We start from the raw sequence: 72,089 nt of genomic DNA on the forward strand, positions 1-72,089 counted from the left end.
CATCATCTATCATACATCCAGTTCCTTCTCCATTAAGCGCCACCAGAGAAGGGAATCACTGAGACTAGGCTATTAGGCTATGTTCAGGAATCAGATCAGTGGGAATTTGAATGCTGACTTAACACCCAGAAGCTCTGGGTTTTCAGACCTCTTTAAGCCTCAGTTTCTTTGACTTTTTCTTTTCTTTTTTTTCGGCGGTGCCATGCAGCATGGGGGATCTTAGTTCCCCGACGAGGGATTGAACCCATGCCCCCTGCAATGGGAGCGTGGAGTCTTAACCACTGGACCACCAGGGAAGTCCCTCTTTGACTTTAAAAAAGAATGATAATTATATTGTTGTGTTTAACTCTTTCTTTTGGGTTTTCAATTTTCTAGTTGCAGCAGAAACTGCAGGACTTGCCATTTAAAATGGATCCTGCTCTCTTTACATTGCCAGCATAATACGTGAAGCAGGTGCTTCTCCAACCACTGTAGTTGGTATGAAAGAGGAGGGGAAGTCCACAGGTAGCTAGACGGCAAGTAATGGGAAAGTTATGCGATTTTTTGAATACGTGGTTGTTGTCATAATTGGTTGGGGGGAAAGCATGCTAGGAATTGAGCTCACAGGGTACACAGATGACCTCTATCCTACTGTCCTTGGTCCTAGGGACCATTTCCATCAGCAATGAGAGATGCTCAAAGCCAAAAAGAGGTCTGATGTTTGTCGGGTCTGTGCTGAAACAGACCACGTAAGGCTCTTCAGTGATTCATTCTAAAGACACATCTAGATGCAATATTTGTCTTCCCAGTGAAAAAACTTTCTTGAAGGATGTTTTTAAGGTAACACTTTCAATTCAGTTAGGCATCCTGTCAATCAGGCCCCTCCCAGTTCCCAAGTCATGTTGAAGGGTGGAGCCCAGTTACCAAATGCCGGCTAATTGCAACTTGCTCTTAAGCACACCTTGTTACCAGCTGAGTGAAGTTTTTCTGTAAATTCCCTTTGGTCTTTCACAGCAAATCTCCTTCCCTGAGGCTTCTCCTGTCAACCCAATCTCTGAAGATCTGCCCAACCCTCCCCACCCACATTTACCCTAGCACTTTTGTTCCCCAAATGAACACTCTCTCTGAAGACTATAAAGACTCAAATTCAAATATCATCATAAACTGTGAAAGAAGTAAGACCACGTGAATATAAACAGCTATCAAAAAGGCAAGATGCAACAACACATATTATCTTCCAGGCCAAAAAAACAGAGATTAAATAAAAAGATTTTCATGAGTGGCTCTCCCTGCAGTGAGCTGGGCCAGAAGATGCATTAGAGGACCACTATTACCACAAAGAGTTGCAATGAGTGGTCCTTCATTCCTTATCGTCACATGACACCTAAAATCTAATTGCACTAGTTTCCTATTGCGACTGTAACAAATTACCACAAACTTCATGGCTTAAGACAATACAAATATATTATCATACAATTCTGGAGGTCAGAATTCTAAAATTAACATGTTGGCAGGACTGTATTCCTTCTGGAAGTTCCAGGAGAGAATCCATTTTTTGCCTTTCCCAGCATCTAGAGGTTGCCCACTTTCCTTGGTTCATGGAGAGACGTTCCTTCATCTCCAAAGCTCATCATTCCAACCTCAGATTCTGTCAACATGTCTCTCTGTGATCCTCCTGTCTCCCTCTTACAAAGGTCCTTGTGATTACTCTGAGTCCAGCTGAATAATCGAAGATGCTCTCACCACAAGTTTCTAAACTTACTCATATCTACAAAGTCCCTTTTACCATGTAAGGTGACATGTTCACAGGTTCCAGGGATTAGGATATGGACATCTTTGGAGGGCCATTAGTCAGCCTACCACAGTAATCAACTGATATCTATTGAGCATTTACAAGTTATTCCTTCCTTCCATTTAAAAGTGTTGAATATCTCTCATAATGTAAGGAAACTGTTAGGTTTTAGAGACAAAAATAATTAAGACTTTGTCCCCACCCATAACAATATCATTAATCTCTTATATAATATGTGCTTAACACGCTAAGTATTTAATTCTTCTTTTAATCTCACATTAAGCCTATGATGTAAGCTCCATTCCTCCTTCCATTGTAAAGCTGAGAAACCTGAGTCACTGAGAAGTTCAGTAATTTCCCAATGTAAACTAATAGTAAGAGGTAAAATCAGGATCTAACCTAGGTAGCATGTCGCTGAGCCTGTCACTCATCTGGTTTGCTCCCAGACGGTCCTCTTTACAGTTCACTATCTATATCTTGTCAGTATAAATCATTCAGACTTCAGCTAACTTTAAGAACAGTTTCTGGCACATAGTAAGTATTCTGTAAATCACAATGATGGCAAAGATGATGATGATGATGGAAGTTATGTTAATGATGTTAATAAATTGGCTACATTTATTAGGGAAAGGTTTGGCTAAGGAAGGGCTGAAATCTAATGTTCACTTACTCATTAGCGTTGCTGGGGTATTACATCCAAATATAGAGAGAGCAAATGAAGAGGAGTTCCAGAAGACAAACCCTGATGAGGAAAGAGAACAGACACTTCTTAGTTGCCATTTTCTGCTCCTGGAATTAAACAATGTATTTGTCCTATGGCTTTTCTAATTATCAACTAATTAAGGAAATGATGGATAACTACTGCCTCTTCCCAGTAGTACAACAAGGTAGGTGGGCCAGTGGCCCGAGCAAAGGGGTGTGACAAATGCATGGCATCTGCCATTAGCAGCATAATCTCAGCTCCCTAAACAGTAACCCTAGCCAATCTTTTAAACTGTCCTGTGATTCGATTTACTCTAAATTATGCCTCCTCTCAGATGTCCAAATCCAGGAAATTCTACATCATCTCACACTGAAGCTAAATATATTGAAGTACACAAATTAACATCTCAGCTTATTAGCAGCAACAAAAGGAAATGTCTACAAATTCAAACTCAGTCATAATTGAATTTCTGTTAAACATCCTGCGAGGTATAGTTTTACTAACGGCGCGGGAAAGAAAGTCATTTTTGGTTGCTACCATGACGAAATGGGCCTCCGCAGAGATTAATCCCAACATTTTGCTTGCTTTAATTATTTAGTTCATTTTCTCAACCACCCTCACCACCACTCTAATGGTTCTGGAATTTAATCCTGAATTTTATTTCAAGCATATCATTATATTGGCTTTCTCTTTGCCACATTAGTTTTTATTTGTGAGTCTATTAAAATGAATAATATTTAAGCCTTTAAACTACAGTATTGAATCAAGCCTAAATCTAAGCACCTACAGAACAGATGATGCTGAGAAGCACCTTGTCTTATAATTTCTTCAGATCAAATGCAAGCTGGAAAAGCCCAAGAGGAATCATTATGATAGTTGTGCAAGGCTTATATCGGAAAGCCCTGAATCTTGTAACAGCTAGTTTGAAAGATTTGGAAACACAACTTTAAAACATTTTCAAGGAAATTTGGCATTCATTCATCCAACACTTATTTAGCAAGTGATTATGATACTAGTGGGAATATGCTATGGGAGTGGATATATTTATATTAGAAGTGAAGGTGAGGATGGAGAAATTTAGAAGAGCTTCACAAAAGAGCTGGTTTTTAATATGTAGTTTTAAAGAGAGATGGGTGAGTGGAGGAGAGAAGGGGAAAAGAAATTCCAGGCAGATAAACCATCAGGAATAAGAGTGGAGAATCTTGAGAGTTGTGAACACTAGCCAAGAGATTTTGGAACTCCCTTTGGTAGGTAATGGAACATTATACTCAAGAAACTCACTAGATATGAAAGGAAAAACGAGAGTATCCTCTCCTTGTTGATCTGTCTTACTCCTTGCATTCTAGAGAAGTAATGAGCAGCAATAGGAAAGTCAGGTTATTAGTTTCCCATTGCTGCTGTAACAAATTACCACAAACGTGGTAGCTTTAAACAATACCAATTTATCCCACAGTTCTGAAGGTCAAGGTCACAAGTCCGACATGATCTTGCTGAGCTAAAATCAAGTGTCAGCAGAGTTGTGTTCCTATCTGGAGCCTCAGAGGGAAAATGCTTTCCCTTGCCTTTTAAATTAGTTTGTAGAGGCTGTCTGTTTTCTTTGGCTCATGGCCGCCTTCCTGCATCTTCAGAGCCAGCAAGGTATGGTCAAGTCTTTCTCACAATTTCACTTCTCTGATTCTCTTCTTCCTCCCTCTTCTACTTTTAAGAATCTACTTGATTGTATTACATCCACTCAGATAACCCAGGGTTATCCTATTGTAAGGTCAGCTGATTAGCAACCTTAATTCCATCTGTTAGCTTAGTTCCCCTTTTGCCATATACCATATCGTATTCACACATTCACTCCACGGATTAGGATGTATCTTGAGGAATGTGTGTGTATGGGGGGGAGGGGTACTATTCTGCCTACAAATCGGGAAAGGCATTGATTTGGGGGAATGATGGTGAGATAGACTTAGTACATTTTGAGGTTGTAATACTTGGTATACTTTGAGTGGGAGAAACACCACAGGCTTTGGACTGACTTTGGCCACATTCTACCAGTGTGCTCACTGTGTATTGGACATTGGGCTAAGTCATTTTCATAAATTAATCTCACTAAAAATTCACAAAAACTAATGGATTTTTTTTACGTATGGGGACACTAAAACTGGGAAATCAGGTTCAGCTAGTACCAACCAGGAAGAGAAAATGTTTGCTTCCAAAGCTCTTAAGCTTAAGGTGACTTCCTTTCCTTGTCTGAAGGGAATTTAGGAAATCAGCATGAACAGAGAGAAGAATTATTCAAGAGTAAGGGATTTTTATACTATTTGTTTTTTTTTTCTTTTTCTTTCTTTTTTTCTTTTTTTGACTGTTGCAGTAAATAAAGTTTTATTGGAACACAGTCATTTTGTCTATGGCTGCTTTTGTGCTACTACCACAAATTGTATAGTTGTGACAGAGACCAATGGCCCATAAAGCCAAAAATATTCCCTATCTTGTCCTTTACAGAAAAAGTTTGGCCAGCCATTTCCCTAGGGGATCTGATCTTATCTCTAAGAAGACAGCATTTCTTTCAGGTTTTTACAAATGTCATCTTTATGGTGAGGTCCTTTCTGCCCTCAACACTTATATACAACTCACACATTCACTGTACCTCTTCTCAGTTTTAATTTTTCTTCCTTATCACTATCTGTACTAGGGCTCTCCAGAACCAATAGGATATGTACATTTCTAGAGAGAGAGATTTATTTTAAGGGATTGGCTCATGCAAGTATGGAGGCTGGCAAGTTAAATATCTTCAGAGTGGGCTGCCAGGCTGGAGATCTAGGGAAGAACCAATACTGCAGTTCAAGTCCAAAGGCCATCTGCTGAATTCCTTCCTGCTCTGGGATGTCAGCCTTTTGTTCTATTTAAGTCTTTAACTGATTGATAGAGGCCCACCCACATGATGGAGGGCAATCTGCTTTATTCAAAGTCCACTGATTTAACTGTTACCTTCATCCAAAAATACCCTCATGGAAACATTCAGAGTAATGTTTGACCAAATATCTGGACATCATTGCTCAGCCAATTTGACACATATATTAACCATCACACTATTTAATATACTTACATATTTTATTGTCTTCTCCCATCCCTAATTTAATAATCAGTTTCATGTGGAAGGAATTTTGTTTGTTTTGTTCACTGCCATACAGCCTGAGTGCCTACCTAGAGCAGTTGCCCAGCACGTAGTTGGTGTTCAATATATCAATACATTTGTTGATTGAATGAATAGCTTTCAATATCATATATATGACTCTCCAGTTTATATCTTTAGCCTAGACCTTGCCCTGAACTCCAAGCAAGTAAATTCAATGACCTTACATATATCTCCACTTGGATTTACACAGAATCTCAATATAACATGCTCGAAAATCAACTTGATCTTTTTCCTAACACATGATCATCTCATTCCTCCATCCCCTTCAGTGAGCCCTTCCCTGACCCTGACCTCTCTGTTTAAAATAGCATACCTTCTCTCCCTCCCTCATGCTTTATTTCTCTCTGTCATATTTATCACTGTCTAATGTACTATCTATTATACTGGTTTATTTATTTGTAGCCAATAAGCCTCCCATAAGGAAAGCTACTTGAAGGCACAAATTTCTTTCTCTTTTTTTCTTTTCCTTTTCTTTTTCTTTTTTAACTGTTTTACAGTTTACTGCTATATTCTCAACCTCTAAAACAGTGCTTGGTGCCTTTTATTTGAAGTATGTATTACCAATTCCAATAAATAAAATAAAAGAGTTTTTACTCTAGTTAGAGAAAGTAAATGCATGGAAATAATGCCATGCAGCCACCCAGCTGTCCCAGAAGCATCCTGGCAGAACTGAAGACACTGTAGTATATTCTATCCCCAGGCCTATTGGAAACCCCACTGCTCAATATATAAAGCACATTAAAATGCACCCCAATTCCACATTAAACGTAACTTTTAACTGTTAAATTTGACTTTGAAATGAATTGGCCATAAGTAACTGCTTCAAGTTGATTCTGACTTCTCATCAATCATTGCCCATTTTCTGAAAAACTTTAAAGAATGAGAAAATTCTAACCTATGAACTATATAGCATATATATAGGAACACACAGTGATATCTTCAGAGATACTAAATTCAACACTAGAGTCAAAAAAAATGCCTGTAAAGTGGACATGTAATGAAATACTTGTTAATGCCAAACCAATGTTATAATTTTTGTATTTTTGAGTCAATAAGTTTCTTTTTTAGAAATTTTGGTTGACCTCTGGCAGTTATGTACAAAAAACTCTGTCCAGAACCATAAGAACAAAGAGCCTTTTAAAATCCACTTGTGAAGGGAGAGATTAGTGTGTCAGGATCTGGGTAAGTCAGTTGGAGCCAGTGTACAGGGGCCTCTTAATACCACAGGGCAGGGATTAAACTTGCTGGCAGCCATGGGGGCGCAACACTCAGATTTCCCTTCAAGGGTGAACTTGCACTGAGTAGAACAGCCAGCTGAGCGCCTGCTGCTGTGGGTGACTTCAGGATCTGCCCCAGCTTTAGAGCTGAGGCTGTGCTCTGCCCAGACAGCCCCCAGACCGTGACTGAGCCTGATGGCAGCACCAGACCTGGCCATTTCTGCCCAAGGCCGACACTTCTATAGGCAAGCTTTGTGTCAGAGGCCCCAGTGGGCTGGCTGGGACTTTCTCAGACATGCACTGCAGTCAGAAACCATTTCTAACCACCCCTCCTTCCTTCCCCTTCTTTTTTCAAGTGTGTCAAATCTGCAGTGGCCTAGAGGTCTTGCCGACTCCTGCTCTATCTCCCCCGTTGTCTTTCAGAGGCATTGCCCTCAATACATTCCTTGGGCTCCTCTGCCATGGCACTCGCTTTCTGCAGGAGATAACTGTCAGAGGGGCTTTCAAGTCATCAGAAACTAGACCAATAGTGCCTATTCAAAGTAGTTCCCTCTCTCTCCCATGCAGCCCTCCTTTGCAGGCAGACTCCAACAATTGCTTGTCATGCAACCTATAATATATGCTTTATTTATTTAGGCATTGGCTTATAGTTTCCATGCATTCAAATCTTAACATCTCAAAATTCAGTTTAATCCCATAGACTTTGTGAATCCCAACAAATTTCTAAAATCTCCAAAATTTTATTGCTTTTAGAGGAAAAAAATCTCATAGTTTATCCCTTAAATATTTCATTGTTTATCTATTTAATCTTAATATTCTTGAGATCAATTCAGTCTTTTATATCCCATTCCTCTCTCTTCAGCTAGTAGAATCTTCAAAATAGTATATTCATAAAAATAATTTTTTGGGAACATACTAAATTCTTAATATTTCTTTTTGTTGTTGATGGATTCAGACCTATACATCAAGAACTGAAATGCTTAAAAATTATTGAAATAGGCTAACATCTAATGGAGGCACTATCAGATATAGAAGAAGAGAGCAGGACTTCAAAGCTCAGAAGGAGGTAGTTGTGTTTTTAATTAAATTTCAGACTTGTTAGGAGGCTGTCCTGTGATTTAATGATAATGAGGAGTCTGAGCTCCAGGAGGAAGTGTAATACAAAAGTGGCTTTATCATATAAATCACATAAAAGATATAGTCTTTAAAACTCACATACAACCTCGACCAAAGCAGTTTTATTAAATGCTCTACTAATGCAAACCACTTTCTGGAGGAAGGGAGAAACAAAAATACTCTTCCCTCTGCCTTCTATTTTTTCAAAGTCACAATTTATTTAATGAGTCTAAAACGGGATCTTTTTCAGGAAGGAATCTTGACAACCATAGGCTTATCTCCTTTTGACAGCAACAATAAACTGAGAGTCAAGAAAGCAAGGGTCAGAAGAAAAGACATTTGTGAGTTAGGGGTGTGTGTGTGTGTGTGTGTGTGTGTGTGTGTGTGTGTGTGTGTATGTGGCTATGCAGTCTTGGGTCTAAGAGCTGCCGCCCATGAACTAGAACTGACTTAGTTGGGGAAAGCATACAGTATCACAGCTAAAGAAAATGGAGGATCTTTTGTGAGTCCTATTTGCCTTCTGGGCATATGACCCAACAAGACAGCACTTATTTGACTCCTGGGAAAGAAAACAGTGTTTGAAAACCTGGCCCCAGACATTCTGAGAGCCAGCTCCTATCCTGGAGGCTGATGGGGCAGGGGTTGGGCAACTTGCAATCCTGAGCTCCCTCAGGTAAAGTGATCATGACACAGGAAGAACACGACTAAATGTTAGGGCAATAATTTAGATGCTTCGCTCCTCCTTTTTTTGAATTGGGAACAATGCACCAAGGGAAAGCTCTTTATGAAAGTTCTGTCTATTTTTGTAATTGTCATACTGTGTTAATTCATACAAATTTAGTATGTAATTTTTTTTGAGAGTCATTCTTAAGACCACTATAATCCTTCTGCATGGCAAAGTCAGTTCATTGGCAATAAGGAAAAATGGCATTCCCTACAATTCTCACTTTTTTATGTGGTCCTTCTGCTTCATAATTTCAAAACCTGTTAATGACAAGGATCTGCTTCCCAGACAGAATGTTTTACTTCAGTGTGGATTTCTGTCAAAAAGAAATGACAGAATTACTTTTTAGGACAATCTTATTTACATAAATGTACATAAAATCTCATCATCCAAATAACTTATTTTTATGTTCTTGAAAAAAAAATGGAACTTTTTGAATCTTGATTATAATTTCTTGTTGAGCTCAATTCATAGCAGTAACATGATAGTTCTCATTCAAACAAATTTCCTTCCTTTACCCATGTAGCATTCATTAATTCACAGATTAGGTCCAGATAGGGATAAGAGAATTCAGGATACATCTTTATGATCTCTGCAATGACTGATGCTGTTATTTAGAAATCAGTGTCATGATTTATAGGAAACCTATTGGTGAGGAGTAAAGACTTTCCAACTATCTCCAAAGAGGAGTCCCAAAGTCAAGTTCAACAAACCTTTGTTTGTTGATAGTAGAAATAAAAGCATCCTTATCATTCATAAAAGGTTTTCTTTTAGTAACTGTTCTACACAAGCAGTTAAAGATACGTAAAGCAAAACTTCTTGCCTCACGTTCTAAAACAGACTGGTTGTGTCACTGTTCTTTTGCTTTATTAGAACTTATGCTGATTGAAATAGGTCCTTTGTCAACCTTGTGGGTCATAGAGTTTTGCCATTTTACGCATATCCTTAAACTTAGAGTGTCACATTAAATTCCTAAGTATTTAAAACCTAAATTTGAACCAATGTCATTAAAGCTGCCTAGATTGAACTAATATTCCAGAATAATCATCTAGGTATCTGAAAATATGACAGAAGATCAAAAAAAAGAGTGTGTTTAAAGTCAAAAATCTTCTTATAAAATGCCCTGCTTAGATAATAAATGTAATGCAAGATAATGCAAACTATGTGTAGCCTTTAAGAAACGTATCCTAGGTGATCATTGAGAAATAATTTCACTTTACTGTAGTAGCTGAAGAACATTTCTTTTATAGGCTTGACTTTAAAATAAAACAGAAAATCACTGTTCAAATGACATCTCTCAAAACATGAGCCTTTTGGGAAATTTAACAAAGTAAGTTTTACTGAGCAAATATTGTGCGTATAATGATAAGGATGTGACACAAATTTCAAATGGGGACCAAATCAAAAGAAATAATGTTTCTAGAATATTCAGATCACAGAGGTAGAGATAGGTAGCTCCTAGTATATAGCTTCTGGAAATGGAAACCAATAGCTGGTGTGTGGCATGTTATCTGAGGGTCATGGCACCCTTCTGCTCTGGGCAACCTAGACAGCTCCCAAAACCTTGTCTATAAGCTGATCCATGCTTCAGCCCGACTCAGATAACACTCTTGAAACCAAGCAGGACACTGTGGGGCTCCTGGGCACGGAAGCCTTTCTGTCCCCCATTTCTTGTTTGTAGGGGACAGACTCCAACCTCCATGACCTTCCCTGAGTTCCAAAGGGCAGATTCCAACAGTTGCTAATCAGGGAAGGGAAGGGATACAAAGACAAGGGTGGGGCAGCCAAGAAAAAATAGTACAGCCTTGGGGCAGGGTCCTGGTGCCACCTCAAAGGATACACATAACAATGTCATTAAGGTCTTTATAGATTCAAAACCCAACAAGTGGAAGATGTCAGCATTCTTCATACCAGAAAAACTCATCAAGAAGATTACCTGAGACAAGATTAGAGGAGTGCAGGCCCTGTACACACCCTCATCTTATCAGCAAACTCACCGTTGAACTGTAAAACTCCTCATCAAATCTTCCCAGGTCGGGACACATAGTTTTTCAGGGCAGGAGCTCCCTGTGTCCCCCTTTGCCTGGCAAAGCAATAAAGCTATTCTTTTCTACTTCACCCAAAACTCTGGCTCCAAGATTTGATTTGGCACCAGTGCACAGAGGCCGAGTTTTTGGCATCACTTTCAAAATTTTCATATATCTGCCATAGTAAGCTGTCAACTAGCATTCATGAGAATTACACAAGTATTACTACTACAGTATGTCATTCCTCTAAAAGGTGTTAATTCACTTGGACTACTGGGTAGGATAATCCAACTGCTCTCTAGTAAGTGAGATCAACCTTTTAATTCTTTCTAAATGATTCACTAACTTCTCTTTGATAATTCTAGTTTAATAGACATAACTGGCTTAACAATCATTTCTATTAAAGCTACCCTTCAACATATGCCTTAAACATGACTATGGAGTCACCTCCTTGCCCCAAGGGCAAGTCTGAGAGATGAAGTAAGACTCAAAGGCACGTGTATAGGGAGAATGGGGTGAGAAAAAGACATCTCTCTCTCTATCTTTTTTTTTTTTTTTTTTAATTTCCTAAGGGTGCTTAAGAATGTGGAATCTGGGGTCTGACACTCAATAATTCTCATTCAGAAGATCAAGGGTAGGATTAGGTATAAGAACCTGAATATCTAACAGGGACTTTTGGTAATTCTGATGCCAGGGATTCAAGGGCCACCCCTTGAAGAGTTTAGCTTTAAGTAAATGAAGGCTTTGATCTCTTACCTAACCCCAGCTTCCTTTTAAAAATAACCTTTGAGTTAGAGAAGCTGTAAAGTAATCATCATGTTCTTGAAGACAGTAGGTTGTTGACTCATCTTCTGTCCCATGGGCACTAATTGACATTTATCCTCAGCAGAGTCACTTCCACAGCACAGACATTTAATGATAGTACAACCCTGTGGTTATAAGCTTCATAAATGGAAATATACACAGCAGTGGTGGCCTTTTATTTATGCACTCATATCAAAGAGAAGTCAGAGCAGTTAGCTGTGTGCAGTCTGTTTACTAAACAGAGTTTAAGCAATGGGTGTAGACAGAGAACCTTTCAGCTTAATGTCTACCAGATGATTAGAAAAGTTTTTAGTTAGCTTCCTGTTCACAATCTACCCAGCAAAACGATAATACCTGTAAAATAATTAGGGTACAGCATGTGCTTAATTTATTCCAAACTTTGCAAGATTTTCACATTAGCATTAATGGCTTGCTAGAGTGGAACCCTAGAGGCCACATAAAATAATAGGAGACTCAAAAGTTATAGCTAAAAAGGAAGTGTTAAAAAAATTGCACATACTGTTTGTGGTGTGCTCCACCAAAAGATGGTGGTTCAATGTGCTCATTGTTCTCTCCAGACAGTACTAATTTGTTTCCAATTAAAAGAAAATGGATTGCAAATGACTTCACAGAGCAGCCTGGTCAAAGGAATAAGGCCGAGCCTTATAATGTGGCCTCAGGAGCTGTGCTTTTGACACAGGGCACAAATCTAGGCTTCAGTGAACAGAATAGCTGTGTCTAAAGAGAAGAGTTTGAGTTACTTTGGTGCTGGAATTTATCGTGCTATTGAAACTAATTAGTATCCTCTATTTCAGTGGTTTGCAGAAGCTTCCAGGTCTTTGTGGAGGGTAGACATTAATAAATTTATCGCAATTCATTTTCAGCAATTGTTAGTGTTTAGCCTCATTTTTAACAGTGTAAATCCTTCCCCCCTACTCCTTGTCATGAGTAGGTAATTGTTCCCTTATGATCTTCATCTCTTTGATAACTGGACAATGAGTTATGAGGCGGGCATCTTATGAAGCAAGAGAGAGAGAAAGGAAGCATTCTCACCAATATGATAAAATACACTGAAGACTTGTGATCCCCTTCAATCTCTGACAGAGAATTTGGGAAATGCTTTTCATTCCTGTGTTTGGATTCAAGTCCAGGAAGCAACAGAAATGTGTATGTTTCCTTAAGGAAAGGGAAATGCTCTTGGAATTCAAAAATTAGCACACATATCAATACCAAAGCTTAGCTCACAGGCACTCTCTTCATCTTCCTTACGCAGCTGGGAGAAAATGGGACACAGAATTCCTATACACATTCTCTAGAGAGAAGCTGGATAGCCGAGGTGTGATTATCTCTATGTGGACTTAATTAGTCCTCTGCATTATGAACTACTGGCCAAAGTGATGTCTTTGAAACAAAAAGTGATTTGTTTCTAATAAGAACAATCCATTAAACAGGGTCAAATACTGGAATGCAATGAACTCACATAGCTGTTCCCCTGAGCTCCGATTTGCTACCAGTGAGGACTGTGCTTGTAGCAAAAGAAACAAATCCCAACTTCAACTGATTTAAACAAAGCAAAAGGGATTATTGGAAGAAAAGGGATTATCAGAGGAGAAAGAGAACCCTACTTGACTTGTCTAAGTTTCAACGAATAAGGATCTTCATGTCCTAAATTTTTAGAGATGGTAGAAACTAACATATACTGAGCAACCGCACATATATCTCATTATTCTTTCAAAAGCATTTCTCTAAAAGTTAAATTGTGTTAAGAAAAAATATCTGAAACTTGGAAATAAGGCAAAAGGTAGGTGACATATCCTTTCAATGTTATATAGAAAAACCGGGCCCACCCAAGGTCTTGTTTATTATTCATTGAAATCTCAGTTTAGTGAAGTTATTATTAACATGCAGGTTTTTATCCAGCAGAGATGCAAAAAAAATCATCTGGTAAAAAAGTAATCCCAAAGTTATGGCTTACTACCCTATAGCACAATAACCAATTTTGTAAATAATTCAGTAATTTTATCCTAACTTCCCTTTACTAAATTGACTATAAATACCTAGATCCACAAATACTCTTTGAAGGAATCTTAGTATCTCACTGGTTCCCTCAGTAACTAAAGAGTTGAATAAAATCTTTGACAAAGGTTCATGGTTCATTTTACATTTTCATAGGATTTTACCTTTTGGACAATTATGCTTTAGCAATAAGTAAAATGTACTTATTATACAGTCACTGGTAAAGCATAAACTAATACTAGTGTGCAAATGCTTTTTAGAAATTAGTTTCACACTAAAATTTCCTTAATTAGAGAAAATGGACTTTCTCCTTCTCTTTTAAAAAATAGATTTTTTACTGTTGTCCAACAATCTCAGTTCTTTGTGCCTGTGAGGTCTTTGAATTTACTGTTCCCTTTTCTTGGACTGGTCTGCTCCCAAATGCACGGGAGGGACCTAGGAGAATATGTGTCAAGAATTAAATGATGTATAAATGACTGAAGGTTTTTTGGACAGTCTACTATGTTTCATACATTTTCCTTGGAACTGAAGATATGGAAGCACCAAGAGGCTACCTCTGAAAAGAAATATAACATAAGGAAAGTCAATAATTCACTATGGAAAATTTAAGACGTTTGAAGTGTGACCCCAAAATCATGCCTTATACTAGCCTTTATAGTTTCTGCAAACTGAACTCAGGAAAACAAATACCTTCCCTGACTCTGGAAATATTTTGTCAGACATGTCAAAATGAAAAGTGATTAGCTTCAGCAAGCACAATAGGGTTCAAGAGTTAAGACTACCTCTCCAGAGTAGGGAAGAAGGTCCCTTGGGATGTTTGAATGAACTCACCAGCCCTTGCCTGTAACTTCACTAGCAGTGCAAGGAGAGAGTCTGCCGGTCCTAGTTGGCCAAGCATGCTAGCAATTTAAGATGTTACTCCCTTACCTTCTATATTTTTCCTGGCCTCGGTCGATCCACCACTGAATCGATATATTTAATAATTTTACATGTGAAAAAGGCAGCTATAATAATTGCAGTTTCAAAATCCAACTGTAGGAGTGAAATAACTTCCCTAGGGCTGCCACCTCTGCAGCAAAAGCCAGATCAAAATTAGACCTCAGTATTTCTCAGCTTTAAACCTGTTTTCTGTAGAGAAATTAGCATGACAGTACCTCAAACCCAGAAGGCTACCAGCAGCCTGGCTAAAGGTTTAGCATTGGCAGAGTTGTTATTTTAAAAATGTGCATGAGGAACAGAATTGTCTGGGTTCTGGGGAAGTAACAGACAGTTCTTGCAACAGGTGGCCCTGAGAAGAGCTGAACAGATGAAACTGAAATGAGAAACCTGAACGTACTCGAAGAGATTTGTAAAGAATGATGCTGTGTTAGAGTCATTTAAAAACGTTCAATTGGGGGTTCCTTGGTGTCCCAGTGATTGGGAATCTGTCTGCCAGTGCAGGGGACACGGGTTCGAGCCCTGGGCCGGGAGGATCCCTCATGCCTCGGAGCAGCTGGGCCTGTGCGCCACAACTGCTGAGCCTGCGCTCTAGAGCCCGTGAGCCACAACTGCTGAAGCCCGTGCTCTGCAACAGGAGAAGCCCCCGCTCGCCGCAACTAGAGAAGCCTGCGGGCAGCAACGAAGTCCTAACACAGCCATAAATAAATAAATAAATAAATAAATTAATTAATTAATTAATTTAAAAACGTTCAATGTACAGCTGAGACAGAAATCATGAAGAGACTTTCACACAGATAATTTTTTTAGAACTCAACAGTATCAGGCTTTGCTTCTTTGTTATCCCTGTGCAACCTGTAGAAAGGTTGGCACAATAATTAGCACCTGGATTTCTGGGTTAAAAAAAAAAACAAAAAACTTTCAGTCATCTGATTGATCGTCTGGCTTATTTTCTCTTCCTTTTAAATGGTGTCTCTTTACCCTTCCATGCACAGTGGGAGATCAAAACAAAGCCAAGTGAGAAGAAACAAACAATCTTGGTCTCCTTTGAATTCTAAAGGAAGAGCTAGAATAATTTACAAATGTTGGCCTAAAAATAGTAGTGGTTTTATTTATTTTTTGGTTGCTTTTTAAATATCAATATCAATACACTTTAATATTTTGAACTTTTACAAAAGCTCTTTCATCAAAAATAGGATCATGTATCAATTTGAGAAACAGCATTCAAATGGAGGGCAGAATGGATTAAACGCTTTCCATTTGAGAGAAAGATGGACAACTTCTACTTTCTCCTTCATTCAACTGAACAGGAGAATGAAGGTCCAGAAACATTCAGAGCTGAAACTGATTCCTTTGCCTTCTTAGTGGCAGAAGGGATGCTGAAAAACAGATTATTCTCTTTTCACCACACCACGGTGCCTGAAATTTTCATTGTGTGGCTGAAAATAAACAAGAACTATCTATGAGGTAGGTACTTCAGAATAGAAACATAGACATTTAGGAGAATTTTTCTTTCTTCATTGCGACGAGGTATGTTATTGCTCTTTATGTTCTAATACATAGATCTTCAGAACTTTGCATGAATATGGCTCATGATCAGGTTAAATATTGTCCAAGGTAAGCTGAACATGTTGCTTTTCACAGGTGACGAAACGAACTAATGTCATGGAATCCCGATCCTCCATGCCTTTCACTCTCCAGGTGATAAAATGAACCAATTTTCCTCTGGGCTCTTTTCCATAAGGAAAATTCTAGAAAATGTTTGAGGATCGTTTATATTACTGGGCAAACCTATTTTGGACAAAAGAAATAGAAAGAGTTCTTCCTTGGGTTAAATGGATCGGGCTACTCAGCTTTGGAGAAATTAAAGAAGAAATGGGGGGCTTCCCTGGTGGCGCAGTGGTTGAGAATCTGCCTGCCAATGCAGGGGACACGGGTTTGAGCCCTGGTCTGGGAAGATCCCACATGCTGCGGAGCAACTAGGCCCGTGAGCCACAATTGCTGAGCCTGCGCGTCTGGAGCCTGTGGTCCGCAACAAGAGAGGCCGCGATAGTGGGAGGCCCACGCACCGCAATGAAGGGTGGCCCCCGCGTGCCACAACTAGAGAAAGCCCTCGCGAAGAAACGAAGACCCAACACAGCCATAAATAAATAAAAAATAAAGAAAAAAAAAAAAAAAAAGAAGAAATGGACACTGGCATTTTGTTACCTAGATTTAGATGGGGAAAAAGAACAGAAGAGAGAAAGGTTGTGGCATATGAGAGCCGCAAAAAATAGAAAAATAGGGACTTCCCTGGTGGCGCGGTGGTTGAGAATCCGCCTGCCAATGCAGGGGACACGGGTTGGAGCCCTGGCCCGGGAAGATCCCACATACTGTGGAGCAGCTGAGCCCGTGTGCCACAGCTACTGAGCCTGCGCTTGGAGCCCGCGAGCCGCAGCTGCTGAGGCCCGTGTGCCTGGAGTCCGTGCCCCACAGCAAGAGAGGCCACCGCAATGAGAAGCCCACACACTGCAACGAAGAGTAGCCCCCGCTTGCTGCAACTAGACAAAAGCCTGCGTGCAGTAACGAAGAACCAATGCAGCCAAAAATAAATAATTAATTAAAAAAAAAAAAAAAGAAAAAGAAATAATGAAATGTGTCGTGGGTTTAATGGTGATACCTCTAAAAGATAGGTCCCAGTTCTAATCCTTAGAACCTCTGAGTATTACCTGACATGGCAAAAGATGAGATTAAGTTAAGGAACTTGAGAGAAAGAGCTTATCCGGGATTATCTGGGTGACCTTAAATGGAATGATGTGTATCTTTAAAAAAAAAAGATGCACATTGGAAAAGAGAAAGAGGAGGAGAATGCAGTGAATACAGTGTGATCACAGAGGCAGAGATTGGAGGATGTGGCCACAAGCCAAAGAATGCTGACAGCCTCCAGAAGCTGAAAGAGGCAAGGAAAGATTCTCCTCTAGAGCCTCTGGAGACATTGTGGTCCTGCCTACACTTTGATTTCAGACTCCTGGCTCCAGAGCTGTGAGAGAATACATTTCTGTGGGTTTAAGCCCCCTGGTTTATAATATTTTTACAGCATCATCAGAAACTAGTACAGACTGTAAGAATGCACATGTGGGAGTCTGTATTCTGCTTCCCTTTAGGCTTAGTGTGGCCATGGAGATATTGGATCACATGTTCATGGAGGAAATCATGATAAGGTTGTAAATTTTAATACATTTCCATCGAAAAATATCAAGTCCCTCAGTATTCTGGGTGTGACCATGTTTTGAGGGATTCATACCTTCTGGTAAAGCTACAACCTGGTACTACTAGTTTGCCTATGGGTTGAGTGAGCTGGTGACAAGAGTATAAACAACAACAACAGCAGCAGCAATAATAATAATACTTATTGAATGCCTACTCTATCACCCTGGTCCTAGCAGGGAACAGAATTTATGCCAAACGTTTCAAAATAAGAAACTTTAATGACAGTAATGCCAACAGAGGAATGATCAGAGCTAGAGAAACAAAACAGCAAATGAATAAAAGATGGTGTTACATCCAGAGACCCACCAACTGTGGAAAGCAACTGCCATCCATCCATAAGACTGGAAGGATATGGGTTGTGGAAAGAGCCCAGGAGAACTGCAACCATGGAGGAAGGACTTCCTGTCAGGGGCTAACGTTAGAAGAAAAATATACTCCAGTGTGTCTCTCTCTGCTCTCAACACTTTACTACAACGCTACTCCATTTCCAACACCAGACCTGTGGGCTTTCTATGCATCAAGCAATTCTGTGACACCATCTGGGTGTCCTACAATTTAATTCAGTTCTGATACTATCTGCCTGAAGATAATGTCATAACCACAGGTTAAGGGGTCAGTGCCACAAGGTGGTCCACTGCCCCCTTTAGACACCAATCACAAGTCCAGGTTGTTACCTGTGCTTCTGGCTATAAGTCAGATGTTCCCTCAATTCCCTCCTCAGGTTCTATTCATTTGCTAACATGGCTCACAGAATTCAAGGAAACAGTTTACTTCCTAAGATTATTGGTTTGTTATTAAAAGATATGATTCAGGAACAGCCCTATGAAAACGATACATTTCATGAAAACTATGTGGAAAGGTAAGCAGAACTTCCACGTCCTCCCTGGGCACACCACTCTCTCAGCACCTCCGCATGTTTACCAACTGGAAAGCTCTCCAACTTGTCCTTTTGGGTTTTTATGGAGGCTTCATTACATAAACATGATTGATTACATCATTGGCCACTGGCTATAGAACGTAATCTCCAGCACCCCTCCCCTCCCTAGAGGTGAAGGAGGTGGGGTGGGAGATGGGTCTGAAAGTTCCAACCTAATAATCAATGTTGGTTCCCTTGGTAGTTCTATTTTTAGTTTTTTGAGAAACCTCGGTACTGTTTTCCATAATGGCTGCACCAATTTACTTTCCTACCAACAGTGTACAAGTGTTTCCTTTTCTCCATATCCTTGCCAACATTTGTTATTTGTAGATTTTTTTTTTTTTTATGATAGCCATTCTGACAGGTATGAGGGGATATCTCATTGTGGTTTTGATTTGTATTTCCCTGATGATTAGTGATGTTGAGCATCTTTTCATATGCTTGTTGGTCATCTGCATTTCTTCTTGGAAAAATGTCTATTCAGTTCTTCTGCCCATTTTTTAATCAGATTGTTTGTTTATTTGATGTTTAGTTGTATGAGCTATTTATATATGTTGGATATTAACCCCTTATTGGTCATATATCATTTGCAAATATTATCTCCCATTCAGTAGGTTGTCTTTTTGTTTTGTCAATGGTTTCCTTTTCTGTGCAAAAGCTTTTAAGTTTGACTAGGTCCCATTTGTTTATTTTTGCTTTTATTTCCATTACTTTAGGAGATGAATCCAAAAAAATGTTGCTGTGATTTATGTCAAAGAGTGTTCTGCCTATGTTTTCCTCTAAGAGTTTTATAGTATCTGGTCTTACATTTAGATCTTTAATCTATTTTGAGTTTATTTTTGTATATAGTTTTAGAGAATGTTTTAATTTCATTCTTTTACATGTAGTTGTCCAGTTTTCATAGCACCACTTATTAAAGAGATTGTATTTTCTTCATTGTACATATTCTTGCCTCCTTTTTTATAGATTAATTAACCATAAGTACATGGGGTTATTTCTGGGCTTTCTATCTTGTCCCATTGACCAACGTGTCTGTTTCTGTGCCAGCACCACATTGTTTTGAATACTGTAGCTTTGTAGTATAGTCTGAAGTCAGGGAGCCATATGACCTTATGACCCAGCAATTCCACTCCTGGGTATACATCCCAAAAAAACAAAAACACTAATTAGAAAAGATGCATGCACCCCAATGTTCATAGCAGCATTATTTACAATTGCCAAGATATGGAAACAATGTAAGTGTTCATCAACAGATGAATGAATAAAGATGTGATACCTATATATATAATATATATAATGAATACTATTCAGCCATAAAAATAATGAAGTTTTGCCACTTGCAGCAACATGAACGGACTTGGAGGGCATATGCTAAATGGAATAAGTCAGGCAAAGAAAGACAAATACTGTATGATATCACTTACATTTGGAATTTAAAAAATACAACATACTAGTGAATACAACAAAAAAGAAGCAGACTCACAGATATAGAGAACAAACTAGTGGTAACAAGTGGGTGAGGGAAGCAGTATAGGGGTAGGGGAGAGAGAGGTAGAAACTACTGGTTATAAGATAGGCTCAAGGATGTACTGTATAACACAGGGAATATAGCCTATATTCTGTAATAACTGTCAACAAAAACCATTAAAAATTGTATAAAAATATAAAAAACTTTTTAAATTAAAAATATAAAAGATGGGTTCCCCTGGCAACTGGCCCCTATTCTAAAGTTATATAGGGGCTTTCCAAAAGTCACCTCATTAACATAAACTCAGGTGTGGTTGAAAGATACTTGTTATGAATAATAAAAGACACTTTTATCACTCTAATCACTTAGGAAATTCCAAGAAAATTAGGAGCTCTGAGCCAGGAAGGGTGATGAAGACCAAATATATATTTCTTATTATAAATCACAATAGCACAAGGCTATATTCTTGGAGAAGTACAGCTCCTGACAGATCGGTAGCACCAAAGGAGGAAGGTAGTGCAAAGGAAATGCCCTCTCTCTTCCTAACCTCTGATCAGGCTCTCAGGGGAGCCTGGGAAGTGTAGGTCATAGTGGTAGGAGCTCCCAGGGCATAGAGCTAGCACAGAAGGATGGAGAGAGAAGGGATGAAAATGGAGAATGACTAGCTCACCTTCTTTGAACCAGGCATGTAATAAGCACCTCAGAAAATTTTACTCCAGCCTTTACAATAACCCTCCAATTTATGTATTATTATTCCCATATTTAGTTTGAAAGCCAAAGCTCAAAGTAGGTCATTCACCAAGGTGACCTAATTGTGTGCATTTCTCCTGGCTCTGTTTACTCATCCATGTAAACCTTTTCACTCTTCAACAGGACACTTCCATTCCTGGCCCTGCTCTTACCATTTGTACAGCATGCCCTATCTTCAGAGTTCTGTGTGGCCCATCCTTCCTGTCAAGTGTCCTCAGCCAACCTTCCCTAGCCATCCTCACCTTAGTTTCCTTTTCTTCATGGCCCTCGACTCTATCTTAGACCTTGGGTTGCATTCACTTAGGTGTTAGCCTTTATCCACATTACAACACAAATGCCATGAGGGAGAATTTGCACAGCCACGTATTTCTCAGTGCCTGACACATGGTAGGTGCTCAGTAAGTGCCATTGAATGATTGATAATGGTGCAGGCTCAGGATGTGAACTCCTCCATATGTGATTCTGAAGCCCATTGTTCGTCCATAATCATGGATTGGTCAAGCATGTGCTTCAATATCAAATGCAGCATGTGCTTCAAAATGACAGGAACAACAATAATAGCAAGGCACCATATTTAAAGAGGTGACCGGTATCCATTAACAAGATAATACTGTAAGAAAGAGCAAGATCATTTGGATACAAACGAAAAAAGTCAGAAAAAATGACTGGAATTTTGTTTCATCAGCTCACATACACACATACACACAGTCACAAACACACACACACACACACACACACACACACACACACACACACACACACAGAGTCACACACACATCATCATCATCACTCCCCACAGGCTCTCCTTCCTTTTCAAGAGGAAAAGCTGACACGTGTGTACCAGATTCACTCATTCACATCCGGACTGGGCAGAGAAGCAAATGAAGTACTCACACTGTGTACGCAGATGGGGACTTTGACACCCATCGTCGGAGCTGTTGGTGGGGATCTTCCAGCCAGCACTGAGGTGCCTGGGAGGCCTCTCTCTGATGTACTTCTCACTTCCAGTTTCACAGAAAGAGAAGCAGCCTGGGGATTTCAACCAAGTGCTGCTATAAATAACAGTATTGAGACAGGGTGGGTTCATGCTATACAGGAATCATTCTCAACTGATCGCTTGTTTTTGGAGGGTACAGTTTTCTCTCTTCGGCCCCTTTCTTGGGTACTTATTTAAAATGAAACACAGCACATAATAGAACTAAAAATATTTGGAAAGAAGCACTCCTACCTTAAAGGGGAAGGGACCTGCTTTCCCTCATTCTCTTTAAGCATGCTAAGGATTATTACCTCTCAAAGAGATAGATGTGGCCACTCTGGACACATAGATAATTCCAGGTGCCTGCTGACCGTACAGTTAATCTGTGGAGGAAAGAGCTAAGTGGCAAAATTAGAGGCTTAGTGGCAAAGCCTTCAACTTTCTGCAACCATTTCCCAGTGATCCTGAATGGTCTAATAATTACATTTCATGATTATTGGGTAATAAGCACCTTTACGATTGTGAGCTAGGGTGGGAGGGAGGAGTTTTTTTTGCCTTCCCCGCCTTGATCTTCCTTAGGTAGGATTCTAGCTCCTCGGTGTCCATCATGTGGAGCCATTGGCTGGGCCACAACGACCAGCCTTGGATGTGATGCTTGCAGATGCTTGACCGGCTGGAATCATTTTTCCAGAAGACCTTTTCCCCCTTTTATTGTATTTCTTCTAAAATGTCCTTGATTAACTTCTGTTCAAAATCTCTGCTTCCTTGGGAGGCAGCCTGAGCCCCTCCTTGTGTAAAGGGCAGGGCAGAGTGGGACTTAACCTCACTCACCTCAGTGTTCAATCACTGAGTCCCCTACGGTCCATACCAGCTATTTGTTGGATGCATTGTTGACCCTCTCAGTGATCCTAAGTTTGCAGATGTAGCACTTTGGGCACCAGGAGAAGGTACCCACGTGCAGCCTCAGAATAGGGCACTTGGTTTTGTTTTTTTACACGTGATGATGCCCATTCCAGGCCAATCTTAGTGTTGGTGGACTGCATCTTTGCCCATACTTCCTCTCTGTGCATAGCGTAAGGCTTTTTCTCCTTCCCTCTTGCAGCTCTGGTGCCATATGCCTCACAGGATACCTATTGTTCTATGTGGTCCCAAGGTCCAGTTTGTCCTCCCCTCTCTCTTTATATATCAATAATATTTACAATACTGACACAGCCTTTTTGGGCCTCTGTGAGTGGTGCAGACAAGCAAATGTTATCTCCATACCTTTGCTTCCTATCCCATTTGTAACATCTAGCTCTGAAGTTTCTTCCTCCAAAATGCAATACTCAAGTTTTCGTCCCTTCTCCTTTTATAACTTAAATGTTTACCTTTTGTAAAAATGCTAGAAAATAAAAACTTTCTTTACTAAGGAAGGTCAAAGAATCAGGATAAAGGCATAATCATAATGTGTTTTGTAGGGGAAAAATGCTCTATTCATGTAGTGAGAACAACTTTGTTTGTTATTTTAGAGCCAAAGGAATTCTGGGGTCATAATTAAATTATGATTAAATTAAATTAAAACAAGAAAGCAGCGTTGTTCAGAGGGGTGATTATCACTGTAGACTCTGGACTCAGACAGTCTGAGTTTGAACCACGGATCACCACTGACTAGCTGTTTAACTTTGAGTCATTTCTTCTACCTCCCTAAGACGTGGTATTTCATCTAATGAATGGGGTGCTAATAACGGTTTTTATGGCGTAATATTCTCGTGAGAAGTACATGAGCCCTTAGCACAGTGCCTCATGTGTAGTAAGTGTTCAGTGAGTGTTAGAAGTTCTTATTCAGAATTTTAGGTTTGCATTTTAATTGAAATACAAACTTCAAGATCACAACTTAGAGTCAGTTTTCTGCAAGTTTACAAACTGTGATACTGGGAATGGGTTTCATTTCTGTCTTTGAATATAGAAAGCTCATTTGGTGTTCAAAAATTCTAAACCTCACTCTAAACATTATCGTTGTGTTATTTCCCATCTAAAATGCAAGCATGCTGAGAAGAATCGCATCAGTTTAAGATGAAGGGTCTGACACAAGCATTCCTAATACTTCCTGATGCCACTGTGCCCACATTAAGGCTGTGAATCATGTAACTGCATGTAAACTGAGAAGATTCTGCTAAGGATAGGGCATAAACGGAAATAAAGTGAACATTTTCATTCTCTATTATTTCTTAAGTCCTACCAATGTCAGTGAAAATTTATATATTATCTAAAGGAAAGAAAAAATAGATCATTATTTCAGTCTACTGCTCTGTAGATTTTTGTACCTTGCAATATTAGATTTATTTTTTAATAGCCTCCCCTAAGCACACGGTAGGTGTGTAATGCATGCTCATTAAATGAAAATATGAGTACCTGATGCTGCTTATGTGTCCTCTAGATTCTGATCATCACTATTTGTACCCAGTGAGTTATATGAAACAAAACAAAACCATTTTTCATGTCTCCTATATTCTGTTTTGGTGTCTGGGCTAATCTGTAGCACATTACGCCCCTCTCCCCACACACGTGTACATATGCACTCACTTTTTAATGTAGCAAAAACATAACCTTGGCACATGGAAATGATCTTCAACTCTAATCTTGAAAAATAATTCTACATTGATGATATGACTAGCTCCGTCCTGTATCTATAGTATTAGCTTTAGCATAAATCATATGTGGCTAAGGGATAATGCATAATATTGATTTTGATTTTTTTTCCCTCCAGTCTTAGTTCCTGGCCTTGATCTTAAAAGTAAGATAGATGTTAGGCATTATTATCTAGTAGAAGGAGTAAAAAATCAATTTTATGTCCTGGCACTTCACTCCCTTTCCCTGTAATGGCCAGGCAGTAACATTGGAACAGCTGTAAGCTTGTGTTTACTTATTATAGGGCGTGATGACGATCTCTGCTGGGAATTCACTAGCGTAGGCTCTTTGCTGTTGTGTTCACTGCATGTTTTCAGATGATAAATATGTAATGAGTCTGGGAACCAATTAACTCGCTTTTTCATGGTAATAATAATTCCAAATAAGGATCTCTGTAAGAATGAGGTAATATTTTTTTAAACTTTTTTATTTTCCAATAATTTTTGATTTACAGAGAGTTGCAAAGATAATACAGAGTTCCCACATGCTGCTTACTCAGGGTTCCCTAATGTAACATCTTGCATAACCATGGTATATTTCTCAAAACTAAGAAATTAACATTGGTATGATAGTACGATCTAACCTACACACTTTATTCAGATTTCCACAGTTTTTCCACTTTTATACCCTTTTTCTGTTAAGGATCCAATCCAAGATACCACGTTGCATTAAAAGACTAATTTTTGAGAAATACATTTTTGAGAAATACATACTTACTGATGGCACGAATGTAAATGCAACTGAACATTAAAGCAAAGAAATCCTTTTTGATTCTTTACAATTTTGAAGGTTGCCAGTAAAGGAAAGATGTTTGGTGAGCCAATCCATAGTCTAATGGAATGGTTTCCAACTTTACTGTCAAGACACACAGGTACATTTTAATCAGTGGAGGAGTATATTCACAAAGTGCTGCTAATAATAAAGTATTGAAGTTTGTGAATGGTTTACGTATTCATAAATTGGACTGAATGAAAAATTATTTTAATATATAGTAACCCTAGCCTCACTTGCGTTGTGAAATGCTTTTTGGAGTGAGAGGGAAAGAGCTAATGTTACAACTGCAAGGTCAAAACTGCTCATAAACTTACCGGTACTTAGTAATTGCTTCCTCACTTTCTCCATCTTTGAAATGGGGCATGCATCCCGCATGCTTTCTCTAATTTAATAGAACAGACCCTCAGACTAAGAATAGTGGCTGTGTCAGCGTCTAATATCTTGAGAAAATAATTTGAAAATCATTTATTCAGTTCTTTTAATCATCTTATTGCTCAAGGTTTGACTGTCACCCAGTCAGCTTCTATCTAGAGCTTTAGGACTCTGGTAACATACAAGAACATGTTCTATAGGGAATCTGGAATTTTATAATCCCACCTTCTCTCCACTTGCTTTTTGTGTTAAGGGCCACGCTTGGTGCTGTTGGCCTTTTTGGAACACACAAATGTGTTTATATTTGCCATGGTATTGTCCCCAAATTCATTCATTCATTCATTCATGGGTATCTAATATGGCTCAGGCATTGTGCTAGGCGTTGGAAAAAAGGAGGTTAATAAAACATAGCTTCCTCTCTCATTCAGCTTATAGCTTAGTGGGGGTGATAGTATGAAATCAATAAGAGATCCCAAAAGCCATATATTAAAGTCATCTTTTTACAATTTAAGTGCCTAATTCTGCCCAGTGAAACACAGGAGGTCTTCAGTAAGGAGCCTAGAAGGATAAATAAGTAACTCCCAGAGGACCGAGTAGTGGGAAAGAATGGGAACGTGATTCTAGACAGACAAAACAGTGTGTTAAAGTACAGGGGGAAAGGCATATAAGGACGTGATCTTTATGTTGGGAGGGCTGAAGTGTGGGCTATTGTGTGAGAGAATAGCACTAAGTGAAATCAGAAATTACACATCAGACCTGGGGCACTAAAGTCTGTCTAATCTAAGCAGGAGATGATGGAGTTGAACTAAAGAAGTGACAGGGGTGGATGAGAAGATGAGGTGGAGGACAGAAACAAGGAGGAAGGGTCCTGTTTGGGAATAAAAGCACAGCCAAATCGTAACGTGCCTTGTTGTGGGTAATACAGGGATAGAGGTGGAGGAATAATGTAGTGCCTGGTGTATATACTGGAAGGAGAGGGAAGGTAATGTGTTCCATTTGGATATGATGATATTGAGGTTTCTTTACCATATCCACTCTAAAGCAAGCAGTAGGCAGCCCAAGAAAGAGATGTGAATGGGATAAATTTATTTGGAATCTGGCAACCTCAGGTGGGTGTGGAAGCCATGGGCTTGAGTGGGATCATGAATTCAAGGGAAGACACAAGACAAGCAAAGGGGGTAAGACTACATTTAATAAGTGAACAGAGAAAGAGGGGCTCAGGGAAGAGAATGAGATGGAAAGACCAGATAGATAGGTATAGAATCCAGAGATTCTATACCAATCTAGAGGGAGATATGAGCACCTCAGACAAGATGGGAGAGAATCTCGGGATGAACAGGGTTAATAGTACCTGATGGCGGCAGACAGGTTAAGGAAGAGGAGACTGAAGAGTGTGGTGTGGAGCTGAGGATTACGAACTTGTTGGTTACGTTAGCATGAGTGGTTTGAATGGAATAATCGGGGACATAGGACAGGAATCGGTTTACAACAGGTTGAGGACTGATTTAAGAGGCAAGAAACCAGATACAGAGAGGACGGATCACACCTTCGGGAAGCTTGGACGTGAAAAGAAAGCTGAAGAAAGGACTAGAAAATACACAAAACTTAGGTTTTCATTTTTCTTTTACTTTTATTTTTTTTTTTTTCTAATAGGACAGGGAATTATTCTAGTTATGGGATAAGGGGTGATCTTCCTGTTGAAAAGGAACGATTGCAAATACAGAAAAGAGGGAATCAATAATGGAAGGAGGTCTCAGGAAAGTCTGAAGATCTATCGTGTAAATCTGGCTCAAAAGTGAAGAGGTTAGAAAAGGAATGTGATCCTAACCCTCGGGTATACCATGAAAGGAGTAAAGAGGAAATAGATACTGATACATTTGTAAGGGCTTCAGCATAGCAATGTGAAGGGAGTTCTGATTAAAGATTTCTGTTTTGTCTGTGATGTAGGAGGGGTGTTTAAATGGGGAGCACGGTGGCTTTGATAAGCATGATATTGATACATGTTCAGTATATATGCTGGGGAGAATGAAAAAAGGGAAGGACTGCCAAGACACATTGAAGATTCAGCAAGAGCTGGGGCCCATACATGTATAGAGGTCACAGTCTAGACTGTTATATATATATATGTATATGTAAGTGCATATATACACATGTATAATTATTATATATAATATATACATATATATACACACATATATATATAATTTTTTATGACTCAAGAAATAGCAAAAGGAAGATGCAGGACTGAGTCAAAAATGGAGAAATCTCTATTTTGTGAGTGGCGGAAAGATAGTGGCAAAATTCAGTGTATTGTGTTAATAGGGGCTTAAATAGAACGGTGTACCATGGCATCTAGAAGAAATACTGTAGAAAAGATAATAAATCCAGGAGAAGACAAATGGATTGTAATAAAAGGAAAGGGGTCCATCAGGAGGATAATCAAGCCTGAATTAAGTGATGGGATTAACTATGTAATCGAGAGATAACGAAGGCTGTCTACTCTAATATCCTGCGTACTCTCTCTATTTACCTTGAAGAGTTGTCAAGCTATTAACAATAGTACAGAATTTTGGGTGAACCCATACACAAAAATATGTGCTTTACTCTCTTATGAGAAAGAACCAAGATTAATTAAAAAAATAAAAACAACCTTCCTATCATTACTCTCTAGGAGCAGTGTGTAGGAACGAGGTCAAGTGCAGGAATCTGCTGAGAGTGAGTACGCTACTACTTACTGCCTCTTTATATAAAAATCTAATTTCATCTTCTAACAAGATCAAGCCAGTGCTATTTTATGGTAAACACAGAAACTGCCTTACAGAAAACTACTATTTTAACAGGTGCAACCTTATATTCGATAGTGATTTAAAAATTGGCTTCATGGCCAGCATTGTGCTCACAGCACCCATTAAAATAATCTCCTTTGGATATACTGTCACACAGAATCATCATTAAAAGGTGTGCTTACATTGTGTTTAATCCCAAGGTATTCATGAGGACATCTCTGCTCAGATAAACTTTTACCACTTGACATACTTATCTTGTTTGCTTTTATTGCTGATCAAGGCATCATAGAGAAAAATAATTCGAATAATTTTAGTGCGAGAGGGAAAAAAGAGCTATTTGAAGTTTTGGTATTATTGCTTTCTGAAGTTTTGGTATTATTACCACTAGGGCATAAAGAACAGCCCTCCAGTCATTCGAGAGGTACTTTTCTAACATTTGTCAAGTACAACAGGGTTTGTACTAGGTAATGTGTGAAGCACTTGTTTATGGTACCAAAAAAAAAAAAAAGAATTCTTCACTCTAACTGGCCCTTAAATGGTAGATGTAAGAGCTGGAGCGATTCATTTATTCATGATAAGATAACACTCACTAAGGTATGTGCTCTCCCAGAGCAGAGACTTTTCCTGTTCAGTTCATCACTCTATTCCCGGAGCTCCAGATTTAAGGCACATAGAGCCTGACATGTCATGAACATCCGAGTAGTATTTGGCAGATGCAGAACTGAATGGTTTGGGTGTGGATCCTGAAGGTGAAAGAGCTGGGTGCATTCGGGTTATATTTCCTAACGTCAGGACGCACATACAAGCCACGTACCTGCAGCAGGCTATGTCACCTCAGTCTTCGGATGTCAGTGGGTCATGATCTTAGATGAGAGAAAACTTACATCTTTATTTTCTCTAACCTCTGGCTGAAAGTTTGCATTTCCCTCAAGTATGAAAGTAGGAAACAAACCATAAGAGGATGAGTTTGTCACCAATAAAAATGTCATAGTTAAAGAAGAAACTTCATTACGGTTATTGCAGATATCTCAAAATATAATAGTGCTCATCACTAATTTGAAATTACGGTAGTTATTAAACTCTAGATGCTATATTCCTAATGGGAAAAATAAAGAACTCATATTACCATATCAAAAATTTAGTTCTTTTTAATAGTTTGATAATTGGATGACTCTATAATTGATTTCCTTTGTAATTTTGTGCAATTTATTTTACACTCTTAAAAACATTACTCCAAGAAATGGTATTGAGATAGATTGTTTGCAAAGATGGCCACAGCAATTCCTCCCATCCTTGTTGGCACATTCGTTTGCACTGTGACTTTGTTGCTTCTCCCATCAAGAGGCGGATGCATGGATTTTTTTAAAAAATTTGTTTTTATTAAGTATAGTTGATTCACAATGTTGTGTTGGTTTCTGTTGTATGGCAAAGTGTTCAGTTATACATACATATATATATATATTCTTTTCCATTATGGTTTATCACAGGACATTGAATACAGTTCCCTGTTCTATACAGTAGGACCTTGTTATTTATTTATCCTCTATATAATAGTTTGCATCTGCTAATTCCAAACTCCCAATCCATCCCTCCCCTCCTCCCCCTTGGCAACCACAAGTCTGTTCTCTATATCTGTGAGTCTGTTTCTGTTTCGTTGATAAGTTCATTTATGTTACAGTTTAGATTCCACATATAAGTGATATTGTATGGTATTTGTCTTTGTTTGACTTACTTCACTTAGTATGATAATCTCTAGTTTCATCCACGTTGCTGCAAATGGCATTATTTCATTCTTTTTTTTCTATAAGTTCTTGATATGGGAGGGAGATAAAAATCATATTTTAAATAATATTCCCACGTCTGGTAAGAGACACTGAGAAGGATCAGCTAGAGTTGGGGATCATGGGGGACAAGGCAAGGAAATATTTTTTTAAAAAGTAATTTTTTCAAGGCTGCTGAGAAATCAAATTAGATGAAAGCTGAAAAGTACTCACTGAATGGAGAGAATTGAAGGTCACTAGCAATCTAAAGAATTTAGTTGAGTGTTGGAGTGGAATATAGAGTGTAGTTCACTGAGGTGCAAAAGAGGTGTAAGGACACAGAGAGAGCAAGGGCACTCAACTATTTCTGGAAGTTTGGCTATAAATAACAATTATAAATAATATGTAAAGCATTGGCCGGATCTCAGACAGTTGTCTTGGTGCTTTACGTGTGCTGCTTTATTTCACCCCTGCAATATCCCTATGAAGCAGGAACCATGTGTATGTTCTTTTAGAGATGGGAAAACGGAGGCTCAGAGAAGTTTCAGAGAAGTTATTACTCCAGGTCACTCACAGAGTAAATGGCAAAATCAGAATTCGATTCCATGTCAATCTGATTCCAGAACTCACACTTAACGCACAAAACTGCCTCTACTGCCCTGTGAAGGGGGCAGTAGAGAAGGTGGTAGAGGAGAGGATACAAGGTTGAAGGAATGGGGTTAGTTTCTGCACTTTCTAAAGAAGGCAGAGATTTGTACGTGTCTAGGTGCTGATGAGAGGAGTTATTGAGCACACAGAGGAAGTAATCATGAGTTTACTATGGGAATGATCCTTAGTCAGGCTACATTTCCTGAGAGGTGGTGGGGGGAGGGAGGGGATGTGATGTAGAGCACCCACAGCAGGGGGCTGACCTCGTAGAATAGGAGACAAACTTCCATTGAAGAGCAGATGAAGATAGAAGGAGAGTAGATGTAGGCAGGTTTGGACATTTTAGTACAGAAGTCAAAGCAGTTGCCTTTTTAAAAATTCTATATTGTTGCAAAGTAAGTTGCAGACTCACCTGATGAATGCTGGGAGGTAGGTGAGGTTTTTAAAGGGTGGGGGAAAAGTTTAAAGTCATCATTGTTGAGAGAGAGAGAGCTGATGGGAAGCATGGTAGATTTGTAAGCAGTGGGGAAACCGATTTGAGTTTGGACCCTGATTTTATAGAAGTATCCAGATGCTGCCTTGTGAGGTTTCCTCTGCCTCAACTCCACAGCCTGGAATTGACCCGAAGAAGTCAAAGTTTAATTCATCTAGGATGGGAGTTTTTCCAGGCATGTATAAGGAAGGGCCAGAGAGGCCAGAGGATTTAGGCAATTGGTAAGAGAAGGATTGGAACGACCCTGGGTGTGGAGAGAAGTGACCCAAGAGGGGCTGATGGACAGGAGAATGTGGAGTGGTCTGCAGACAAGAGGCCCAAGGAACATGGTCAGCAGAAATGTAGCATTAGCCAGAAAGTTGGGATTGCAGACTTGGAGCCATCTCAAGTCATGATGAGTTCCAGTGGGCAACTTAGAAGGAGGAAAAGCCCATGGGAGAGGAGGTGGGTCTCTGAGAAGCAAGAGTGTTGGTATGTTGCTCATGTGATTCTAAAGCCAGGGTTGGGGTAGAGAGGAAGACAGTCAGCCATATAACGAAGATTGCAATACATGAGGCACAGTTTACCAGAGCCAGAAGAGGAGACCAGTGAGGAGGGAGAGAGGGGCATGCAACAGGAAAGGATAGATGCCTAGACTAGAAAAAGAGGACGCTGACCCACCTATAGGCTTTCAATCCAGAATGCATAAGACTCCATTGGATAAAACGCAGAAGAAATGGTGTAGATTCAGGGAGAGTAAGTTTTAGTTGAAGTGTCGAGGTTGGGGATATGGGGGAGTTTTCTGGTTATGTGGTGAGTGGTCCAAAGACTAGATGAAAGGGTTTGAAAAAAAAAGGAAGTGTGGGAGGGTGAGTCAATGTAAAGGGTGCTCAATGCATCACAGGGCTAAGAGTCAGGTGAGTATGGATGATGAGATGGGCTTTCACTTTTGTCAAGGCTTGTGAGGAAGAATTTAGTCTCAGTAGTCTCTGGAAAACTTAGTCTCACAGAATTTAGCTGTGACCTGAATGAGAAGGAATCCTGATGGCTGTTTTGGGGGACTGGGCATCTCTTTTCCTCCTGTTCAGTAAGAGAGGGTGGCAGCTGTGGGATAGCGTGTGTGGTGGCCATGGTGTCAGTGGGCAGGAAGAAGCAGGCAAGCTCAGGTCACCTGCCTTCTGTGTAGGGCAAGGCTTCAGTGCCAGGCACGCAATGATCATCTGTGCAATAGGTCAGGTTGTGTCTTGAGCTGATGGTTGGCGTCAATATTCCAAGGGGCCTGGGTGGCCAACAGCTGTGTAGAAATGGATTGTCATGAACATTCTTTCAGTTCTCTACTCATGTACACTTATAATTCATTGACTTAAGATACAGTTCCAGAAATGAAATTGCAAGGTTAAAGGAAACGGATAATTTTAGAGTTTGGGGTTTATATTACAAATTCCCCAGCATGAAGTTTTTACTACTTTCCATTCTCATTTGCAATGAAAGAGGAAACTCTTTCTACACTCTCTTCTTTACATGGAGTTTAAGTTTAAAATCACTGCAGTATCAGAAGTAAACCTTGGCATCCTACAAATTTATTTTGTCTTTTTAAATTAGTGAGGCTCTGAAAAAGGACCATTCGTATTGCTTTTGTCTGTGTGAATAGCCCATCACATGCTCTGCCCATCCTCCTTTTGAGACTTGGTCTTTTTTTCTTTCTAAGACCTCTTTATACAAATATGAACACTCTGCCTCTATATTTTATATACCCAATTTATTGTTTACCTATATTTTAATCTTTTGTAGTTTTGACTAACAGATATTTTACATTTTTAATATGAAAAAACATTACATATTTGTTCTCCTAACTTCATTCTCATGCTGTTTGGTCTGTAAGGGTGAGAGTCTTCATTTAGATTTTGATCTCAAATATGTACTGTTGATGGTTTCCCTGGCTATTTGTAAATAATGTCATCCCAAAGGGGGTAGGGTTTTTTTTTATTTCTCAGCAACCCAATTATACTACATCTTTGAATTCAAAAAGTTAAGGTCAGAATATGGCTTGAGATAATGATTACCTGCCTTGAATGTAACAGGTATTTGGCAAAATGTAAACAGTGGATAGAAGCCTTTTCAGTAGAGTAGTGACAAAAGCCTATTTGAGTGCATAAAAGAGATAGTGGGAAGCAGGTAAGTTAATTCACCTGACCATCCATGCAGGGTAAGGCTTTTATGTCAACAGCTAAAGAGATAGGAGTGAAACACAGCTCCTGAAGAGCTTTCCTGTGAAGAGAAGCCAGTAGCTAGAAAAGGATGTATGAACAAAGGAGAATCTAGATTTGGCCTGCTCCCTACTCTCAAACCAACACTGTTATATGCTAGTCATCCCCCAGTTTTTAAAAGATATATGGATTAATAAGATCTGTCCAAACTAAAATATAGGGTGTTAAGTTTTACTCTACCATTAACTATCGGTTAATTTAATTATTTCATTCATATTCTTTACTATATTTCAAATATCTTAATGCCAAGCATGTTCAAGTTCTTCCATACTCTATTATTTCAACATGTTCCATTAGCTGAAAATAATGTTAATGGTTCACTTCAAGGTTTTTTTCTTTGTGTGTTTGTTTTTCAATTTTTTGCCATAAACCATTGTCCTAAAAATTCTAATGAAATGCAAAAGGAGTGATATTCATTCTAAATGTTGCCCAAGAGTACTGAGTTAAGTTTGATCCCTGGCTTCAGGAATTGACATTATAAGAGGAAGAATGCATCAACTATTAACAATAAAACAATATGGCTGATGATACCTTTTCATCTATATGACAATAAAATTTGTGTACAATAAATATTTTTTGAATTAATGCAACTGGATTTTATAAAAGGGTGCATTTAGAACCCTTCACCCCTTTGCAACTTTATTTCCTTGACTTGATCTTACACTATCCAGGTCACTTAGCTTTATTAATGGCCCAGGATTTGTAAATCTCTTCCAGATGATCAGCTTGCTCTACTAAAAGCCACTTCAGCAAACCCGCTGTGTACTCTACTGGATATTACAGACAGAGGTAAGATTTTTTTCCCCTAGAGCTCACATTCTGACTGAAGTGTCAAATGAATGAGAAAAAAAGAGAAAAAAAAGATAGACATTGAGATTATTACCATGGTAGAGGGATAGTCTACTATAGGTGAGCGAGCTTTATGTAATGCATTGATAATTGAACCATATGTTCTTAGTATGGTTTGTATTTATGTATTGTGTCTATGGGGAAACCTGGGACTATTCTGATCTTATATCCAGACAGGTTCCACAAAGTTCCATACAAAAGGCACCCAATACAAAGAATCAGTTCTGGTCATGTCAAAAGTCCTATATCCATCCCATTCCTACTCTAGCACCTCACTTTCATTCCTTACCGTTTGGTAAGGTATACCGATGTATACTTACCCCTTATTCTTAAAGAAGACTTTGACTTAGCAGTTTCATCCTTGGTATACTCTCAAGATAGGGTATTTTTGACCCTCTGCTTCTCTTTGTTTCTGACCATTCCAGGTCCTCTCTGCAAAGATCATCCTCAACTCCCAAGCACAAGTCTGGCTTTAACTTATTTATTTGACTAGTTTTCCTAATGTAGTCTGATGCCCAAACTGAAAAGAAGATTGAACAGTTACTTTATCTTATCTCGATAGTATTTAAAAATAATGAGACACAAGTCAGATAAGAGTTGATGAGTAGATACAAGTGAAAGGCATATTTCCAAACTGTGCATGATGTTCAGAAAGAGTAGTGTGTGTGTGTGCATGTGTGTGTGTGTGTGTGTCGATGGTAGGGTGTGTGTGTGTGTGTTGATGGTAGGGTGTGAATAGCATAAAAGAGGAGAGCTGCCCAGGATCTATGAATCAGCTCTCTGCTCAGTCTGAAAGCCTGGAACCCAGACAGGGTCAGACAGTATGCTTGTTGATTGCCTGAGCTGAAAGATTAAACATTTGCAACAAGCAGTGCAGCTTGAATGCTCTTTAACTACCAGTAACAGGTTCTCTTGCTTCATCTTCCCCAGAACGGAATGAGGAAATTGAACCATTGGTAAGTTCAATCAAATACTCCTTGTTCCTTCGGTGTGAAAGATATTGCGAGACATGATGCTGATAGGGCAATGTGCAAAACAGAGATGTACTTCAGTAGCATTGCTTTGGAGTGGAATTGAAAGAATCTAATGAAAGTGGAAATGATTTTTTTTTTTACTTTCAAAAAGGACAAGATTACTTTCAGTGAAAGAGTGGATAACATTTCTGAATGAAGTTTCATTCATGTTAAAGGTCTCTAAATCTCAAATATATGCTTCTGCAGAAAATCATATGCAACTTTAGTAACCCATTCTTTACTAATAAATGTTCATTCTCAGAGTCTATCATACAAAATGAGACATCGATTTCCTTTCCAACATACATGTGCACGTTAATTTTTTTGTGGGCTAAGACTCCGTCTACTCAGGCTTAATGAATCAATGAGGAGAGAATCTGAGTTCCCACAGCTGTGTGATAAATCCCGCACACACCTTGTATTCATGAAAAACAAATGTTTCTTTCTCCACATAAGTGCCATGTGGCATTCTTCAACTCTTAAAGGAATTGTGAATTTTGAAAGAACCCCTGTGACAGGGTAACAACTTATAGTTTGATACATGAAAACAAATGTTAAACTCTTTACACTTAACTATTTGGTCATTTAACCAAAAAGTAAAAGAAATAGCTACTAATTTAACTTTCATCATGATAGACTCATAAGAAATGAATTTTCCAAATAACTAAGGCAAATCCTTTTAGAGAAGAAATGAACTAATTAATATCTTATGTGTCAGTCCAGGTACTAGGCACGTTTATTATTATTATCTGATGACAGCCTTCCATAACCCCACTAGGTAGATGTTACCATGCTGATGTTATAGCTAAGGAATCTGGCTCACAAAGCTTAAGCAACCCACGACTGTGCAACTTTTCAACACTAAGTCTTTGTAAGAAATATTCATTCTTTTAATGGTATCACTCAACAATGCATTTTACAGTTTAATTTCGTTAAAAGAGAAGGTAAACATAATTTAACTTGTTTTTGATGACTCAACCCATCCATTCAAAGAGCAGTTATGATGTTGTTTGTAATATGCTGACGGCATAAAGAGAAAAGGGCTACGTTACAGATAACTTCTCTTGTGAAATAGCACCACACACCCCGCTCCCTCCAGCAAGCTTCTTTCATTTTTAAATTCTGATGGTTGATTTCATGGGTTTTCTCTTTCTACCTCCTCTATCAGATCATTAGCTGTCACTCTGCTTTGCTCCCAAAACATTACCAGCAGTAAAATCTAACTTGCCTGAAAATTTTATTTCTAGTCTCCCATATCTGAGGAAAAGGGATAAATAAATGCATTGAATTGTATATCAAAAACAAGGTTAGATAGATCCCAAGTAAGCAAGAGGACAGGCTTCTCCTTTGCCACAAATATACGAAGGTTTTGCATTGCTTTGTATAACCCCGGAGGTCCTTTTCTTTACTTCTTACCTTTTGCCAAATGTGACCTCTGGATAAGTTAGGTTTTATAGCATACCTCTTTCACTTGACCTTCCATTCTCTTTCTCTCTCTCTCTCTTTCTCTGTTTTCCCTTTATATTTTGTACATGCATTTCAGTAAGCATTACAGCTTGCTTTGGCTTTGAGCCCCAGTGTAGTAGATTAATTGTCTTGTTCATTTTTGAATTTATCATATAACTAAAACAGTTAACATGAATTCTATTAAATTTCCAGTGCCTTTTGCCTCTGAACTTCAGTGAGAACATCTTTGAAGCCAAAGAAGGCAACTATGTCTCCCACAATAAAATAACAATACTTGCTGTCTACGTAAACCAGCAATTTACTTGTAACATCTCATTTAATCCACACAATAAAATGGCAAGGTGGGCACTCTTCTCACCATTTTAGAGGTTAGGAGGGTGGGCTCAAAGAGGTTAATCAAGTTGTCATTTTTTTATAGCTTATAAGGGCTTTAACCCTATAAGAATTAGGATTAAAATGTAGGGCTGTCATACCCCAGACCTCTTGATTGTTCTCCTGTGCCAAACTACACACACACACACACACACACACACACACACACACACATTTAGTACATAGACATGCATACATATGATAAAACATTATATATGTATATACATATATTATGCATTTGTAATATGTCTATGTATAGGAATATATAAATTTGTATATGATTTTAGATTGATAGATAAGTATATAGAGAAATAATGATTACAACCCTACATATAATCTGAAGACAGGCTAGAGGTCAAACTTCTCTTACAGTAGATTCAGTTTCCAGAATGGCAGAGAATAGACTGATGGGCATGTGTCTTCAAAGGATAATGAATCTTTCTGAAGTAGAACTACTCTGAAAAGAGCAAGTCAGCCCAGCTCAGAAAACTGTTCTGAACTTTATCCCTGAAGAAAAGATGACTGATGATCAGGTGAGAGGAAATGAAGAAAAGAATGACATTGCAAGTTGGACTTTGACTTTATTAAAAGAAATTCTCTTTTAGAAGACAGTCTTCTTCCTCTCCCCCCACCCTCACTATGTCTCCCCCTTCCCTCTCCTCCTCCCCTTCCCTCTCCTTGTTCTCCTTATTCTCTTCCTCCTCCTTCTTCATTTCTTGATAATTTTCTCTGTGTGTTCTGATCCAGTGACCATTGTGAAGATACAGAGAGGAAAAAACGTATGGAAAAAACGTATAGAAAAAACTCTAGGCTTCCAGTAATCTTACAGAGAGATGTGATTTCCCAACCAAAGTCGCAACAGTTAGACAAAACCTAGAGATCACAAAATCCTCCAAGATTATTTTGATCACACAGATTCAGGTCTGCTCTGTGCAGGTAACAAATTAGATGCAAGTGAGATGTCTGCCATAGAGAAAGTACACCTGCTGAATGTCAACCAAGTCAGGCCTCTTCTTTCCATCCCCATAGCTCCTGCCTTGGTGGAGGCCCTCACCATCCTTCACCTGAATTAATGTACCAGTGTCTTATCTGATTTCACCATCTCTGCTTTTATGCCTCCTGCAAACCATTCTCAACATCAATGGTTTCCAAACCTTCTTTGGACATTTAACCCATCAGTTTAAAAAAAAATGCATGTATACTCCCTTCTGTTGCTAATTTAAAGTTAAATATGTACTACTGTATTTATTATGAAAAATTGACATTTTAAAAGGAACGAATATGAATACGTATAAATCGAAGTTCTAAGATTCCCTCCCACACACCAGTGCACATGCCCCACTCTAAAGCCCCTTCACCTACTTTCTTCCAAGTGATCTTTCTGGTGTGTTGAAAACCCTTTACCGGCAACTCACAGACTTTGAAATAATATCTCAGTCTTTAATTGCTCAGTGTGTCCTTTCATGACGTGGCACTTATCATCTCTCGGGCTTCATCTTGGGTTATTCTCTCCTATACTGTTTTTTAAAATTTTTTATTTATTTATTTATGGCTGTGTTGGGTCTTCGTTTCTGTGTGAGGGCCTTCTCTAGTTGTGGCAAGTGGGGGCCACTCTTTATCGCAGTGCACGGGCCTCTCACTATCGCGGCTCTCTTGTTGTGGAGCACAGGCCCCAGACGCGCAGGCTCAGTAATTGTGGCTCACGGGCCCAGCTGCTCCGCGGCACGTGGGATCTTCCCAGACCAGGGCTCGAACCCGTGTCCCCTGCATTGGCAGGCAGACTCTCAACCACTGCGCCACCAGGGAAGCCCCTCTCCTATACTTTAACTTGACATTTTACTAATATCACAATTATTTGTGATTTTTTGGAACAAGTCATGAAATTACATGTATCTATATATTTAAAACAATTCCCTGTGCATTGAATGTCCTTCCTCCCTCTTTTTCATTAAAAAAAAAAAAAAAATTGCAACATTGAAATCTTAGATCCTGAGTTACCCTCTGCAGAGTCTTCCTTTAGTAGCCTCACTTCTCGTTAACTGTATCCTTTGTGCCATTAGTTTCCAAAGTGAGGAAGATACCCACCAGGTAAAAAAGATAATTGATATGGGTATGAAAATAAAAGTAGAATTATATATTGATTGTTCTCTTATCTTTTTAGCTTTATAACTTATTTAAGTATAGAAGTAAATATGTGTAAATCTATGTACACTGTATACATACTTTATATTTAAATAGTGTATATATATTATTAAGCTTATATATATTAAGAATATGCTAAACTTATATACTTCTATTGTTATTATCATACAGAAGAATAATTTATTGATTTATTGGTACATTTTCTCCAGTTTTTACTTTTAAATCTTTGTAGCCCCAGAAGCCAAAGCACTACTTGGCAGAGTATATATTAAATATATTTGTGTTGACTTGAATAAAGAAGACATAATTTAATATTTCCTGTCTCCTCATTGTTGTCTATCACATATTTATTTTGCCAACAGCTTTAGTCCAACAAATTTAATGTTTTTGGAGAGTCAACTGCAGTAGAATATCAATATGACTTTTTCTACCCTAGAATCACTAAAGAATTGGAAGTACATGGAAATTAATGACACATCTTAGTTGCTACGGAGTGACTCAGACACTGGGATAAATACAACCTAATCTCTAAAATATTATTACATTTTCCATGTTCTCTTATACTTCTCATATTTCTGTGTCCTTGTTAAAGAATTAGATAAATGTTAGGAAAGCATTTATACCAAAGAACCCATCTGGACTGTTGGAAATGAAAATTTTAGAGCAGTTTTCTCTAGAACTTTAATTGGTTTAAAAAAATCAGTATAACAATACAAGATACTACTGCCTTAGGAACTGAGTTTTTAAAACTTTATCATCTCTCACATTATTTCCCATTCTCAAATTTATTAGTGGAGAGAGGTTCATGATTTGTATTTCACCTATAAGGGCTACTATGAAGCACTTGAAAACTTTTCAAAATTTTCTTAGCATCTTAGAAAAATGTTGCCTTTATTCTTGTTAATTCTAGAGAGAATCAACTATAGTTTAATGCAATTTAAAATTTGGGTAGCAGATATCTTTCAAAAGTTATCCCCCTTTTTGTTTCTTCGACTTTGAATTTATTCCATATTCCTTTCATTTTACATTATTAAGGAAAACCTATCTCAAAGGAGGAATAAAATGAACAAATTAAAGCAATCCAATACTATGGGTTAATTATGTTTCTTTTCAAAGAACTTATGCCTACAGGTGAAGAATATAGATCCTTTTAAAACTATATACCTATTCTCCAGTGCTGCAAAAGTAAAGATTTTGAAGTTCTAGAGTTCTTGATTTGACTGGAACAAAATGCCCCATTCTTAAGTCGAATCACTTGTTGTTCACCTGCATATTGATTTCTCCCTTCCATTCTACAATGAATATAAGCACTAAGCATCTTTTATACCAACAGACTGCCATAGTTTTTTTTTTCAAGCACAGTAGTAAGAACAGTTTTCTCTCCACTGGAAAATGATAGCTGGTTCTTTAAGAATCTTCTCATGGGGCTTCCCTGGTGGCGCAGTGGTTAGGAATCCGCCTGCCAATGCAGGGGACACGGGTTCGTGCCCCGGTCCGGGAAGATCCCACATGCCGCGGAGCGGCTAGGCCCGTGAGCCACAACTACTGAGCCTGCGCGTCTGGAGCCTGTGCTCCGCAACAAGAGAGGCTGCGATAGTGAGAGGCCCGCGCACCGCGATGAAGAGTGGCTCCCGCTCGCCGCAACTAGAGAAAGCCGTCGCACAGAAACGAAGACCCAACACAGCTGAAAATAAATAAATAAATAAATAAATTTATTAAAAAAAAAAAGAATCTTTTCATGATTACATTTTGGTCTTCTACATAGAAAAACTGTATGATTTTAATTGTCCAATCATTGATTTAGAATAATGGATCTTCTCCTCCTTATTCCAGTATTTCCTAGTACAGAAAGAAAATAAAGTATTTATGCTACATGCTTGGATAAGATCTAACTTTCAGATGCATTAGAGAAGATCATCAAATACATGCATAAAATATAAAAAGTTGATTTGTAGAACTTAGTTGGGGTGGTCTTTTTTTCAGGGGATTAATTATCATTCTGTTGGGAATTTATATTGCACTAGGTATTATAGAATATGGACTATTAGGTATGGACATCTTGAAATTTATTTGTAAAGTTTCATTTATTGAAGTTCTACCAGAACTCTAGATTAGCGTAGCAAGGTTTAGAGGAAAAAAAAAAAAAAAAGAAATTCAGGACTCCTGCTAAAATCTGAATAACAGATAACAAATACTTATTTTAGTACAAATACTTCCATACAATATTTGGGAAATACTTATATTAAAAATATTTATTGTTCATCACAAATTCAAACCAAATTGAACATCATATTTTTTTCTGGCAACCCTACTCTATATTAGCATAAGTATATGGAAAAACATGGAATAGACTCTTATGGTGGCATCCTCTATCATCTCCTACAATGATTATACTGACATCTGAATTCTGAAAATAACTTGTGTTTTATTTTTGCCCTGGCTGCCAGGCAGCTCAGAGTAACACTTTGCATTCAGTCACTCAACCACAACCACCACTTTCTGTATCAGTTGCTTGAAATCCAGAGCCAAATTTTGGGTCTATTTCAAGCAACTTGTCCAAGAAATTACACATGTAGCTTGAACAAAAATTTTAACCCTGCTTTAATTGCTCTTACTTATTTTTATTTTGCCTTTGTTCTGATTTCCTTACTTATTTTTCCCCTGTTCCCAGGATTGGCTGGTATAAAGAAATAAGTGAAGGAAATGTTTAACAACATATAAGTAAAGGCTTTCATTAACATATATGTTTCCTTCTTTTTTTCTGTGGCCCTGACTTTCCTTTTGTATTTTATTAACCAAGTTAAAGCATGCCATTTTACTGTATGCTTTTCAAATTCTTTTGGAAAAGAGATAAAGTATAAAATATTTATCTAAGTTTATTAAATGTGGGTGTGATGCTCAACATTGAAAAGAATAGGAAAATTGAATGTATCCAAAAGGAAGATATTAAGGAAGGAGTCTAAACACACTTTAAAATAACAGGTCTTCAAACTTCCAGGGACAAATTCTTGCTTTAATTTTGTAACAATCCCTTTCTCTCTACTTTGCTCTAGACCTTTAAGCTTAAGCAAAGACATTTTGCATGTCATTAAACTAATGGTAATTTCTTCTGTTATTCATTTAGCATTCTTAAAACAAATATTCGAATTTCTATCATAGGCAAGGAAGTATGTTGAGGTATAAAAGTAAGATTATAAGTCAAGAGAAACTTGAGAGGCTTATGTTTCAAATGAAAGGACATTGTAGCATATGATTGTATAATTAATGTTCTTTAGTTTTGTTTCCTGAATAGTAACTTTCAAATATTTTAGATGTTTATTTTTATATTTACCTCTTCATTTCTAAATAATATACTTACACTGCCCTTTCTTGGCTTAATCACTTTCGGAAATTACCTATAGATTCCCTACTAGTTTAGATAAGAAATTAGCTTATTCCCCCCCCTTCCTCCCAACAAAGTCAGATCATAATTTTTGGTTCAGACAGCATATGTTCTTTGCATTTATTATGGCTGTGTAACTATTTCTACTCCTGATTCAAGTAATAAACTACGATTGTACTTCTTTTTGTTGTTGTTGATTATTCTGAGAAAACTACAAATGGTAGCCAAGATTTGAAAATTCCCGAGACTATTGACATGGACTTGGCATGATGAACCATCAAAAAAGCAGGGTAAAGTATACATTCATGATTAGGAAAAGCACAAGTGGACATGGATTCCATGTCTCCATGGTAGAATGGTACCCAAAGTTAAGTGCTCACTATCTGGCCACAGGGAGGTACTTCACAAGTCAGAGAAGTTTGGCAATGGCTTTCCACCTTTGCACCCAATCTTCTTAGATTTCCAGGAGTTAATAATTTCTTTTTTTTTTTTTTTTTTGATTAGCTTCCTAGGTACCTATTTTATATGCTCCACTAATTGTATAAATCATAAAAAATATTTTCCAACAATCAAATAGTTTAGATACTCTATCAATTATTGATACATTTCTTTTCTCCAGAATTTCTATTCTCCTGTTGTAAGTTGTACTAAAGCGCTTTAGGCTGCTTCAGTTTTCATCCCTACACTTCTATCTGCTACTCTCAAATATCCTTATTTTGTGGGCCCCATATCTTCATTTGTTATTGTTTTCCTTCCTCATTTTGCTTGAATACCTACTCTCGATGCTTCCTATGAGAAGCGTTGAAAGTTAAATATTTTTACTTTTTCCATGTCTGAATGTGCCATTAGTCTATTTAGTCACACTTGTTTAATCATTTGTTAGATTGAGATTTCTAGGTTGAAAGTCATTTTCTTTTAGACTTTTAAAGGCATTAGCCGTTGTCTTCTTGATGCCAAAGTTGTTTCTGGTTAAAGCGGTTATGATTTTGACATTGAGTGAAACATTTGTATGTAAATATCTCACTAACACTTAAAAGTGAAAGAGGTGGACATGCAAATTTTACAGTCAACCATTTGGAGAAGACAGTTAAAACAGTGATAGTATGCAGTGATTAAAGTTGAAAAGTAGTTTAGTGGGATTTCATAGATATGATGAGGGGTATCTGATGAAGAAGGAAAAAAAGAACAGTAGGAGAACCAGATTATTGGGTGTCAAAAAGACAAAGAAAGGAAACTTTCAAAAAGAAAGGTGTGGTCAGCAGTGTTAGTAGATGGGCATATTATGCATTGTCCCAGTAAGATATTAACAACAACATCGATAGTTAATAGGAATAGCATTGTGAATTGAGGATCAGTGTAAAGGAACTGAAACATCCCTGGACTGGGTCTCAGAAAAAACCTGAATTCTGGATGCTAAATTTCTGGTTGCTCTTGAGCAAATCAACACTCTCTGATCTTCTGTTGCTTATCTATAACTTGAGAAGATTGGCCTTCGTAACTTCAAATGTCGTTTTGACTTTCAATTTTGTATGGCTTGTACTTTATACATTCTGATGTGTATCCACATGCAGGAGGGATCACATTTGAGTCTTAAAGCAGTCCTATGAGTGAGGACAGTAAACAGGAATTGTCTTTCTTATATTCTTCTGTCTTTCCTTTCTTAACCATTTTGTAGATGACAAAACAGAGAAAGTGAGTCAAAATGTTTTGAAACAGAGCCAGATTTAGAACACAGGGGTCTCACCCAGATTGGTCCTAGTTATTTCCACTATATGATATGAAGTGTCTGAAACATGACAAATTAATGTTTCTTTGAAGCAAATGCATCAATGTTTCTACAGCAGTGTAAATCTTATCTAATGACTCTCAAAGTATTGTTCATGATTTCATGGGCTGAGGAAGAACTTCTTAATGGATCATAAACTGCTGTGAACTTTAAAGCCCCATCTTTTGATTTTATAGTCAAGTGATGAACAAGATTGACAGAGTGCTTAATTGAAAGTCACAGTTTGTATCAGGCTGCTCATTTTTCAGGTGTTGTTTTCCTTCTTTTCAATTATAAATTACTAGTTTAGCCTTATCATTATCAATTTAGTTTGCTGTGGTTTTGGTTAACCATAAGGAACACAGAACGCAACGATGCATACTCCTTGCATCCAGAGTATTTATGCCTATAACTTTCTAATAACTAAATGTTAAGATGTGTATACACTGGTTCAAATGTGAATCATACATAAGGTTATTGCAAAAGCAGATGGACATGAAAAGCATGCACCGTTTGTGTTTTTTGTAGATAACAGTGACCAATCATTTTCATCACTGAGTTGCATTCCACCACATTCTTTGAATATTTTTTAGATGAGGCAAAACACAAATCAAAATGTTTTATTCTTTATAGCCCATAGAACTGATAGGAACCTCAACTGGCCTTAGCTTTTACTCATTACTCAGTGCCGACATTCTTTGGGAATTACGTCATACAACACTGAGTTGCTACAGAACTTTAGATAAAAGACTGTTTAGTATTTTTAGTTAGATTAAGCCAGTTGTACTGAAAATAATAAAAATATAATAAATGAGCATTGGTTTTTAATATGAAACTCATTCAAATATGATTTCTTTGTTTAGGGCTTTGATCTACTAGTGCTAACGTAAGTATGTTACATTACATATAAGATAAGCATGTGATAGTAGCAGACAGTGGAGTGGAGTCAATTGCTCTGGGCAGCTCTCTTGATTGATATATTCCAATGTTCAGTACATCCAAATGTAAAACGTCAGCCACCAATCTCTACATATGCTCTAACTGTCAAATCTTTATTTGGCTCAAAGCAGAGAGCTCCATTTGTTTATAGGCTCAACTAACCAATTTTAATTTATTGGATTCTTTCCAAATTTGACTTACTGGGAAATGGTAAAAATCGAGCCCTTATACTAGGACAATATTCAGAATTGAAAAAATGATAAAAGTAAAAAAAAAAAAAACAAAACCAATTTCTCTGTTTAGGCCAAAGTAATCTAGTAATGTCTTCGTCCTACACTCAGATCCTTTAATTGTAATTAACAGCTTATTCTCCTCACTCCATCCTTACTTCCAAATAAATAAATAAATAAATAAATAAAGCATCGTGACCATCTAGTTTCAATATAATCCACTTTGTAGGCTGACATATTATGTCGTAAGAGTTTATGAAAGAATGAGAACCTTTCATTTTTCTGTAACCAGACATTTGGTCTACTCTATTCCAGTAACCAGATTGTGGGCTAGATGTTTCTGTCATTACAAGCTGTCCCATCATGTTTAGGAGATTGAAGGGTCACATTGTCTTGAACAGTGTATATACCAAAGAGTGTTCATGGTCATTGATCATCATCGTGACACTGATATTTAAATCAGAGAGAAGTTCATCCAGTAGGTAAATTACAAATCTTGTATTCATCACCTTACATACTGAGCGAATAAGGAACTCATTCATTTTCTCAGAAGTGATGGCTATAAGATATTACTATATCTTTTGGGTCTGACTGAAATATAAAGGCCTTTGCATTTAACATTTTTGGTTTTATTTTGTTTTAATTTATCAGGATCTTTGTTTGGAGTTCAAGAATCATGGTATCTCATTCCTCTGTTTAGCTCAGAGAAAGGTGATGGGTACATTTACTTCCGAGCTCTTTGACTTCCTGAGAAAGTCCAACTCTTACACATAATAAAATTGGTCATTGTATAAATAAACAAACTGTATAAATTGTGGGGTTATTCCTTCTGATCGTTTTCCTGGCTTCATTTGAACACATCCCACATCTTAATTTAAAATAATTAGTAGGATCGTGTTAGATGTCTGTGATAACAGATTGTTATTAGTATCAGTGTTGCATCGCATGGAAGTTTCTACTAAGGATATTTATTATAAATTGCCATTCAGTTTGCAGGCTAAAATAACTCACATGTTTTTATTGATTAAATGAGGTATATGTAGCATATTTCAACAGTAGTAAATCTTTATATTTTGTGAGAGTTTCATAGTTTATAAAGCATTTTTATGTGAATTAACTCATCAGATTGATGCTGACATATCTCACATCTCTAGAAGATATGAAATTCCTTTTAACAGGGAAGTGGAAAATAGGGTGTGAAGTTGAATTTAGAAACTAAGGGAAAAAAAGGTGGCAGGAGATTTCTAGAATAAATGCAGAGTCAGCTACAGATGAAGGGCAGACAAAGCAGAAAGGACCAAATCCAAGTAGGAACTTAACATGGGAACGAGAATCCAAGGCGTGATCTGAGGGCAAATCTGACAATATTCAAAAAAGAGGCAAAGCTGGCCCTCCTACTCATTAGCCACTTGAGCCTGGGAATTGCAGATTTAAAGTGTTGATGCCTCAGTTTCCTCATCTGCAAAGTGTCAGTGATAACTGTTATGTTCATCTCATAGAATTGCTGTCAGTGCACCTGGGGCCCGGGGCAAGGGGTAATTTTAAAAAAAAAATTTTTTTTAACGACAGCATCAAAGTTTCTCTTGTAGAGAAACTGAACTGGATGTAGAGAAAGTCCTTAGTAAACTGCTTTCATGGTAGCTGATGGAGTCCCTAGGGAATGATCTGGAATCAGATGGCCAAACAAGAGAGAGCTAGGTGGCTTTGAAAATGACTTTAACAGGCATTGGGGATGAAGGTTAGAGATAAGAAAGAGGAGCAGAGATTAAAGAGGAAAGAGAGGATGAGTATCACAGCAGAGGCTGAGCCTGAAGAGAGAGGCAGCCTCTGAGATACTCCCGGTGGTAATACAGCTAAAGGATTTCTAAAATATGCTGTACAGTATTAGATTTTAAAGTGTTTATGGTTCAGTGATTTAAAACTCGTATGTTGTCTTGATCGTGGAAGCATGATACCCACATTTCTGCTTATAGAGGTGTTCTATCGGGAATATAAAAGGGTCAGAAGGATATTCAATATGGATTTATGCACGTAAACACTGGGATAATACATTAGAAAAGCAATTTTTTTGCTAGACATTAGTTTAAGAGATAAAATCTCCTGTAAGAATTGTACAGTTATTATCAAAGATATTGTGTTACCTGCTGGAAGTGGCAAGAGTTTTGAGATTAATTTTGACTTTCAGTGTGAGGGTAACCTCAGTAGTATCTTGGTTAGATGATATAAAGAATTTTTTTTCACCACCTCTGGCGTATAATAAATGATAATGATGATCATCAAAATCATAATTTTATAATTAAGGGTTGATTTCTCTATATCCAAAGCAATTTTATTTTGTAGAAAAGTAGGATTCTAACCATTCTGAAAAGTCAGGTCCCCAAAACTAACATGTGATACTCACAACATCTCTGTAATACAGGTATTATTTCCTATGCTTTATAAAGCAAAGAGATCCTCCAGGATTACAGATCTTGAGTAGCAGAACCAGAGCTAAAATTGTGGTCTTTTTATTCTTGGATATGAGGTACATCTTTAGAAATATTCTATAATGAATAGTAAGTACATATTTATCTCTAGAAATTAGAGTCATAATAGTAATAATGAGTATAGGAATTAAACTATTTAACTGATAATAAAGGCAAGTATGCTGTAATTTTGTTTGTGCCTGTATGGAGATATAAAATAGAACCAATGTTTCAGAATAAGGGAGTAGCTTTCACAGTACTAGTTAACCACAGGTCAGTCAAAATGATGAAGTCAGTTAGGTGGTAGCCATGATCCTGACAGTCATGTTTATTTGGTGACTGGTTCTGAGAATATGTGTTTATATGACCCCATGTCTTAAGGAAAGAAGGGTTCTCTTTGGTTTTCAGTGGACTTTCTTCTTTAAAAAACATTACATTTCCTCAGATTGGTTGAAGTTGCCTCATTAGAGTAAAAGATTTCCAGATTATTTAAGGGTCATCCAGTTATAACGATGTACCTTTACTTTATTAAAGCTATATCTAAGAGAATGTTGGATTGCTTTTCAGTTACTCATTTTGTGAAAAATGGACAACATTAAATTCAAACATTAATTCAAATTTTTATTTTCAGAACAACTAACTGATAAAAATCATGTATCATTTGAGGACAAATGAAAACAAAAATCTCTCAGAGAGCAGCATGAAATGCTATTCAAGTAGCTTTAATTTATGTAATTTTATGACATAAAATTGCCTTTCACTTCAGCCATCATTTTGTTTGCCTAAGTTTATTTGGTTTTGTTTGTAGAGTTCATGAATTTGATCGTTCTCCCAAATGTGAGTTAGGACATATCTGTTAAACTCGTTGTCTCAGCTCAAAAATACAATGATACTCCCATTTTTTTTTGTTTGGTTTTTGTTTTTGTTTTTTTGCATTCAAGACTGTTGTAGGAGTCAAAGTGCATTAAGAGGTGCATAGCAGTGTAAAACTAAGAAATAATAATTGTGCTGATCATAATGGTGCATGAAAAAATCATATTAATGTTATATGCATGCAGCATTTGTAAGCAACACTCCAGATGTGCAAAAGCAGATAGCATGACTCTTTAACCTTGCAGTGATTAGCAAGCCAGAGAACAAAATCTTTTACAAGCTGCCAGCTCTGATCTTTAAATGGAGAGCCATTTATGTGGCCTCAACACAGGATGACTGTGGTTTTTGCTTTCTACTGGGAAGGATGAAAGTGTTGTGCTGAGTTTGTTGATTTAGTCAACAAAGAAACCTGCCTCTTAGAATTCAAAACACTCAAGTACAAGCAATCTCACACCCTTCCTTATATATCCAGAATCACTTCTTCATGGAGGAAAAAAGTACATAGTTTTTTTTAAATTTTAAATAAAGTAATGATTAAGCTTTTGCACAGCAAAGGAAACTATAAACAAGACGAAAAGACAACCCTCAGAATGGGAGAAAATATTTGCAAATGAATCAATAGGCAAAGGACTAATCTCCAAAATATATAAACAGCTCATGCAGCTCAACATTAAAAAAACAAACAACCCAATCCAAAAATGGGCAGAAGACCTAAATAGACATTTCTCCAAAGAAGACATACAGATGGCCAAGAGGCACATGAAAAGATGCTCAACATCACTAATTGTTAGAGAAACGCAAATCAAAACTACAATGAGGTATCACCTCACACCAGTCAGAATGGGCATCATCAGAAAATCTACAAAGAACAAATTCTGGAGAGGGTGTGGAGCAAAGGGAACCCTCTTGCGCTGTTGGTGGGAATGTAAATTGATACAGCCACTATGGAGAACAGTATGGAGGTTCCTTAAGAAACTAAAAATAGAATTACCATATGACCCAGCAATCCCACTACTGGGCATATACCCAGAGAAAACCATAATTTAAAAAGATACATGCACCCCAATGTTCATTGCAGCACTATTTACAATAGCCAGGTCATGGAAGTAACCTAAATGCCCATCGACAGTCGAATGGATAAAGAAGATGTGGTACAATAGACAATGGAGTATTACTCAACCATAAAAAGGAACAAAATTGGATCATTTGTACAGATGTGGATGGACCTAGAGACTGTCATACAGAGTGAAGTAAGTCAGAGAGAGAAAAACAAATACTGTATATTAACGCATATACGTGGAATCTAGAAAAATGCTACAGATGAACTGGTTTGCAAGGCAGAAATGGAGACACAGATGTAGAGAGCAAACATTATGGACACCAAGGGGGGAAAGCGGAGTGGGGGAATGAATTGGGAGATTGGGATTGACATATAAACACTAATATGTATAAAATAGATAACTAATAAGAACCCGCTATATAAAAAAAATAAAGAAAATAAATTTCAAAATAAATAAAGTAATGATTAAGTGGAAGAGGCAAGCACTATTCTACAAATAATAGGTCAGAGGTTTAATTTTGATACTTTTTGTAAAAAGCTACTTTCACATTGTAATTGTTTTTTCCACATACTCTGTTAAGAGTTGGATTCTTGTGTGTTTAAATGAGGGGCTGATATAGACTAATTTCTGGGTAGGGGTTTGTGGCTTTGGCTAAATTCCCAGTGAGACATACTTTAGCTGATTACGTGTATTTCTCTTTCATTTAAAGGAAACATGGAACCCTCTGCTTCCTGTTTGTTGTACTGTAATACTCTGAACAGCTATAACACATTTACATAGAGATGGCTGCTTTCAGTGCATGCAAGTTAATACCCATAATCATAGGCATTCAGAGACTTTTTAGCCTAAGACAATTATTGAGGTTGATTTTCAATGAAAATCATGAAAAATATTTTACACACACTGCAGAATCTCTCAGAATTGAGCATAGAGCTAGTTCATAAGTTCCAAAGCCTAATCAAATAAAGAAATAAAGGAGAATATACATTTTAAATATTACCCCCAAATAATGATCATGATAATTGCAAAAATTACAGAACTTCAGTTTTCTGGACCCCTTGGGTATAAAGCATAGAGGAGTCAAATTTCTGGCTCGGGTTTCCTACTTGGTGGGTTAAAAAAAATTACACATTTTGAGATTTTCTAAAATACATCATGTACTATTCTTCTCTCTCAAACTAAACGTGCTGTAAATAATTCAAAATTACACAATTTATATTTATTAACATTGTAGTCTGCTGTAATATGATGTTGCCCCCAACGTCATTAAGACTTATATGCTGTTTCATTCCTGTGCTCAGTCATTCAGGAGCTATACATTAGTTCAACGCACTGCCCTTGGCACTGAAGATGTCATGGTGAACCAGGTAACATCATTTCAGCCCTCATGATCATACAGTCTAGTAGGGGATTAGATGTTAATCATATATATTTAATAACCATATTTATTTGGTAATCACAGATACCATTAATACAAAAAAAAAAAAAAACAAAAACCCAAAAAGTATGGTTTCTCTGCTTTTGAAGTAGTTTGTTATTTGTATTTTTCTATTTCTTCCTTTCCTGTCTATAGTATTACTGTTGTTTTATTTTTTCCTATGACTTATAAGATCAATTTTTCTATGCTTAGACATTGAAAATTAGACAAAAATGCTGGGCAGGTTTTGGTATGCAATACCAGGAAAACACAAATCTGATCCTATTACCTTCTCCCAAACACCACTCAATGGTTTTCATTATCCTCAGTATATATTCAAAATTCTTAATGGAGCTTACAAGGTCCTTTATGATGTGGGTTCAGCTTCTTTTTCCAGGTTCAGTTTTCAATACTTCTTACATTCTGTGCTTCCAATTTACTGACGTTCTTTTATCTACTAGTGTGTTTTGCTCTCTTGTCACTTAATGATCTTTGAACATGATCTTCCTTTTCTGAAATTCTCCCCGTTCCACCTTCATGCCCTCTGCTAACCTGATAAATTCCCTCTTCTCTTTCCTGACTTTTTCCTTCCTCTATCCTTCACATATTTCAGATCATGATTCTAATGTCATATTTTCATAAAACCTTTTGACTCACCCCCTGCTGCTCCTTTCCAGTTAGCTGGCCTGTCTGTGTGTTCCCTTGAACCCTATTACTGAGTCTTTGATGGTATTTTAACTTTTCCAGTACTGTTTCCATTACTAGATTGAAAGTTACATGGAGAGAATACTTATCTTCTTCAAAGACCTATCCCCATCCCTTGCTTTGTGCTTCACACATAATGACACACTCAATAACCACTTGTAGAATGGAAATATCAGAAAATCTAAGATGATACTATCTTATTTATAATTATAATCCCCACTGTCAAGCAGAGAGTGGGTATTCAATTCATATTTGTTGAATGCATGAATATGCAATTCTGTGGGGAGTAAGGGTCTTTGGGAGTTCTCTCTGAATAATTTATAGGAACTCTGATGACTGTCTGTGGTGGTCAGGAACCTGAGTACTCTTCTTACTTATCACTCATTCCTGGCTCTGTTATATTATAGGTGAGGAAGAAAAAGGCTGTAGGAAGGAAATAATTTTTGCATGTTTACTAATGACATATATTTGATGTGTGTCTTTGCAGACGTTATCTCTTATAAACTTCAGAATAGCCCTGTGAGGAAGGAACTTGGTTGTACAGAGGAAGACATTAGGGTCCAGTTAGATTAAGTGGCATAGCTGGGATTCTCATTCATGTCTTGTCTCCTTCTACTGTATCAAACTGCTGGTTACCTGTGTTCCGAAAGATAACACCATCTGTAGAGCACTGACAACAGTGGGGTTTATCCTCCATAAAGAAGGGTGGTGATCAGAGAGCAGTCTTTAGAATAAAAATTAAATGGTATCTTTTAGTGTAATGTAGTTGCCTTAGTCTGTTCGGGCTGCTATAACAAAATACCATAGACTGGGTGGCTTATAAACAAAAAACATTTCTCTCAGTTCTGGAGGCTAGGCGGTCCAAGGTCAAGGTGCTGGCAGATTTGGTGTCTGGGGAGGGGCTGCTTCCTAGTTCACAGATGACTGTCTTTCCCCTATAACCTCACATGACAGAAGGGCCAAATAGAGCTCTTTGGGGTCTCTTTTGATAAGGGCACTAATTTCACTCATGAGGGTTCTGTCCTTGTGACCTAATCATCTCCCAAAGGCCCCCATTTCCAAATATCATTACATTAGGGGTTAGGATTTAAGATGTGCATTTGGACACAAACACTCAGTGTACAGCAGTGGGCATCTGAGAGGTCATGATGAAGATGGCTTCCTGAGGCAGGGGTATCACAGGTCAAGGGTATTATCCCAAACTCTTCCAATAAAAAAAGGGCACTGGGTTTAGAGTTGGTAAACCTACTAATAGTCCCATCTATACATGCCATATTAACTTTAATAAGTTTTTTTCTATAGTTTCCTCAACAATAGCATTTTGATATTTATGTATTTTCCTGTTTACCACATAAATTGTCTATGAATCTGAATTGAGATTTTTTTTAAAAATTCTAAAGTATTCTAAAAATTTTAAGTGTTATCATCTGTCTCAGAAGCACAACAAGACAAAATGGATTTTGGTTCTGCCATCCATCTCCTGTATGTATATCATAGGTCTCAAGGGGAATAAAGCCAGAAACTCTTGATTGATATGTACACATGTATCACCATTACTTGAAAATGTATGCTCCACTAAAGGTGAACGAAAACTTGGTAGGCAAGAAGGAACGTGTACTCTTTTTTTTAAACTTTGGATTTTGAAAAAAATATAGAAAATTACAAAGAAATGCATATGGAGCCTTGTGTATGCTTCATTCAGCCACCCTGATGTTAATGACAGGGGTGACTAGACTGCAATATGAACACCAGGAAATTGACCCTGGTACAATCCACAGAGTTTATTGATTTCACCAGTTATACATGTAATCACGTGTGTATGTGTAAACCTCTATGTTATCACATGTGTAGCTTTGTGCAACCACTCCACAATCAAGACACTTAACCATCACCACAAGGCTCCCTAGTGCTGCATCTTCATTGTCACATTCACCCCTGCCCCCCCATCCCTAGCATAATAACATCATAGTATAATTCTATAATTATTTTATACCATGAATGTTATATAAATGGAATCATGCAGTGTATATCCTTTTGAGACTGGCTTTTTTTGCTCAGCATAATTTCCTTGAGGTTTATCCACGTTGTTGCATGTACCATTTGTTCATTCCTTTTTATTGTCAAGTATTCTTCCATGGTTTGGTTGTACCACAGTTTGTATAACCATTCACCCATGGAAGGACAGGAGCAGGTATTTATAGTTAGAGCAATTAAGAAATGATACATTTTGAAATTATCTCATGTGACCAGAATAATAAGACAAATCATCAGACCAAAATGTCATTGAAGAATCTTTTAAGCATCTCCACCATAGTTTTTTTCCCTCTGTATCCTTAAGAAAATATAAACCTTGAGCTCTATAAAGCATGATTCAATAAATTTATTTTTATAATTATGCACATATGTACACTTGATTTTATGAAGTGTACACTTTGAAATGCTTGATCCTGATCCATTAGCTTTTCGTTATTAATCATCCTGGTGTGTGTGTGTGTGTGTGTGTGTGTGTGTGTGTGTTTCCAAAGCGAACTCCTGGAGGGCAGGGGCTGAAGGAAACTCATCTCTATCCCCAGGGCCTGACACATTTTCTGACTTCTAGATCACACTTAATAACTTTTGTTGAATAAAATACAATTCCAAAAATCAAGTGCTCCTGACAGAAGCTATTCACCACACCTCCATTAGATAGTTAGGCAGGTGCTCTGATCCCAGGTTTCTACCCAGAAAAGTAGAAAACCTGCAAGTAAAGTGACTTAGTCAAGGCCCAGAGCTTCCTCCAGGGCAGGCTGTATTCCCCAATAAATTTTGCATACTTTCCCCAAGATTTCCCCACTGTGCTTTAAAAAATGGTTTATAAACTGATAAACTAAGAAAATAAATGTTTTATTTTTGACAGAAATAATAAAAACATAGTTGGTTTATATTGCTTCACTGGGGGGTATGGATATTTTAAAGACACTATCAGCTTTCTTTTTAAACAATTGCATTTAAAGAAGTAACTAACTACAGTTGCTTGCCTCACGAAGTCCATTTTAGGGATAGAATTCTATTTCATTGGCATCTTGAAAATAACCAACTCCTTAGTCTAACAAGTACTCTTAATATATTCAGAGTTTTTTCTGGGCACTGTAGGAGTATTAAATGCCAATAAAACTGATATATCCAATTGGACTATTTTTTACATCTAAAGCCCATTACTCTTCTGGAGCAAAGAAAATTACCTTTCTAGATAAAAGGGCCTCATATGCTATATCCCAATGTTTTTGACCTAAACCATAGTGAAGGAAAGTTGTGCCATATTTGAGCATCTTAAAAATAACCAAGGCTACAATGAGGTATCACCTCATACCAGTCAGAACGGCCATCATCAAAAAATCTACAAACAATAAATGCTGGAGAGGGTGTGGAGAAAAGGGAACCCTCTTGCACTGTTGGTGGGAATGTAAATTGATACAGCCACTACGGAGAACAGTATGGAGGTTCCTTAAAAAACTACAAATAGAACTACCATACGACCCAGCAATCCCACTACTGGGCATATACCCTGAGAAAACCATAATTCAAAGAGTCATGTACCAAAATGTTCCTTGCAGCTCTATTTACAATAGCCAGGACATGGAAGCAACCTAAGTGTCCATCAACAGATGAATAGATAAAGAAGGTGAGGCACATATATACAATGGAATATTACTCAGCCATAAAAAGAAATGAAATTGAGTTATTTGTAGTGAGGTGGATGGACCTAGAGTCTGTTATACAGATTGAAGTAAGTCAGAAAGAGAAAAACAAATACCGTATGCTATGGAATCTAAAAAAAAAAAAAAAAAAAAAAAAAAATGTCCTGAAGAACCTAGGGGCAGGACAGGAATAAAGATGCAGGCGTAGAGAATGGACTTGAGGACACGGGGAGGTGGAAGGGTAAGCTGGGACGAAGTGAGAGAGTGGCATGGACATATATACGCTACCAAACGTAAAATAGATAGCTAGTAGGAAGCAGTCACATGGCACAGGGAGATCAGTTCAGTGCTTTGTGACCACCTAGATGGGTGGGATAAGGAGCGTGGGAGGGAGACACAAGAAGGAGGAGAGGGCTTCCCTGGTGGCGCAGTGGTTGAGAATCTGCCTGCCAATGCAGGGAACAGGGGTTCGAGCCCTGGTCTGGGAAGATCCCACATGCCGCGGAGCAGCTGGGCCCGTGAGCCACAATTACTGAGCCTGCGCGTCTGGAGCCTGTGCTCCGCAACAAGTGAGGCCGCGACGGTGAGAGCCCCGCGCACCGCGATGAAGAGTGGCCCCCGCTTGCCGCAGCTAGAGAAAGCCCTCGCACAGAAACGAAGACCCAACACAGCCATAAATAAATAAAACTAAATAAATTCAAAAAAAAAAAAAGAAGGAGGAGATATGGGGATATATGTATATGTATAGCTGATTCACTTTGTTATAAAGCAGAAACTAACACGCCATTGTGGAGCAATTATACTCCAATACAGATGTTAAAAAATAAAAACAGGAATTTCAGCATTCTTTTGTGGCTGCTGAATACAGAGGCTACAATAAAAATGACCACTAACTAAATTCTCAGAAAGCCTTTCCCAGTAGGTTTTGTAAAAGCTTGGAATAGTTTGAGAATGTCAGGCCTGAGTAAGTGGAGGGCAAAAAGTTTCGCTACTCCCATGCAACATTCTTAGTTTTATTTCATCCAATGTAAGAAATGAAATAACAGAAACTAGAGCATTATAGGTTTGCAATCTCCTGTTTCATCAGAGAGGAATATGTCCAAAACATGGATCCTTGGCATGCTAGAAATGCCAGGGCTGAAGGCTGGTGCACTGGACGACGTGCACTGCCAGGGTTTGCAGGCGAGTACATTGCGAAGAGAAGAGTGTCTGCAAAGCGTACTGTAGCAGAATAGGATTCTCTTATTGGTGACCTGTTTATTCCGTGCCTGATTTTTCTGCTACCCAGTAACCCAAAAATAAGGACTTTAACACTTTTAAAGCTACTGGAATATTGACACTTAGACTTTCTTGCCATACTCAAGACCTTTCTATATCTAAGCTTGCAAAATATGGCAACAGGATTCTTCAAGCTTTCTTTTCCTCCCTTCTGCCATCCTTTCACGAAGGTTTTTAACCCTATCCAAGCTGAGCTGTTACCTTTGATATTAACTCTTTCTAAAGTAACTGTTCAAAGATTTTAAGTGTAAATGAATCACTTGGGTTCACATATGCATATAGATAACATTTTTCTCCAAAATAAATAACACAAATATGATTAAAGGATACAAGTGTTTGGTTTACATTTACACAGGATGAGATCTGGTCCAAAACGCTTAAAACTAAGCCTGGCCACCAGCCATCTGACAAATTCACACAAGTTCTTCTATTTTAATTCAAAATTTCCTTTTATTGGCAAGAACTTTGGAAAAACTCTTTGGAATGAATTTCTATGAATGATTTGGCATGTTTTTGAATGCTGTCTATTGAATGGGGAAATTATATGAGTATAGTACATTGCACCTATTATGAACTGGCTTAAAAATACCACCAAGAACAGCATGTGATATAAAAAAACATTTTACTGAGTCGAAATGCAACTTGAGAAGATATAGTAATATTTACAATTAGTAAAACCGGAATCAAGCATGTGTTGGTATATTAAATGGAGTTAATTCATACAGGTCTAGGTCTATCAATACACCATCCTGGAACATATCACTTCAGATAAAAAGGAATCTTTTCTAAGGCCAAAACCCAATTAATGTCCCATAGCTGGATTTTAGATCTAATATCACCAAATAATTCTGAATAGTTATTCCAGATAGTGTCTATGAATAAGTGGGAATAGTTAACTCTGATTTCAATTAAGGATAGGTGATTGATGTTATTCTACAGGAAATGAATAATATATTAGGATTCTGCCCCATAGCTGTGCCACATGGTACTTTCTAATTTGTCCTAAATTAAAAACATGATGAAGATGCATTTTATTAAAAGCTTAAAAGCCTTTTACATAATACAGCATTTATCTCTTGCAGATATGGAAGTTCAGATCCAAAAGGAAAATGATTGCTTGTGGGCAATCTCACTGTGTCCTAGCTGATCCTACATTCCAAACATTCTTCAGATCACTGCCCTTCTATCCATCTTCTCTTCCACTGCGTTAATTCAAGCTTTGAATAATGTCAGAAGGATTACACCAGTAGCTTTCCTCTTCAGGGCTGCCAAAGAACTCTTTCTAAAATCAGATTCTGTCCCTCCCTGTATTACATCCTTCAGTAGCTTCTTCAACGTCTCCTCCAATATATAACATGTGGACTTTTTACCCTTTGATTTTTGGACCATGCCTATGGTAAACCCAATAATGTTCCCTCAACAATGCCCACATTCTAATCCCCAGAACCTGTGAGTGTGTTATCTTCCATGGCACAAGGGACTTAGCTGCTGTGATTAAGAAGCTTGAGATGATAACATTATCCTGAATTATCCAGGTGAGTTCAATGTAATCTAAAGGATCCTTACAAGAGAGAGGCAATAAGGACAAAATGAGAAAAAGGACATGTGACAATGGGACCAGAGTTTAGAGTGATGTACATCGAAGATGAAGCAAAGAGCCAGAAGCCAAGGAATGCAGGATGCTTCTAGAAGCTGGAAGAGGCAAGGAAATGACTTCTCTCCTGAAACCTCCAGAAGGAATTAAAGTGCTGCTAACACCTCAGTTTTAGACTTCTGACCTCCAGAACTGTAAAGAATAAATTCATGTTGTTTTAAGCCATTAACTGGTGGGAGATTTGTTATAGCAACAATAGGAAATTAATACCATACCTAAGGGTGTACTTGATAAATATCTGATACATAAATTAATGAAAAAGTAAATCAATATTCATAAAGTCTTGTTTCTTTATGTTTTTCACGTCCATGTTGGTATAATATATTGGAAGGTAATCTTATGACCAGGATTACAATGACACAGAGGCCTCCATCCTTAGAATAATATGGGTTTCCACACTGCGATGTGAACTTAATATGGTAATGCGAGATTATTTATTCACCGCAGAAGTGCACAAGGTACAGAAATGCAGCCTTGTGGAGAAGCATGCACCCTCTGGAGTCAGCCTGCCTGGATTCAAATCCCATCTCCACTGCTAACAGGCCGTGTGACCCTACACAAGATTTTGCACCAAATTGTGTCCTAGTGTTTTCATCTACTTACTTCCATTTTGAGAAGGATTTTGTGAGAATTAAATAAAATAAAGCATGTAAAGAACATAGAGGTAAAAAAAAAAAAAAAGGTTCTGAAGAACCTAAGGGCAGGACAGGAATAAAGAAGCAGATGTAGAGAATGGACTTGAGGACACGGGGAGGGGGACGGGTAAGCTGGGACGAAGTGAGAGAGTGGCATGGACATATATACACTACCAAATGTAAAATAGATAGCTATTGGGAAGCAGCCACATGGCACAGGGAGATCAGCTTGGAGCTTTGTGACCACCTAGAGGGGTGGGATAGGGAGGGTGGGAGGGAGACGCAAGAGGGAGGAGATATGGGGATATATGTATATGTATAGCTGATTCATTTTGTTATAAAGCAGAAACTAACACACCATTGTAAAGCAATTATACTCCAATAAAGATGTTAAATAAATAAATAAAGTTTGAAAAAAAAAAAAGAACATGGAGGTATGCCTGGCCTATAGCAAGTTCTCAATATATTTTAAACATTTTTATTATCATTATTGTTATTATTATATGTTAGAGTTTGTTCTACAGGGCTCTAATCACAGATATAAACATTGAAACATCTTGGTTATTAAAAGTGTTAGGAGCTCAGTTGGTCTTATGCGGTGAATGCCCGCAGTGGATGTGCTTTCATCTAATGTCCTGGCAGTTGCTTGTATATAGGCCGTGTTCTGATACGATGCTTTCAAAAGTAAAAGATAAAATTTTGACTTTTCCAATTTACCAGTTGCATGCAGTAAAACACGAAATATTTTCCTAGTAATTTATTTATAGTCTTTGTGGTGTGAATTATTCAAAGGAGAAAAACTTGGGTAAATCACAAAGCTAGCATTCATATCTAGTCTTACTGTCTCTGACCAAGTGTACTGACTCAGTGAAAGATTTTTAAATAAGAAGTTGTTTCAAAGGAAAATGAAACCCTTGGTAGTCACAAAGATTTCTTTTTTTAAATTTTTTATTTATTTTTTAAATAGTAATCTTTATTTATTTATTTATTTATTTTTATATTTATTTTTTGGCTGTGTTGGGTCTTCGTTTCTGTGTGAGGGCTTTCTCTAGTTGCGGCAAGCGGGGGCCACTCTTCATCGCAGTGCGCGGGCCTCTCACTATCGCGGGCTCTCTTGTTGCGGAGCACAGGCTCCAGACGCGCAGGCTCAGTAGTTGTGGCTCACGGGCCTAGTTGCTCTGCGGCATGTGGGATCTTCCCAGACCAGGGCTCGAACCCGTGTCCCCTGCATTGGCAGGCAGATTCTCAACCACTGCGGCACCAGGGAAGCCCAGTCACAAAGATTTCGATCAAGGAATCTTCTACAGACAGCTTTTCTTTTGATGAATACAGTGAGACAATATTTTTATTATTGTTTTGACCTAATGTTTACGAGTTTGGGGCTTGGCAGTTTTCCTGACTATTGTTCTGTTTCTGATTGAAAACCTGGAATTCATCTGCTTTACATGAATTATTCTATTCCAATATAACAGTCTCTGAAATGCTTGATTTTACTAGCTTAGGTCATTCACAGTGCTGCTGGTGGTGCTGGTATGGCAACATAAAATGAACACATGATTAACTTTTACTAAGTTACAGACATTGACAGTGAAATGGAAACCATTATATATATTACTCAGGTTCACTTGGTTAAAGAAGATCCTATAAAAACAGCTTGAGGTTGTCTGTTGTATTTTGTTTTTCTTTCATAGAATAAAAACTTTTAAGAAATACATCAGAAGCCCTAATAGATATGGATATATTTTTGTGTACATATTGGTGTTCTTATGATTATTCTCTGGACCACATTGTAAAAAAAGAAATAGCTGTATCTAAAGTTTCCATATTTTTTAGGATAGAAGCAGAATCATTTTTTTAACTTCATGCACAGAGACTTAAATAGTCTGATATTTAATACAATACCATGTTTTCAAGGGTTATTATATCTATATACATCTGTTGATTAGTAGTTTATTTTTACCTAACATTTTTATAATCACATTAATTTATTCCTCATCCATTTATTCATTCAATCAGTCATTCATTGTTCACTGAACATTTTGGGGGCACTATTTGTTCCCGCGTCACACTAGATGTTAGACATCTACTGACAGTGATACAGAACCCTGAATTCAAAGATTTGGATATAAAACATAGTTCTTTTTTCACTTCATCACCAAAAGCATCATAATTGCTAAGTAAATTTTATTTTGCTGTGCTGAATCATTGTGGGTCCCAGAGAAGCCATTTGGAAGAAAGTTGGATTAGAGTAATTTTAGGTTTTCTAATCTGCTGGGGACCAAACTATGGAAGACAATTAGCTCCATGAGTCCTGTATATTGTGGGGGTATATTTGCCAAAGAAAATAAGCCAAGATGCTTGAAGAAGCAAATATTGTTCCAGTTATCACATTTATCAGCTTGAGATATATTTTGTTCATATTCTTCTCAGCATGAAAATATTCAATGTCCTCTTACTTCTTAAAAGATAAAATCAATTAAGTTCAATAAACATTTATTAACATCTACTATGTGCAAGGCATTGTGCTAAGAGTTATTTGCCATGGTTACTAAATCACAGAGGAACTTGTAATCTATATGAAGGATTTTGAGGAGAAGTGGCATAAGAACAGTAAAGAAAAGGTTAAAAGGCAAGCTTAAGTAAAATGCTTTGAATTTTCAAATCATTTTTGGCTGGGAGAATCTGAAAAAGCATCTTAGTGACATGGGCCTTCCTGGATAATTAGCATCTTGATGATGGAGATAGGAAAATGTAGTAAATGGTATCATAGTAAAAATATTCACTGCTTCTCCCTGCTGGGCCAGTCCTTGGGAAATAATTATACTTCCCAACCTATAGATGTCAGATGCCGTCAAATAACTTGCTCTCATTAATAAAATGTACACCATTTCCAAGAAGAAGCTTTAAGAGTCATCACATGGTCTCACTATTTCTCTATCCCTTCTGCCAAGAGACTGTTGTGTTCTAGATCGGAGTTGGTCCATTAGCCTTGTTCTGAGAATGACACGGACATGACGCAAAACCACAGGCAAAACACGATGAGCATGAATGTGAGTGGGACATAAACCATTGTTGTTTTAAAACACTAAGATTTGGAGTATGTGTTACTAGAACAAAAATGTAGTTTTAGCCAACTGATGTAGGGACAAGCATCCTGGAAGATGGCACCAAACACACACAAGGCACAGAAACAAAAAATTAAGCAGAAGAAGATAGACTATTGAGTGCCAATTATGGTGAGCTTAAAATTCAGATATGATGGAGAGATTGGAAATGTCCAATAGATAATGGGATATGTAGGTTTGGAAGTGAGGAGAGATCCTACATCTAAAGATAGTGATCTAAAAGTTGAGATGTTGGTTGAACATGAAGCATCTGAGGTAGACCGAGACTTGCAGTTGAACATTTGGTGGGTTGGGGTGGGATGGGGAAGAAATGCATCTGAAAAGTTGTCAGACAAGCAAAAAGAAAAAATCCTGGACAATGGAGAACAGCACTTATTTTGTTAGCCTGTCACTGGGGAAACCAGGTGGTAGAGCCCAAAGAATACCGCTTGCTACCGTTTGGGTTCTGACACTCATAATCTTTGTGATTTGAACAAGATATTTAACTTCTCCCTCAGTGTCATCATTTGTAAAATAGAGAAAATAAATTGCATCTTGGTTGGGATTTTGGGGGAGAATTAAATGTCATAACTTACTGAAACCTCTCCCATCATACTTGGCACATAGAAGGAATCCAGTGTTGGTTCCTATCTGTAGCATTATTATCCAAACTTCGCTATGTCAACTCACTATACCAACAGTTATCTAGTGACTATATACATATACTTCTGAATCTTGTTGAAATTCTTTCTTAAGATCCAGTTCAGATCCCATCTGGACTATAAAATATTTCCTGACTGTCCTAGCCTTCTCCAAATTGCTGTATCTTAAATTGTATATTTCAGTCATGTGGCTCACAATTTATCTTTAATGTCCTGGTTCCTTTCCCACCTACAAGTCACTTGAGTACAGATATTGTCTTGTTTATTTTGATTTCCAGTACCTTTCAGTGTGTCCCAATTATAGTGGGAATTTAAAATATTTGTATTGATATTTTTAATGCACTAAAAATTCTCTCTGGTCTGACCTAAACAGGATATGTAGTTAGAGAATTTAAAAAGACTGTTAGAGGTGAAACATATATAAAATGTAACATGTACACCTTACAGTTTATATCAACTTTAAACAACACAATCAGGAAGGTAGTCCTCAGCAAATAAACTGCAACATGGGTGCTGTCAATCTCCTCCAAGTGGTATCTGTGAGTGTCAGCTGAGTTTGAAGAGCTAAGACTGAAGTGTATAAAATATATAATAACACGCTCCATGTCATGGGCTCAGAGTTTCATCATGACTGTGGACTCCTCGATTTTTCCTAATCCCTGCCCCATATCCAATCAATATACATTTCTCTATTTTCTACTTCAGCATCCATTATCCTAATATAGACACTTGTTACCTGACTCTAACACCAACACCACTGCAGAGTGGCTGGACTCCCCACTTCCAGTATCTCCTTCTTATAGTTCATTCTTGACACTAAGGCTTTTTAAATCTTTAAGTACTAGAATTGGTACATCTTCCAGCTCTTCAGCATCTTCCCTGCTTTGAGAACCGGCCTGATACACTGACATGTTCGTACCATGTATCTTTGGACTCTGAGCCAAAGATGGTTATTAGTTGCTCAAGTGTGGACTTTTGACTCAAACTGGGGTCATCAAGTAACCTCCCCAATATACTTAAAATTGGACAAAGCCATCACAATCCTGAGCCACTTGTGGATGTCATTTTTAATGACAGCCTCCTGGATGAGAAGCTGCACCAATGAAGGCCTTCAGTTGAGACAACCAAACCTGTCTCATTCCTGCTCTTTACTAGGCTTAGTTCTTCAAATCTTCATTTTTTTTCTCTTAAGCTAGCTAGAGCCAATTTCTGCTATTGCAACCCCCAAAATACTAAGCATTTGTTTATCTGAATAACACAAACATAGTTTTAATTGTGGTGTTCTCATCAAAGGTGTTAAATAAATTTATTGTTGTCTATCTTTAAAATTCCAAATTCTTAGCCCAAATATTGAGACCATCAATCCTCTTCATTAAAGCTTTTTTTGCGACATTATACCCTCATCCACCTTCATACATTTCCATTAATCATTATCATGTGTAAGTCTAATATGTCCACTCTCGCCACTATTATTCAACATAGTTTTGGAAGTTTTAGCCACAGCAGTCAGAGAAGAAAAAGAAATAAAAGGAATCCAAATCAGAAAAAAAGTAAACCTGTCACTGTTTGCAGATGACATGATACTATACATAGAGAATCCTAAAACTGGCACCAGAAAACTACTAGAGCTAATCAATGAATTTGGTAAAGTACCAGGATACAAAATTAATGCACAGAAATCTCTTGCATTCCTATACACTAATGATGAAAAATCTGAAAGTGAAATTAAGGAAACACTCCCATTTACCATTGCAACAAAAAGAAGAAAATACCTAGGAATAAACCTACCTAAGGAGACAAAAGACCGTATGCAGAAAATTATAAGACACTGTTGAAAGAAATTAAAGATGATACAAATACATGGATAGATATTCCATGTTCTTGGATCGGAAGAATCAACATTGTGAAAATGACTCTACTACCCAAAGCAATCTACAGATTCAATGCAATCCCGCTCAAACTACCACTGGCATTTTTTACAGAAGTAGAACAAAAAATTTCACAATTTGTATGGGAACACAAAAGACCCCGAATAGCCAAAGCAATCTTGAGAAAGAAAAACAGAGCTGGAGGAATCAGGCTCCCTGAATTCAGACTATACTACAAAGCTAGAGTAATCAAGACAGTATGGTACTGGCACAAAAACAGAAACATAGATAAATGGGACAGGATAGAAAGCCCAGAGATAAACCCACACACATATGGTCACCTTATCTTTGTTAAAGGAAGCAAGAATATACAATAGAGAAAAGACAGCCTCTTCAATAAATGGTGCTGGGGGAAAACTGGACAGGTACATGTAAAAGAATGAAATTAGAACACTTCCTAACACCATACACAAAAATAAGTTCAAGATGGATTAAAGACTTAAATGTAAGGCCAGACACTATAAAACCCTTAGAGAAAAACATAGGCAGAACACTCTATGACATAAATCACAGCAAGATACTTTTTGAACCACCTCCTAGAAGAATGGAAATAAAAACAAAAATAAACAAATGGGACCTAATAGAACTTAAAAGCTTTTGCACAGCAAAGGAAACCATAAACAAGATGAAAAGACAACCCTCAGAATGGGAGAAAATATTTGCGAATGAAGCAACTGACTAAGGATTAATCTCCAAAATATCCAAGCAGCTCATGCAGCTCAATATCAAAAAAACAAACAACCCAATCCAAAAATGGGCAGAAGACCTAAATAGACATTTCTCCAAAGAAGATATACAGATTGCCAACAAACACATGAAAGGATGCTCAACATCACTAATCATTAGAGAAATGCAAATCAAAACTACAATGAGGTATCACCTCACACCAGTCAGAATGGCCATCATCAAAAAAATCTACAAACCATAAATGCTGGAGAGGGTGTGGAGAAAAGGGAGCACTCTTGCACTGTTGGTGGGAATGTAAATTGATACAGCCACTATGGAGAACAGGATGGAGGTTCCTTAACAAAATAAAAATAGAACTACCATATGACCCAGGAATCCCACTACTGGGCATATACCTTGAGAAAACCATAATTCAAAAAGAGTCATGTACCACAATGTTCATTGCAACTCTATTTACAATAGCCAGGGCATGGAAGCAACCTAAGTGTCCATTGACAGATGAATGGATAAAGAAGATGAGGCACATATATACAATGGAATATTACTCAGCCATAAAAAGAAATGAAATTGAGTTATTTGTAGTTGGGTGGATGGACCTAGAGTCTGTCATACAGAGTGAAGTAATTCAGAAAGAGAAAAACAAATACCGTATGCTAACACATATATATGGAATCTAAAAAAAAAAAAAAAATGGTTATGAACAACCTAGGGGCAGGACAGGAATAAAGATGCAGATGTAGAGAATGGACTTGAGGACACGGGGAGGGGGAAGGGTAAGCTGGGACAAAGTAAGAGAGTGGCATGGACATATATACACTATCAAATGTAAAATAGATATGTAGTGGGAAGCAGCCTCATAGCACAGGGAGATTAGCTCGGTGCTTTGTGACCATCTAGAGGGGTGGGATAGGGAGGGTGGGAGGGAGACGCAAGAGGGAGGGGATATGGGGATATAAGTATACATATAGCTGATTCACTTTGTTATACAGCAGAAGCTAACACAACAATGTAAAGCAATTATACTCCAATAAAGATGTTAAAAAAAAAAGAGTGATCTAGAAAGCATAGGCTACTATTTTGTATGAAATATTTAGTATGTATATTGCTTAATACTATCTAAGAAGAAGATATTAGTTTTTGTTTTACTGCTTATGACCCAAAGGTTTCATCGCTTATGACCCAAAGGTTTCATCTCATCAAGAGCATAAAAATTTTATTTTCTATCTTATTGGAATGTTAATTGTGGGGAAGGAGAGACACAGACCTTAATTGGGTCAGTGTTGGTCAAACATTTTTCTTTTCAGGTAACTGACAATATCACTCATCTGGACACTTTGGAGATGCAGAGGGCAGAGGAATGAAATGGATTCAGACCACAAGGGGTTTAAATCTTAATTCTTTTCTTTGATTTCTGTTACATAGTTCTGTTTCTCTGATCCTCAATTTATCCATCTATAAAATGAGACTATTAAAATGAGCTCTGGGGCTTCCCTGGTAGCGCAGTGGTTGAGAATCTGCCTGCCAATGCAGGGGACACGGGTTCGAGCCCTGGTCTGGGAAGATCCCACACGCCACGGAGCAGCTGGGCCCGTGAGCCACAATTACTGAGCCTGCGCCTCTGGAGCCTGTGCTCCGCAACAAGAGAGGCCGCGATAGTGAGAGGCCCGCGCACCACAATGAAGAGTGGCCCCCGCTTGCCACAGCTAGAGAAAGCCCTCGCACAGAAACGAAGACCCAACACAGCCATAAATAAAAATAAATAAATAAATTTTTAAAAAAATGAGCTCTGGGTGTTATTCTGATGGTTAAAAAATACACATAAATATACATGTATATTTGTTTAAGTGAAAGTTTCCTGGGCCCCATTCCTGACCCCACTTATATACACAAACATAGAGATACACACACAGACACACGTATACACTTATACACACACACAGAACTTCAGCTGCCACCTGAAAGGGTTGCTGCATGCTGGATTCCTCTAGCCCTTCCCCTTATTTCTCTTTCAAAACACCTATTTGAAAGTAATTCACTGGTGAAGCAGGTAGGAATAAATGTGCAAGGAACCCTTTTGCTGTTTCCCCCCCGGCTTCCCTCTTTTACCTTCATGTTTCTGAACAGGCCTGTGGTTTCCCAGAGCTTTTTGGAGTCTTTAGTTAGTAGAGTAGTGGTTATTTTCCAAAAGTTGAAATATTTAAATATGAAGGTTAACCTGGAGAGGCACATGATGGATTTCTCGGCAAAGCAAGTCTGTAAACTGCCTTTCTTTGGGAGATGTAATTGGCATTCTCTTCAGATTTGTCTGGTACCATTTTTTGAATTAAAACCTATGATGGGCAGTTGGGATGCAGATTGAGATCTGGCCTTGCATTACTTTTCACAGGTCTCTGGTGCTGAGGTGTTTCCCTGCAGATGCCAGTGAGGGATAGAGAGTTGTGGATGTCACCTTCATGGTGAAGAATGGGACCTGGTTTTGCTCTTAACAGGAGTCCTGTTATAATAGCTTCATACCTCAGTTGGAACAACGAGACCACACACAATTATGGAACATTTTAGCAAAGCAGGTGTGCCTTTTCAGTATAGAGATCACTCGGTTCTTTGGAAGCTCAAGAGCAGAAATGACTTTCTCATAGACTTGGAAAATCAAGGCAGTCCATCAGCATTTTTGCCCTGAAAACTTTATGCCAGCTTGTTAGTCTGCAGTGGGAGAAATATTTAGAACTCATGATAGTGCTATTACTCACAGAGAAGAAAATGGTTTGGAAAATGGGCAGCATGACAGGGGAGGGCCTGCTCTGTCGGAATATGCTTCCAGAGAAATAGCAGATGAAGTACCCATTTATGAGGGGGACCATAGCCTGTGATCCTAGAGCATGGGATTTGGGGAGAGAGCCATTTCTGCAAATATAATAAAGCATAAGAAGACTGTTATTTCTGTAAAAACTGTGCTAGAGTCTAATGCAGTTTCTGGAATGTGGGATTTAGGCTGGAGTCTGATACTAAACTTTGCTATGGGATCTTAAAGATAGACTATATATACCCCTCTCTTTTTTGTGTATGACAAAGTGACTTATTGTGGTTTTCCCAGCATTTAACAATCAGCATCCAATACCTGTGCTTCCCTCTGTCTCCATAAACCAAAGAAGCGCATCGACTGACAGATTTCTCTCCTAAAGTTTATGAGCTGCAGACTAGCACGCCCTCCTTGCTGAGCTTTTGTTTCCAACAAGAACAGAGTTTCCAACGTTATCTATGTTTAGACACAGTGATCTTCCATGCATTTTGCTTAGGTATGTTTCAAGCATTGAATGGATAATTATTATAGAATTGCAGTTATCTGCTTAGCAATTAATGGTTTTCTCACAAGGAACGGTGAATGTTTTCAAACTACTTGTGTTTCTTCATTATCATTGTTTAGTAGAAATCCTTCTAAAGCTCTTAGCTGCTAGTTCAGAATAAATTAAGAATATGTTTGCCTCCAAAACTTGACAAAAAATATTATTAGTAAAGCATGAATATTTGAGATAGGAGAATAAATGTCTAGGAATGACTCTCTATGTTCATCTTTAATAACCCGCTTCTCTAACCTGATGCTTAAGAGCTTTATCAACTACTGTGATGGTCAAACTTGGGAAAGAGTCAATGAATCAATAACCGCAAGAAAGAGAACTGTTTGAACACAGATGTACTCATTCACTGATACATTCATTCATTCAAAAATAAAGAAATGCATCAGTGCCTACTGTATACTGGGCAATGTCCTAGGCACCAGGGAAACAATGAATAAAAGAGTCAAATTTCACACCCTGGTGGATTTTACATCCTCACAGATCTGTTCAAGGATCATCTGCACCCATGTTCCTTGGTGTTCCAATATTTCAGTTTTTCCAACAGAAAATTTAAGCTAGCGGCAGATCTTATTTTCTTTTTGTTGAAATGACAGACTCCAGGAAATGTTGAACTAGAAGGAATGTAATAGACTATCCACTTGAAGCATTTTAGTCATTTTACAGGTGAGTACAACAAGGTTCCAGAAAGTGACAGGACTCACCCAAGGTACCCTAGCTCCTCAGTAGCAGATGTTTTGGTAGCAGCCAATGTTCTACAATCAATTAGTTTCCTTGGGCTGCTGTAACAAAATACCACAAACCGGGTGGTTGAATGCAGCAGAAATTTATTCTTTCATAGTTTTGGCAGCTCGAACTGTGAGATCAAGGAGTTGACAGTGTTGGTTCCTTCTAGAAATTATAAGGGAGGATCTTTTGCATGTCTCTCTCCTAGCTTCCGATGGTTGTGACAATCCCTGGCATTCCTTGGCTTGCAGCTTTATCACTCCACCTACGCCTCTGCATCCTGTGGCATTATCACTTGTGTCTCTGTGTTCCAGTGTCTTCACATGATGTTCTGAGAAGGACACATGTCATTGGATTTAGAACCCACTCTAATCCAGCACAACTTCATCTTACCTTGATTACATCTGCAAAGACTATTTCCAGTAGTCACATTCACAGGTACTAGGGTTAGAATTTCAACATATCTTTTTACAGACACAATTCAACCCACAATATACACCAAGTCTTGTGCTCTTTATACAACCCCAAGCTGCTTCCATCCTTGGAGAAGGGTCTGCTATTATTGTTACAAATTTTTGTTGTTGATATTAGAAAGAACTCTGAAGAGTTGAAGGAAACAACGTGGATTTTAAAAATTAATTATTATTTCACTTTTTAAAAACATACTAAAGCTGATTCTGATTTTGAGCAGTGTATGTACAATGTCTGGAAAGTAGACAAATAAAATAACAGCATATTTCTACTGTACTGTGTTTTCCTTAATTGCATACATAACCCCAATTCTGCCTAGTTTCTTAAACAACTAAAATCTGCCAAATAAAAAAGAAAGAAAAAATATACAGAATGCTAATTAAGATTAGTGGTATTCACTTCTGTACCCTAAGGAAAATGAGTCTTGGTTGCCATTTCCTCAGTGCTTCCTCACCTCTATAAATTCAAGGCCACTAAGTTCCTGTCCAGGAAAGATAGAACTCACTCTTGAGATCCTAGCTCATTTGTAAGGTATTTCCAGAACGAAGTAAAAGCTGTTCCAAATGTTGCAAATCATATATGATGTGTGTCATGAGACCCTCAAACGATTTCATTTACAAGCACATAAAACACACTGTAATTTGAACCGCAGTCCTGCAAAGGAGGGATCAGGGCGCCGTTCGCTCTGCTATGGAATGTCGCCCTGGCACGGCCTTATGGAGGTTTTCCTGGTTGCATTTGCTAAGGCTTTTTATTTTATTCCCTTTTCACTTGAAAAAGAAGCCATTTACAATGTTTAATCAGGATGATACAACTGACTATAATATTGTCCTCTGATTGCCGTGGAAAATAAGCTTTAAACATTCCTATCGTAATTTGATTTCCCATAATTATGCAAAAGAACAAAAGAAGTTTACGCTGATTGAGGAAAGGCACAAAGGAATTATTAATATACTAGGGATTAAGACTCTGATTGTCCTAGAGGGAATAAAACAAGAAAGGTAGATTTTAATAAAACAAGACAGATGTATTACAATAAGACCATTTTATTCAATGGCTGAATCAATTTCCCGGAGATGTTAAAATACCATTTCAGACATCTTTTATGTGTCACTTTATATTCTCTTAGCCTTACTAGTCTTTGTTCTAGCTGCTGCTGAGATGACCAGATCTCTGAGTAACTTGATAGTATCTCCAGTTAAATACCTCTCCTCTCCCAGCTGGACCAACTTGTCCTGGTATGCTTGGAACTTTCCTACTTTTAGCACTGAAAGTCTCTCATTCTGGGAAACCCCTCTGTTTCAAGCACCTCAGATAGGTTGGTCACATAACTGGACCCTAAGGCTTGAGGCACCACGGCACCCAGTTTGCTTCCGATACTCGTGGAACCTGAAAATGTGGGGACTTAAGGTTCCATGGGGTGAATTTTTGTCTGAAGGAAGCGGGGAGCTGACAGATCAATTTTTCCTCCTTTTCTTTCTGGGGCTGATTGTCTTGACTTGCAGCTTACTGACTTCTCAGAAGATGGTCCCACAAGGTTTTAAACAATTAATTGTAGGGGCAGCACCTAATATTGGTTTTCCCTCCTTCCCTACTTTGCTCTCCTGTCCTTCACTCCCATTCCCTGGGTTTTC

This window comes from Eschrichtius robustus, chromosome 1, assembly GCF_028021215.1.
Source record: "Eschrichtius robustus isolate mEscRob2 chromosome 1, mEscRob2.pri, whole genome shotgun sequence".
NCBI lineage: Eukaryota > Metazoa > Chordata > Mammalia > Artiodactyla > Eschrichtiidae > Eschrichtius > Eschrichtius robustus.